Source organism: Citrus clementina, unplaced genomic scaffold (genome assembly GCF_000493195.1).
Source record: "Citrus clementina cultivar Clemenules unplaced genomic scaffold, Citrus_clementina_v1.0 scaffold_5, whole genome shotgun sequence".
In the NCBI taxonomy this organism is placed as follows: domain Eukaryota; kingdom Viridiplantae; phylum Streptophyta; class Magnoliopsida; order Sapindales; family Rutaceae; genus Citrus; species Citrus x clementina.
This window is the reverse complement of record NW_006262201.1, coordinates 31355203-31416150: the sequence shown is the minus strand read 5'-3', so window position 1 is coordinate 31416150 and position 60948 is coordinate 31355203. Positions and strand designations below refer to the sequence as shown.

At 34.1% G+C, this 60948-nt stretch overlaps 4 protein-coding genes, 1 non-coding gene and 1 pseudogene across 9 annotated transcripts; all 6 read right to left on the bottom strand.

The window, feature by feature from the left end:
- Positions 1–1038: 1038 nt before the first annotated feature.
- Positions 1039–5831, bottom strand: LOC18042794. Of its 5 annotated transcripts, XM_024183193.1 has the most exons (4): positions 5609–5831; positions 5449–5487; positions 4895–4971; positions 1039–4808 (listed from the first exon to the last, which is right to left on the bottom strand). In XM_024183193.1, exon 4 carries the CDS (start codon positions 4729–4731, stop codon positions 1303–1305), a length of 3429 nt encoding a protein of 1142 aa, XP_024038961.1. In that variant the 5' UTR covers positions 4732–4808; positions 4895–4971; positions 5449–5487; positions 5609–5831; the 3' UTR covers positions 1039–1302. The 5 variants fall into 5 exon arrangements, with proteins under 5 accessions (XP_024038961.1, XP_024038963.1, XP_006433149.1 ...); XM_024183195.1 differs by lacking the exon at positions 4895–4971; XM_006433086.2 differs by lacking the exon at positions 5449–5487.
- A 2605-nt stretch (positions 5832–8436) lies between these two features.
- On the bottom strand, positions 8437–13162 carry LOC18042630 (bifunctional 3-dehydroquinate dehydratase/shikimate dehydrogenase, chloroplastic). The gene is made up of 10 exons (XM_006433083.2): positions 12403–13162; positions 10956–11061; positions 10519–10737; positions 10057–10397; positions 9863–9926; positions 9487–9595; positions 9232–9381; positions 8969–9117; positions 8719–8881; positions 8437–8598 (listed from the first exon to the last, which is right to left on the bottom strand). The coding sequence occupies exons 1-10, from the start codon at positions 12615–12617 to the stop codon at positions 8555–8557; spliced, it is 1560 nt and encodes a 519-aa protein (XP_006433146.1). The 5' UTR covers positions 12618–13162; the 3' UTR covers positions 8437–8554.
- Positions 13163–24933: 11771 nt separating this feature from the next.
- Positions 24934–29657, bottom strand: LOC18042629 (sodium channel and clathrin linker 1). Its single transcript, XM_024183928.1, has 4 exons — positions 27895–29657; positions 27214–27552; positions 25466–26853; positions 24934–25180 (listed from the first exon to the last, which is right to left on the bottom strand). The coding sequence occupies exons 1-3, from the start codon at positions 29447–29449 to the stop codon at positions 26624–26626; spliced, it is 2124 nt and encodes a 707-aa protein (XP_024039696.1). The 5' UTR covers positions 29450–29657; the 3' UTR covers positions 24934–25180; positions 25466–26623.
- On the bottom strand, positions 25641–26327 carry LOC112098151. The gene has a single exon (XM_024183782.1). The coding sequence runs from the start codon at positions 26325–26327 to the stop codon at positions 25641–25643; it is 687 nt and encodes a 228-aa protein (XP_024039550.1).
- A 7696-nt stretch (positions 29658–37353) lies between the features above and the next one.
- On the bottom strand, positions 37354–37460 carry LOC112098750. Its single transcript, XR_002905858.1, has one exon. It is a non-coding gene; the product is annotated as a small nucleolar RNA R71 (small nucleolar RNA).
- A 15011-nt stretch (positions 37461–52471) lies between these two features.
- Positions 52472–56453, bottom strand: LOC18042848 (annotated as a pseudogene).
- Positions 56454–60948: the final 4495 nt, after the last annotated feature.

The window sequence follows — 60948 nt, the reverse complement described above, 5'->3', positions numbered from 1 at the left end:
GTACTGAAGTGTGGACTAACAAAAAGGGTCCCAAAATGAGCTCTGTTATTTCTGGTAACATATTGAGAACCTAAAACCAGCTAGCAATTAACCAAAGTCCACTGAACAAGGGCAATGACAAGGAGAATTTTCTTCTCAGTTCCATCAAGCAAAGGTTCTCCCTCAACATGCGTAGGATAACATACTCTTGAGTAAGAAGGAAATTACCTCAAAGATGGAATTTTGGAGACCCATTGTCCTACAGCAAGTGCCACTGCATGAAATGTCAATATCGGATGAACCAATTAAAAGACCCTCTTGGATAGAATCTGACTTCGATTGATTGCAAGAGGGCTACCAATACACAATGAGGTACCGCAGCAACAAATGACATCACAGGTCGAAGAAAAATCACAACTGTTTTTGCGTAAGTATTGAGTCCAGGGCCAAGTGCAACTGGAACTAAAACAACCTGCAAAGCAACACCAAAAAATTCAAACATCAAGTGATGACCAAAAAGGAATGAACCAATTCAAGCATCTCTTTCTGTCCTCCTAAAGCACTCATTACCTGCAATATTGAGAACAACAGAAGCAATGAGAAGGCCAATTACGAGAACTGTCTAGCCACAATCTTCAAGTAGCTTTCTCAGAACAATCAACATAGACAAACGTCGTCGTGGTGTCAATTTCAGATAAGGAGCTTCCTCAAGTTCTCCATTTAAGATTTATAAGCACCACAACAGTTCTAGAATTATTGGGTGTGGAATTGACAAATTACAAATAGTTATCCCTGTGAAAAAACAAAGTAAACCAAAACGTACTCATTGATTAATTTTTCATGAGGGGAAAAGATAAAGATAAACGAAAATAAATCACAAAATGTGCAAAATAGTTATCCCTGTAAAAAAAAAAAAAAAAAAAAAAAACCTGTGGAATTGACAAATTACAAATAGTTATCCCTGTGAAAAAACAAAGTAAACCAAAACATACCCATAGATTAAATTTTCATGAGGGGAAAAAATAAAGATAAACCAAAAATAGATCACAAAATGTGCAAAATAAGTACGGTGAATACTGAAAATTAACCGCAAAGGAGTCTACAAAAGTTCCAGAGAAATTTCATCATCTGGCAGGTTACATTAAAACTGGGCCCAAATAAAAGAATAATCACAATCAAGGCCATCCATGCATACAAAGTAAGATGTTAAAAATTTCTACTCCAGTTCATTTGATTCTTTTCACATGTGGCATTCTAGCAAAAGACCCTGCTTACATTAAGGTGAGGGGGAAAAAGGACGGGTATACAACATACTCCTCCTATTTAATCTAAAATAATAGTACCACCAGAAGTAGCACCAGGAATTGCCAAGGGATCAAGATTCCAACAGCCACTAAGCTGATAACTTTTCTCTCTGGTGAAATGAAAAGCTGGAATCTGATGAGAAAATCTGCTCAAATCTGCCTGTGGAATATCCACAAACCTAGTTTTGGACCTTTGGCTTCTTGGAATTCTGTACACCGACTTATAACCATTAACGGACGACAGAATAGCTACTTTTATGTTCTGCTCACGATCTTCCAAGATTTCTACAATGTCACGTTCATGCTTCAGCCAGTCAGAGACTGACAACTCTGAGTTGCCTTTCTTGTATACGGCCCAAACCTGACCCTTTCTTGGATATATTTCAAATCTATTTTCACCAATGGCGTCAGCTTTTACCTGATGAGAAAAAGCTGAGCGTTCGATAACCTTGGTTTTACCATTAACTATAAACGTCCCACAACAAACAGGCTGATTCAAGGCATTCGATGGTGAGCAGGCTTCAAGCGGCACCACATGCAATCTGAAATCAGATGTCTCAATTCTCTTAACTTGAGCATAGTTCCTAGGCATTCCATCAACATCACTATAGAGTGCCCATATCTGACCAAATTCAAACTTGTCCTCAGATCTTTCTGCCTTAAAGTCATAACACACGGCATCAGCAATTTTGTGAACAGTGGATGGAGATGAAGGGGCATTATAGCTTTCCTTGACACTGGTGGAACTTCCTCCTTTCTTATGCAAATGCATCTTCTCATTATAATGACTTGAGGAAACACTTCCCATAAAGTGAAGAATGCTGCTCTGCTTTTTGACCTTCTTAGCATCTGAATGCTTGTAGACTTCCTCCCGGACTTCACATTGAGACACATTTAATTGGTCCTTTTTCTTGCCCAAATCCCTTGGAGATCTTCTGAGCCTTAATGCATCAATCGCACAAACAATGGTCTGCTTCTTACAGGTTTTAATTCGCTCATCAGCTTCGCTGCAGCCCTTGTCATTAATGCATTGACCGGCATCAACTTGATTGCAATTCGGCATTCCTCTGTTTGACCCAGTTGCAGATCTTCCGGGCATTAAGTGCTCTCCCTCAGGATCACTATCAGGCCTCTTTGGCAAGCTAGTCTTCTTAGAATCCATTGTAGGTTTCTCTTTGCCCTTAGCAGATGCAGGAGACAAGCCACTTGATTTAGACACCAGGTTTTCTTTTTCCATCTGTACATCATCAGGATCATCAAGCTTGTTGACACTGGTTGGCAGAGAAGCGGGATCAAACTCAAAAGATCCAACAGGAACACCTTCCCTCTCCTTGCCAGTCATTTTATATGAGGGAATTTGATGTGAAAATTTATACATGTGAGCTGGTGCTATACTAAATGAGATAACCCCATGATGTGCAGTTTGCTTAAACAGGCTGACAAAACCATTGACTTTGCCCAAATAGGCAACCCCAATACCAACATTCTCATCAAAATCTGTCAACACCTCCACAAATTCATACTGGTATGGTGGTCTATGCTTTTCTGGGTCAGAACCCCACTTAATATCCCAATCACTAAAGATGGCCCAAGTTTCTCCCACCTTCGGATATATCAGGAAAGAGCGTCTACCAACACTTCTAATCGAACTTTTCTGATGAGAAAACATTAGACGATCTTCCGTATCTTCAGTCTTCCCATTGATGAACTTACCACAACCAATAGGCAGTTCAACATCACACCAGGCTTTCTCACTTTCATCATCTGGATTAGGCTCCAGCCAAGTAATCTGTAACCTAAAATGAGGTGAGAAAACTTTCTTGATCCGAGCATGGAATCTTGGCATGCCATCACATGGATCATAAATAGCCCAAGTTTGATTCACAGCAAAACAGTTTTCTTCCCTAATTTTATCAAAATCATTGAAATCTGGATCAGGATACTCAATGATCTCCGGATTCCGTGTGCTCCCATTATCACAAGCTGATATGTCTGCTTCCTTCCCTTCTGCTTTGTGTTCCCTGGTATTGCTTTTCTTATTTGGCATGCTCTCTTCAATAGAACTGGCTTTCTGTTTCAACTCCCTTTCACTTGATGTGCCATATTTGGATACCCCACCATGATCACCTGCTTCTTGCAGCTCCTCTTCACCGGATCGGTCTGGTTTGCTCCCTTTTGACCTCTTTGGGGAGCTAAAAAAATCACCATCATTAATATTTTCATTGTACAAAATATTTTGCCTTTGCCTTGAAGATCTTCTAAGCTGCTGGCCTGCATCAGGTGCAAAATTCTGACTTGAAAAATTACTATCTTTTTCTTGAACCTCCACATCCACTTCTTCAGAACTTTCATCAGATTCAATTACTGACTTCCTCTTTCTCTTCCTGGTTGAATTTCTTGATGTTCCTACCACATTGGGCTTTTCAACATTGGGCTTTGGTGTTCTGCCACTTTCCATCCCATTTGCTAAATTAGGCTTGGGCATTCCAGCATCTTCCTTCAGATTCGCTCGACCGCCTACTTTTTCTTGGGTCTTTGAACTCCCACCAGCCTGAGAAGCATTCCCAGCATTAGAGACAGGATCGAACCTCTTGAAAAAGTTTCTGCCGGAAGGTTTTCCACAATTGTTTTGTGAGGCCACCTTAGAGGGCCCTGGATTTGGAAAACCATTCTGCATGGCTGGATTTGGAACCCCATTGTAACTGTGAAACTGGTGCCAAGGAAATCCTGGTGGCATGCCCTGAGTACCCAAATCAAAGGCAGTGAAGCACTGTTGGCAATTTTGACAGCGCAGAACCTTATTTACGAAAGTTCTATAGTATTGGTATCTCATGCCACAATTAGAACAGCTTGTCCAAAATGCAGTCGTTTGTGCATTCTCAATAGGATGCGAACCTGTAAACTGTGAAGGAGTTTTTGGAACAGTGTTTGCAGCCCCGGACTGCAAAGGACCTCTTGGAAAACTGCTCGCTGGCCCATTTTGTTTCTTAACAAAGGAATTCCATTGCGCAGACTGAGGCTGTGTCTTGGGTGCAGAACTTCTCACTGTTGTTCTACACTTTAAGTCATAGGTAGACCGTCTAGTCGAGTCTGAAAGCACCCTATGCGCTTCCCCAATTAGCTTGAAAGCAGCCTCAGCGCCAGCAAATTTATTCTTGTCTGGATGAAGCAAAAGTGCAAGCTTTCTGTACTGCTTCTTAATGGTGGCCTCATCAGCTGACCGTTCAATCTGAAGAATTCCATACCAATCCTTTTCTGACCCCAAAGTTTGGTTTTGTGCAGAGCAGTGAACTTCACATACTGTTAAAATTTGGGAAACATTGTCAAGTTCAGGGTAGAGACGTTGAGCCTTGTGTGCAAACCTTAGTGCCCCTGCAAAATCTCCAGTTCTTATCTTATTTTCTGCAACCTGTTTTGCCTTTATTGCCTCATCTTTATTGCACTCCATGTTTAGAGCAACTCCAATTCTCTTGCCCTAAATCCACAATCTTTCCCACCTACCACCAATCACCCAAGATCTTCATCCTAAACCAACAATCAACAAACAAAATTAATCAAATTGCTTCGTAATTTAATTTCCTTAACATAACATTATAGAAACACTAACTCACAATCACAAGAAAGAAGGGGTCCGTGTTTTCCTTCAATATAGAAAGAATTTGGACCAAACCCGATAATTCCAGTGACCCTGAACAAAATCACCAAAATCAAAATAAAATAAATCAAAATTCTAAGCCAAGGACACACAAAATTAACAATATCAAACATGAAATGATCATACATTGATGGTGGTTCCGAAGAAAAAAGAAAACAGATAAAATGAACATTATCTATTAGAATAAAAGCTCAAATTGCAATTTCAGAAAGCCACATGCAAGCACGCAAAAATCGTAAAAGCAATGAAATGAAATTACATTTTCTTCTCTCTTCTCACGTTGAAAATAATAAACATAAAAATAAAAACGGCGCAACAAGCAAGCACAAAATTCAAACCCCTAAATCAAAAGCACTTCAGTAAGTGAGAATTACTAGAGAAGTAAAAGAAAAACATTATTAAAAAATATAACACAATCCCAAATCTAATAGAACACTAAACGAAACAATTATAATAGCACAAAACAAAACCTTAGCATTCAGAAAATTGAAAACAGTGTAAGGTACTTACAAGTTCAAATGCAGTGGGTGAATGGTCAAAAGTCAAACCCTAGAAAAATTTTAAAAGAATTTCGGACTCTGAGAGATAGAGAGAGAGAGGTGCAGAGAAATTGGAGAAAATTGAAGGAACCGGAGGGAAAATTAAAAGAATTTAGAGAGAGAAAACTTACTTCAGAGTGTTGAAAATTTGGGGGTTCTGAGAGAGAGCGAGTGGGAAGAGAAGGGAAGAAAACGAGGGAAATTTTTGGGGGAAAAAGAGGGAAGACGAGGTGGAGGTCCCTGATTTCTTCTGAAATTTTCGAGGGTTGCCCAAATATTTGCCCTATTTTGCTAGCTCTAATTTTCAATTGTTTTGGCTATGTGATTTTGGTTTGTTGATGATGGGATGGCATTCATTTTTTATAATACCATTATGGTTGTGTTATTCTTTTGTATAAAGTCTTATAGAATTTTCTAGAATAGGTGTCAAATGGGTCGGGCCGTCGAATCTATTATGGGCTCAATTTAGATTCTGTACGTATCCGATTAAATTCGATTTGTTGTAAGTTACGCAGTGTTGATATTAGGAGGCCCAAAAGTTCGATAAGAACTTTTTAGATATCTATTTCTCTTTAATAAGATATAAACCGACGTTAATAATTACTAAATAAATTTATTGAAATAATCTAATGTACAATGAAAATAAATCAAAAGTTTACTCTTGAAACTTTAAAACGCTTATGCCACTATTTATTGGGCTCGAGAAGTTCCCACATGACAATTACAATCTTAAGCCTGGATCTTATTCATCGAGCTAATTGAAGTTGCAATGCTCTACTTCTTGATATTTAGAAACCTCTAATCATCAAACTCAAATAAGGTGAAATTAACTATAAAAAGGGTAAAAAGTCTAGTCCATATCTTTCTAATTAGTATTTCGAAAGTGATAAATCAACTCGTGAAATTAGATCCTTTACTCATCTTACTTTTTGCTCAACTTAAGATATGCGTATATTATTAATTATGTATAAATTATATGTATCATTTTATTAATTTTGTTTTTATCAACTCCCTCAATGAACCTAAAAAAAGGCAAGCCAAAGTCAAGAAGAATAAAACATCTAAATTTTCTCTTATGCACCAACCGTTCAAAATCTCCAAGTACAAAGCTCTTGATTAGAAGAGTAAAAGAATTTACACACTCCTTAGACCTAAAGTTTACTCGATTTTAAAAGTAATCCACTATTATGAATTTTTTATATTATATTATTTGCAAGTATATTTATATTTTAAATTTGGCTCGACTTGATAGTGGATACAATTAAAAAAACAAATAAATTACATCCAACAATTTCCCATTTGTTTAAACACAGCTAATTTCATTCACAAGTCCATCGTGTTATGGTCGTTAGGTTTAAGCACACATGAACTTGCGCGATTGTGTATGAACAATTACACAAGTTATAATTGAAAAAAAAAACCAATATAATTGAAAATGGGCGCATATTTGTTTTATTGCTGAATTAAAAAAAAAAGTGTATGCTAATAATTAATTAGTTAGATCATTCGTAATATTTAAAAATGCACCCCTTACTTTGTTATTTTATAGAAATGACCCAGAGTTTCATAAGTGCGGAAGTGAAGTTTGAAGATTTAAATTTTATCCATTCTTGCCACCACATAAAGTTACAATCATTTTGAAAGCGATGGGTGTCACTGTACAAGTTAGTGAAGTTACAATCTTTCAATGTTCAGTTGAAATTGGGGCAAAGTAAATGTAACCTTGTTTTGAGTAAATAACTTTTGTTGCCAAAATGGCCTTGAGCCACTGGGCAAAAGACCTTATTATGCCAATGAGACATGTTTTAGAGATTCCTCCAATTAGATATGAGATACCAATATTTTCAATTAAAAAAGTATTTTTCTTTACCTTTTGAATTGTTCAAAATTATAAATATATCACAATTTAAAATCTATTAAAAATCTGAATACAAACATACATATATATACATACATACATATATATCTATATAGCTTAGAAGTTTACTATGTATAGCTCAAAAATTTATTCTCACTAATGATTAGACTTTCTTTTAAGTTAGACCACAAGTTCAAACTTTTCATAGGCAAATGTGTAGTGTTGAATGTAATAAAATGTGAATCAATTCATTTATATTATCGTAAATTATTGATATGAAAGAAACATAAATTTATTTTTCTTGATTTTTTATAAGTGACGAAAAGAAGTATCACTATCGCAATCTTGAATATAATTGAAGTTTACTATAAGTTGAGCCGATCTAATCACAATTTTCATAGATTAATACTTCAAAATAACACAAGTTGATAAAATTAGTTAATGATATGAAGTAATATAAATTTATAGGGTAAATGCTTGGTGATCCTTATATTTTAAGTTAAATGCTTGTTTAATTCCTATATTTTAAAAAAAGGCCTTAAGATATTCTTTTTATTGAATATGTGATACTCATGCCCTTTATTTTACTTTACTTTTGCAATATAATTCTTAGTTCAATTTTAAGACAATGTCTAATATTTTGCAATAATCTTGCTAATAATTATTTATAAAAAATTAATTTGTCAAATTAATTCTAAAAGTAAAATAATATTTTTGTTATTACTTTAATTTTAGGGTTAATTTGTTAACTAATTGTTTTTGTAGATAAATTAATTAATGTTTCAAGAATATTACTGCAAGGGTATTAATGTAAATGCAAAAAAAGAAGAAGATGAATATCACATATTCAACAATAGGAGTGACATTTTTCAAAATAGAAGAATTAACCAAACACTCAGTATAAAATATAAAAATTAAACGGAGCATTTATTCTTTTAATGGTCCATAAAATATTTGGGAACCGAATTTTAAAATTAGATGGGTTCACCAGAAATGCGCTACAGCCCAGCTAAGGCTGGATATAGGCTAGCCCAACAAGGTTCAAATGAAAATGTAGCATGACCAAAAAGGACACGGAGGTAGTCTATTTGACAATTGACATATTTATAAAATGCGGCCATGGTTAGATTCACTGCTTAATTGGTCCAATCTCAATAAATTAAATGATATAAGAAAAAAATAAAATAAAATTACAAGAAGTATTAGACTATGAAATACATCAGAACTTGGCTAAAACAATCTCTCTCATGAACTCCTTTGGAGCTGCAATACAGAAACAAGAAAAAGAAAATGATATCATATCAGTTATTGTATAAGAAAACTAGACATATAGAGTTTGAATCAAATAATATAAGCTTTATAAGAATATCAAGAGACACTTGCCTTCTTTGCCAGTGAAGAGATTGAATTGGCCAATGGCCTGTCTGAGGAACATTTCAACACCACTCACTATGATTGCTCCTGCAGCTTCGGCATCTTTTAGTAGTCTGGTTTTTCTCGGAGTATAAACTGCATCGAAAACAAGCTGATAATCCCGCAAAGTTTCCTAGAGGAAAGGAAGAGAAATTAACAGTGTTACTGATGCAGCATAAAATAAAACACTTGTTCTAGTTATAATGATAGGAGAAAGAACCTCAGACACAGGAACTCGGTCTGTATTTGGATGCATTCCTAATGGAGTTGCATTTGCAAGGATTGCTCCTTTCTCTGGCTGGAAATTGAGAATGTCTTCAAAAGGTCGAGCTGCACCCATTACATCAGAAGCAAGAGACTTTGCTCTTTCTTTTCGAATAAACAATAAGCAAGAAACAAACATACCACTAGTCAGTATGGAAGGTACAGAGAGAATATTCTTTAGCATTGTAGAAAAAAGAAAAAGAGTTCTAGATTATGTACCAAAATCAATGTCAAAAATGACTACCCGGGCTCCTCTACTTTTAGCACCAAATGCCAGTGCTCTTCCAGCACCTCCAGCACCTGCTAGCACAAACATTCTCCCAGCAAGTGGAGAGCCGAATGAAGCTGTGCCATTTTTGTATCCTCGTTCTGTGACGTTCCAAATGCATAGATATCATCAGTATGTCAACATCTAACTTCGATAAATACAATCAACTTCTAAGAATCAAATCTACTGTCATAGTAAATGAGCACCTTTTATAGCATCCTCTATTGCAGTTATCGAAGCCTCACAATCTGTATTATAACCAATCAGCTTCCCATCACTAGGCCTCCTTATAATAGTATTAACAGCAGCTATAGCCTGGTGAAACACACAAGAATCCATCTATCAACCCCACAAACATCGAACTGCCACCCAAATCTTAATGTCATGAGAATGAACTCATGATCATCCAGGTATAACATGCCAGATGCCCGTAACTTTTCTGTAATCTAATCAAAGGTCATCATAGTATGAAATTCTGAATGAAAGAGGATTCAAATGATTGTAGGCCTTGCATGGAGTTAAAGAGGCCTTAGCATCAGTCAATATGAGCATAAAAATCAAACAAATTGGTAGATTGTCAACCTGAGCAAGGGGATGGACTTCATCGCAGAACTTCATCACAGCTTCTTTATATGGAAATCCAACACTACAGTTAATACATGAAAACTTTTCAATGGGGAAAAAAAAGAAAACAGCTGATAACATATACTCTAATGTGATCAGGGATATAGTAAAGCTATCAACAGGAGCTTCAAATGAAATTGCAAATTGCATACCTAAAACCAGCAAAGTCAGGGCTTGAGTAAGTGCTAAAGAATTTCTTGAGATCGTCAACAAACATTGGGACGTAAATTCCGTTGTAGTTCACATGTCTGAAAGTAGGATTATGCAATATAGGACCTTTGCTATGACCAACTGGCTTTGATATGAGCCCAAAAACCTTAGTATCAGCATTTATATGCCCAACTTTATAAGTTTGTCTAAGGCTTTCAACTGTAGGCAAACCCGAAACTGGAGTTCCTTTTAGTGATCCATAGACTAAAGCACCATTAAATTTTGGGCTCAGTAACTGACTTACGAAGCCTCTTTCCCCGACAGAGTATGCAATTATTGGAACCTACATATAACAAAATTCTAAAGAATTACACAATATATATCTAATTTCAATTTGTGAATTCACTCTAATCTAGAGTTGTTTGTTATGAATGTAAATAGCACATAATCCTTAAGCTTCATACCTGACAGTGCGAAAGCAGCTGAAAAATTCTTGCTATTTCTGTAATATCATTTACACTGAAAACTAGTTTGATGATATCTGCTCCAGTAGCTTGCATACGTGAGACAAGATAGCCAAGATCTTCTTCTGAAGGTGTTTCACAATCTAAATTACATGACACAATAAATCTTGTACCACTCTGATGACTTGAATATTGTTTCCCAAGTATATTGGAAGCCACCTGAACAATCACAGTGCATATCAGATAACCTAGTAATTGAAAAATGTTTAGCCAACAATAACATGAATGATGAAGTTGTATCTTCAAGTCCTATGAATAGCTACTCTTGCAGCCATATGTAATTATTTAGGCAAATCAAGTTAAATTAACATGGGGAAATTTGGCTACCTTCTCCCACTAAAGAATGATTAATTCCTATGCATATTTCAATAAACTACCTTGAGTTCAAAATCAACATAATCAGCTCCCAAGTCTTCAGCTAAGTGAAGTGCTTCTAACCGTTTGTGCTCATCGCCTTCATACAGACCACCTGCCCATTTTGGCCTAGAAACATTACACAACATCCAGAAAAGAAATCAGAACTTAAGATTTCCATATTAGGATGATCGTCCATTCAGTTTCTTTTAATACTTTTAGAAATGCTCGCTTATCTACCATAAAGAGAAGAAACAATAAGGATGCTCCAATAACGTATAAATCCCTTCTAAACCAGCTATAACTTGGCTTATATTTGCACTTTCGCATCCATAGTCTCTTATTTAATCTTTTGTTTTTCTTTCCCAAATTCTAAACTTGATAGAATGTCTGAGTGATAATTCACAGTGAAATGTAAAATTTATGTCACACAACATTATCATAAACGAGCAATATAACACGTTTGTACAATCCCCTCTGTTTTGCTACTAAAAGAAATGTAATTTAGCGCAAGCGGGGGAACTATACAGGCCGAAATGTCAAGTTTAAAGCAAATTGCAACTGAGAAATAGACAGAAGATCCATGTCAACTAGCACAAATTACAGCAGTCTACAGGATGGGCAAATATCATTGGAAATATTACAGGAGTCTTCTCTGGGTTGCTTAATACTCTGATACAACTAAAGAAGATTAGAGTGCACGACACAGTGGGTTCCATTAGAAAATAACTATGCTTAATGATTTCAGCCATTTGATATAAAAAGATTACAAAATTTGAAAGGATGGGCAAACGACACGATGAACCAGAAGCTACCGCATCTTTTATTTAGGAATATGAAAAGAAGAAGATTAACAACAGATTCGCAAATCATTCACAATCATTATCCAATTGAGAGCAGCCAATATTGAATGTTTCTATTTCACTCTTCATATTTGTCATATGTGTTCCACATAGACCTAAATTAACTTTTCCTACAGCAACTTAATGATAACTAGCTAGGCTAATTCCATGGCAGCATATCAAGCTTCTAACAATATTGCTATAGTATCTAATACATACAAAACATATGCTACAATTTCATTGAACAAACCCATGTGCACTTGTCTATGCAAGAAACAAAAATTGCAAGGGACCCCACAATGTGGTCACAACTCACAAGAATTCACTAAGAATCATTCCCTTTCCAATTGCCTCGAAAGGAAGGACAGAAACTAAATACCCAAAAGGGCAATCTATTAGCACGACTATTTAACTTTAAAGATGTTCCAAACAGCCAATTTCTTGTTACCATAGCATGCCTGCCTACTCAACCTATCAACAGTAAAATGGTTAAATTTTCATTACCCTGCACGTAAGAAACGAAATATAGTACATTTTGAATGCCACAAATAAACTCTCTATATAGCAAGCTCTTAAGAATGGCAAAAGGAGATTTGAAGAACGGAAAAGAAGCAGTTAAGACTATTACCTGTAAACGATTAGCACTGGCAATGGCTTCTTTGTGAGGATGATTTCGAGGTCCTTTCCAGGCTGAAAGTTATTGATACAATCCAATCTAATCTCAACTACATCCGCACCTTCGGCCTTGGCCTGATACATGTTGCTCAAAACTTGCTCCACAGATTGAGCCATTAATGGAGCACAAATCATGGTTGTGTTCTTCGTGATATTAACAACACCCATTTGAACAACAATTATCAAAACCAGAACCACAGAATAAGGAAACCAATAAAAAGAAATTTTATTCACAAGCAACGTTGCTCAACTTAATTGTCTCATAGAGCATGAATAGGTACAGCAATATATATATACACACATATAGCACAGAAGTGGCAGTTGGTGAGTCTTTCTTGAAACTCAAACAACTCTTTTTGAGAAAAAAAAAAAAAAAAATTCCCCTTTTTCAAGAAATGTTCAAGAACCCACAATAATTGACCAAAAAGGTTGAAAAAAAATTGAGTCAAGCAAATGTGGACGAATCCAAACACTTTAAATAAAAAGAGTATGGGTGCAATATTAATTTGGATTCAGCTTTCAAACACCCCCACAATTATATATATAATTGTAGATAAGGTTTGGTGTGATTTGAGTAATAATGTTCTCCGCAAAACGAAACCAAAATTTTAGAATATGCTCACTCATTTAGATAATCCAATGCCTCTGTGGCATTACATTGTACTCGTAAGATTATACAAACTAAAAATTAATTTTGATAAATTAGTAATTATAATAATGATTTTTTTATTTTATTTTAAAAATTCTCATTCATTCCTGGATTTAAAGGAAGAAATTTTTTTAAATATTAGGAGAGAAACGTAGCCGTCTGAGGAATTGAGGATTCGTGGTAGTTGTAGTGCTTTGTTTTAGGATGTGGTTGGTTGGTTGGCGGAGTAGGTGAAGATCGCGTCATTATGATATTCATGCATACGATATGATATTTGGTATCTTCAATTCAACCATCAACTCCTTTGTTTCTTTCTTTTTATGTTTTCTTTTTTTAATTTATTTTGTTGCTTTGTATAGATAATAATAGATGAGCTGTATCCACGTCAGTTTTGTTTGTGTTCTCTCTCTCAATTGAAAGTGTTGTAAAAAGTGTTTGAAAATTAAAAATTCAACTAGTATGTTTGATTTTTCTAAAGTTTAGTTCTATTGATTTATTATCGTGTCACAATTGTATCCAGCCGTTGGATGTCAGTGGATCCCACCAATGCAAGTGCATCTAACGGCTGGATGCAACTGTGGTACGGTATCACAGTTACACCGTATCCTGATCTAAATAAATGTACATTACATAACTTTTAAACTCTTTTTTTTAATTTATTTTTATTTATTGCAAAAGAAATTCAAGTCAAATCCTACATGAGTGCTTTTTAGAGTTTATACCCACCTATAAAACGTGGTAATAATAATAATAATAATACGGTCCATTTTGTTAGCTTGGAGGTGATGAAACCAACTTGAGGCAATGAGGTTGGTGGGAGATGTGTGAAAATCACTTTTATGAATAGGTGACAACTAAGGAAGGAAACTGGCGCGATGCACAAAGCAAAATTCCAGGTAACAACTAAGGAAGGAGACTCAATTCAAATGTTAGCTAGAAATTGAAGAATGATACGATAAAAGTGATAATTCGGGACTTAGAGACTCGATCAAATTAATTCATTTGTCAATCTGGCATGACATGGCTTCAGAGTTTAAATGGACCTACTCTTAACATCACATTTTAAAGTTTTATACGATTTGTTTGGTGCTGTTGTTCTTGTTGTTGGAGAGGTGTAGCCTAGAAAAACAACAACTGCAAAAGATAGCCCAATGGCCAAAGCCTAGCCAGACACGCAATTTATCCATGCAACTTCAATATTCCTCTCTAATGCTTAGAGGAAGAACGGTTGAAAGTAACTAATTAATTAAGGCAATAAGGCCCTTAATTTATATATTAAATGTTGCTTCTCCAGTTCGCTGATGTTTGATTAGAAGATTTAATTTGTATGAATCGGTATTAGTTTAATATCAATAATGGGAGTCGTTTCAGTATGGTAAGGGTCCATATGTATCCACGATTGAAAATTCGTTTTAACAAGTTATTGAAAATAACTAAGTTAACATAAATAAAGGACATCACAATTTGATTATTTTTTACTTGAACAAAATTTTATGATGATATACAGAAGTCATATTTACAGCATGTTGGCGCCTTTTGCATTATGATATAATTAAAATGCGTAGCTTTTTAGCACACTTTTTTTTATTAATAGGGCCATCAGGCCATGAATAGTATCTCTGTTTATTTTTCTTTCGTATTGAGTGTGTAGCAGCAGAAAGAAACATAGTATAATAACCCCATAAAAAAAAAGATTAGAACTACCCAAAACACTAAAAAATTATGTATCACACAAAAAATCAGTTGCGCCATTCATGTCTTGCTAGCCCGTCAATTTTGTCCCTCTATGTTTTAACTTTTTGATTAAGTGTTTGGTGACTTAAAAACAAAGGAATGAAAATAAAGAATCCGCAATAAATGATTTTGAGTGAATAAATGCCTAAATTCATTAATGATAAGTTGTATTACAAATCTATTTACAACAATCTCTAGTAACTTCTAAGCACACGGGTGGTGTGAGCTGAGTTTCTCGCGAGCTGAGTTTGTTATATGCGCGTTTGGCATCATGGTCATTTTACAATGAACGAGAGATCATATAGCAAAACGGACAGTAATTCTGAACTTAGGACAGTCAAAAATCTTAGGAGAATAATAAAAAGATAAACGACACTGTTCACATACTATTCACATATACGGTACGATAATATGGCGCTGATTGATGACGTGACAACATTTGATTGGACGAATGATGTAGCACTGATTGCTTATGTGGCGTTGACTAATGATTTGGCTTTGACTAATGATTTTGGCGTTGACTGATGATTTTGGCATTGACCGATGATGTGTCATGATCCTATTGGACTAAAATGCTTATGTGGAGTTGACTGGTGACGTGGCAATATATTAGTGGATCGGAAAAACGCGTGTACGGTAGATGCATATACACGGAATGACAACCCTGATGATGTGTTCTATCCATACAGAACTTGCCACGTGTCACAATTTTGAGCGTCCAAATTATTGTAATTCGATGGTCATAATTTACTCATTGTATCTATAAATAGGGGGCTTCCCCCCTCTAATTTGATACCCTTGAATTTATTTTTTAGCTCTATTTTCTGTAATTCCTTCTCTATCTTGTATTTTCTACGTATTTTAATAAATTCTCATTTTATCCTTAATTTAATTATGAGTAGCTAATTTTCTTTTAAGTTTGGGTTGAAGGTGAAGTCTCAACATGTTCCATGAGCTTAATTTAGTAAATTTACTTTCTCTTCCTCTATGATTTATGTGGATTTTGACTTTTCGTCGATAAATAATAATAATCTTGTCTAGATATTGCACTGATATAACCGTCTCCCTAGTGCAATGTTATTACTATTTGGCACAATAAGCACTTAGCATCATATTTATTTGAATGAGGTTCATGAGGAGTGGAAACCTCCCCCCTGATTTAATTGGCACTAATAAAGAATATTAAACCCGTGGTGCATGAGTGCAGATCTAGAGACCCAAGTGCTTCATTTTAAAAGTTTTCACTTTAATTTATTCCCGCCATTCTAATTTAAATTTTAGGATAGTTTAAATCACTTTCACTACAAATCCAACCACCCACTTAGAAAATTAACTATACACACAATTAAAATCTATCTTCTCGTGGGATTGACACTCGTCACCGTTCATCTATTCTACAATAGATTCGTGTACTTGCGAATTCAATAAATTTTGCACAACATTATACTAAACAATAAACTACATAATTAATTGTTGATTAGGCATCCACAACTAACTTAAGGTCTTTGCAAGACATTAAGCTTGAACTAATATAGGAATAATAATCAAAACTCAATTGTTTAGTCAATATATCGACAAGTTGATCATAGCTAGGCACAACCAATTCCTTCCTCACAATATGCTCCCTAACAAGGTGTAAGTCAAGCCAGTGGGCTTTGTCTCCAAATGATACTTGAGATTACTTGTAAGACCTCCAGTACTCTGATTATCATAGTGAAAACTGGCAATCTAAGCATCAAAAAAATTTGAAGCTTTTTGAGTAAATATGTGATTCTGAGGACCTCTAATGTTGTTAAAGTTAAACCTCTATGCTCTAATTCTACATAGATATTAATTCTATATTTTATCTCTTGGATGATTTTCACCAAGAAATATAGAATATCTACCCATTGATCTCTTGTCATTAGAATCTAATCTTCATTTTGCATGTGAGTAAGCTATTAAAGGCAATGATTCTGAATGAAAGAATTGAAGACCATAGCTTGCAATATATTGAAGGTGCCTCAATATTCTTTTCCAAGCTTGCCAATAAGGATTGATAGGAACATAGAGAAATTGACTTAGCTTATTTATAGAAAAAAATTATGTACTAATAAGAACAACCTATTAAAGTGAACCAACTATGCTTTTATACAGAGATATTGACTAGCTCCTTTGTTGTGTTGATTAGAGTTTGTAGCTTTTATTGTCTTATATATGAGCTTTCTTTATAGTGTCACCAATATGCTTGGTTGGAGACAAATGCAAGCTATCACGAGAGGGTACAACTTCTAACCCAGAAAGTAGCTAAATTTAGCCAAGTCCTTAACTACATATATTGCCTCAAGTTGATGTATCACCCTCGCAATGAGTTTGGTATTAGAATTAGTCATTAAAATGTCAACTACATGATCAAAATTATCTTTGCATCAATATGCTTAATGAACAAAGAAGTATTAAATTTGGAAATGGAAAACCCCTGTTGATATCTAATTGTCTAATTCCTCATCCACTCATTACTACCAAACTAAGAACAATTTTCATTGTACAAGGTTTAGCTACAGGCTAAAGTTTTAAAAATGTCAACACTAAGGTCAATAGTAAGATATGAAAGCCATCATGATCAACTTACCAATATATTGACTAAACCATTAAATTAATGTCTTGCAAAAACCTTAAGTTGAGATTAATAAAGCTTAATATTGCTTAATCATTTTATTAGCAAGTTAGCTGCTGATTACAAGATCCAAAGTTGGTATCGTTATACCAAAAGCTTATATGACAGTCGTTAAGGACTTGAAATCATCTAGTGCGAGAATGATTTTATCAAATGTTGAATGGTTGCAATAAAGGAAAAGCTTGATGCCTCAAAAAGAAATAATACTTGGACTTTAGTTCCTTTTGACCTTGGTATTAAGGTTCCGTTTAGTATAACTTTTCAAAAAAGTTCTTATTTAAGTAGAGCTTTTACTCAAAAAAATTTAGGGACTTCAAAGAACTTGTCAGTGAAAGGTGTATAGAGAAAGAGTGAACCTTTTTGCGTTTTGGACTTAAAAAGAACCCAACTGTATTTTGAATGAAGCACCTTTGTACCATCAATTTTCCTTCTCTTGTGGCGCTATTGGAAACATGGTATGTTCGTTTGTGAGAAGAGTCGTAGAGGTAACATGTGCTCGAATTGTAGGCCACAAGCCACGGCAATTTATCAACGTACTTAAACAAAATCTGCTTTTCGCCATCTCTTACAAACTGCCCGGAAACATATTGGATCGATATAATAGAGACGGCTAAGAATGAAGCTCATGATATCAATTGGACAGCGTGTTAATCTTCTTAGACTTATTGTTGCCACCAGCCATGATAAAACCCTAGCACAAACTGATCTCAAAAGTCAGTTTTAAAATACGGCTTGTAAATTGGATAAGCCTTTTCCCAGCAGCATCAGGATCAATTTCGCTTCTCTCTCTCTCTCTATATATATATTTATGTATGTATATGTTCTTTTCCAAATACTCGTAGGAGGATTTATTTAAGAGATTCAGATGCTAATTTCAGTGCAGGAAAACTTCAAACTCCAGCATATTCCTAGATGTTGTAACCATGCGGCTGATGTATTAGTTAAATTTGCTCTTCAATGTTCTAAATCCTTAGTATGGTTGGAGGATTACTCAAATTTTTTAGAATGTTATCTTTAAGTTGATTTTTAAAATAAAATACTCACTTTTATTCAAAAGCAAAAAAAAAAAAATACTCGCAGGAGATATCCATCTAGTGCAAAGTATAGAAGGAAGTTGAAATAATTTGCATTAATTGTGATCATATTTTAGGGGAAAAAATCACATGTCAATTTTTACAATAGTTTACCATTGCGATGTACGTAGATATCTATTGTTACCCAAAAAAAAAGAAGGAATAATTTTTGCTTTCAACATGTAAGCCTTATCCTTTTTCCTTCACATTTAAGATTTATTCACAAAAATTAATAGTGTGATAATAGCTTCTCCAAAAATAACAAAAATAGTACGGAATCTATGATCTTGGATGGGAGAGGTGATGGTATATTAATTTGTATCGGGTGAGTCCAATCATGATTAAACAAAAAAAAAGTTTCGGGCATAATGAGTAACTTTCAAAGTAACAAGGCAGCCCTCAGAAGTGGAACTGATTATTTAAAAAGAAAATGGCAAATTAATTTCCTTCGATCAGCTTTCCATTTGTTTCTGTGAGTGCCCTTTTGGCCGGCTTCTTGGTTGGAATTAATGTCGAATACCATTGATCATCAATAGAAATTCTTTATAGACCGCAAGTCTACATAATATGTAGATAGTTGCTAGTCTTTACACAATCCTCATAATGTTTGTAAAACATGTAATTAATGGATTGAGATTGGAAGATATAATAAAATCTCTCTACAGTAATTACAAGAATAATCTCTATGTAATTATAAAAAATTCTAGTCTCAATTTAGGCTAGTTATAAATAAAAATAAGTTATAAATTTTTTCTATATACTATCTTAAGGAACTCGTCAACTTGCCTCCTTATAGTAGTAATTAGCTATCTATTGTAAAAGATAGATGTTATGCTACATTAAAGATTTAGGATGGAATAATTTTTTTTAAAGTTGTTTGGGATAATGATTTCTTGAATTTTTAAGATTACTTTGTATATTTCCCAACACTACATAAACTTGTGTACTGGTATTTTGAAACCGTGTATTCTTTTATTGATGTCCATACATTAGGTTTAACATGCTCCATTAACTACTTAGTAATATAGCCCATGTTTTACCTCAATATCAATTGCACTAAGGATAAATAAGTCAAAATAATAATTTTAGTAACTACACTTATATCAAGTTATAATCTCTTCATAATATTAAATTAGTTTGGTTCCAACATTTTGACTATACAAAGGTTTTGTTGCATGTGTTTACCAATAGTCTACGAGCCATAGTAGATTGAAATTGCAATGTTGCTTTCAACAGTGTGTGAGGGTTAATTACCTACGTCATGTTCATACACGCCACTCTCATGATGACATGGTGATTTTTTTTTTTTTTTTTAATTTTAGAGGAACTGATCCTATTTTTAATTTTCTTTCATAGGTTTAATAACCGTCATCTATGTTCGTTTTGAACCTTTATTATTTAATATTTTTGTAGTAGGTGCTGCTAAGATGTCAACAAACCATTACAAATTTAGTTTATCTTTCACACTCCTAAACCTAAGTGTATCCCACACTCAAAACAACACAAATGTCAAAGAAAAAAGGATCTCTGAAAAATAAAAGTCCTCACCAAAGTAAACACACAAATCTTAAAACATGTTTTAGCATATAGATGAATGCAAGTAAGAGTTTAATTAACAGTACTTCCTAGTTAAGAGATAGGTAAATTTTCGTCCTAAGACATATGTTTTAATTGAGAATAAAATTGTATAGTTCTAAGTGAAATTAGCCATCGGAAATAATTAAAAATATTCAAAATCTATGCGAAATCTGCTACCCGGTTCCACTAGGTTGACTGATTATGGATTTTGACTCATTAAAAACACATTTGATGAATTTAAGACTACCGAGATCCTTGCGCACTTGATGTTTATTCGTACTTTAGAAAATTGTCACATAGAACCCCATTTGGGTTACATACTCAAACATACCCCTTTTCTTTTAACAAACCTTACGTTTCAATTTGTTTTTCCAATGTTTAATTTTAGTTTAGATTTTATTCAATTTGACGTTGATTTATTTGTAAACTAAAATTTTGATACATATGTAATGAGCCAAGCATGCATTTTATAGCAATCACTTCTACGGGAAATAAGCACCAAATGAAACAGTATCTAATTGTATATTCTCTTGTTGCAGAGTTCCATAAAGTTGTTTTAGAGATTGGTTATGTAAAGTAAATATACCATTATTAGGACCCTCGAGAACCCCAAGTATGGGCTTATGGATTTTTTCATATGAAACATCCGCTAACATTTTATCAGTAAGCAAACTGGTTATATTATGTGGTCCATTATCATCGTAAACCTCACGCAGCCAAGAACATTTGACAGCTCAACACCCATAATTGCTGTGACCCAACTCTGTTTGCTCTCCACTTCGAGCCACACTTGTGGTTCATATTTCACGGCTGGAGACCCCATTTAGATGAACAGAAACTGGAGTTTGTGGTTTATAGCCTTTGATGTTTAAGATCCTGTCCGCGGACATTCGTAGCAATTCTCAAGTTATGCTTGCATTCTGGGTTGTGTTCGATTCATGGAGCTAACCACTGCCTGATTAGTTGGGGCAGAGGTGCCGACAAGCAGAAAATCTTGCTTGTTTAGCAGTGACTCAAACTCCTTTCTTCTGTTGTCATGCTGCATTTTGGACCTGCAGACAAAGAATTGTTGACTGGAAAAAAATGTTCTGGTTGCTCAATTTTTCTAATTCAAAATGCAGAAATGATTAAGAAAGATTTCAGAAAATATGCTGAACGAATAATGTTCAAAGACAAGCAACGACTTACTGCAGGGCATGCAACAAAATGGAACTGCATCAACATGTTCTTAAACAATTTATACCTAATTAATAATATATCCAATAGGACACTTAAAACTTCTATAATTAATTATATTATACATTGGTGAATGATGAGGTCAGATAGAAGTAATAATTTGAATCCCAACAACAGAGCTTACCAGATACTTAATTTATGGTAAACCCAAGGCTTTGGCGTAATTTAGGAATCTGTCTATGCTGAGCAACAGCATCAAGAAGACTTTCAAGTTCATCACCATCAAATGTAGGAGCCAATTCATGGACAGCTAAAAGATGCAAAAGTCCCAGCTCCTCCAAAGAATTCTCGACTGCTACTCTCATCTTCTTCTTCCACTCACCAGCTACCTTCACATTTCACAGGCTAATCTCATACACAAGCATTAATCTCCGGTGCTACACTTCATAACTATTCTAGCAAAAGAATACAACTCCTAATAATGCTCACATTAAACTCCACAGTTCCCTCCCTTGAATGAGACGGGTAAGTTCCTGACATTACATCTAACACCAACAATGCAGCGCACTTGCCTTTTTAATGGTGTCAAAAATTTCACCAAAAAGAAAATCATGCTTCTTCAAATACTGATTCAATAGCAACTGGAGAATGTTAGACAATTTTTTTCTCTTTCAACTACAGATTTTTACTGTAATCTTCAACTGCTTTTCAGATAGAATCAAACTTTTCTCTCTTAATTTAAACTCCTTGACACTTTCCTCAAATTGTCTCTCTTTTGCTTCAAGATCTTGCAAGCGGTCTTCTAATCCTGTTTTAAATGAATAAAAATGCTTCTTCTTCTCTTTGAGATCTTTCAGGTATCCAAAGCTGATTCTTCGAATCAGATCAAATTGCAGCTTGTTTGACTCATAATCCATAGAAAGCTCCTCTGCAAAATTTTGAATCAAAATAATTTGCATCTTTTTTAATTTGAACTCCTCCGAGATTCCAAAATAGACTTTTTGATTGAAATTAACTCCAGTTTTTTCACCTGGAAGTCCTTGCTACATTCTTAATTGGTTCTTGGACAGATTTTAATTGCATCTCCATTGATGCAAGTTCCTGAAGCATTCTCAATTTGTTTTTGTTTCTCATACAACTCTGACTCTTTTTTAATTCAACCTCCTCTGAGCATTCCAAAATTGACTTTTGCTTTCACTGAATCAAGCTGCTTCTCTTCATTTTGAAGTTCATTTCTACGCTGAGCAAGCCTATCCATCAAGACTTTTTTAAAATATTTTTTGAGTCAGCTCGAAGTTTTTATTTTCACACGCAAGTTCTGTCTCACAGTCTATGACAAGAATTATTAACATCACCATATGACTTCTGCTTGTCTTCAAGTTGCTTTGTGTAAGCGACAATCAATTCTTGAATTGAAGATTAAAGTTCCATCTTCAATGCATGCTCTTTCTCACTTTCCCTCAATGCGACCGCCCACTTCTGCTCCACATAAAATTTCTCCAAATTCTCCTGAACTAAACTTAGTTCCTCATTCTTCAAATTAAGAGGAATTTTCACCGAATTCAGTTCATGCCTTTTCAATTGAAGCAACCAATTACTTTCTCCAATCCTTTTTTGACCAAACCCACTTCGTTTCCCTTATGCAAGCTCACCATTACATTCGTCAATCTTTTCTTGCACCAAACTCACTCTCTTTACTTTCAATCTCCTTAGCATGCTCCTCTAGCAACCTAATCTCCAAATCAACACCATTACTTTGCTTCTCAAGTGATTTCATAGTTAAATCAAAGTGTTCCTCTAAATCTTTCCATTGAGCGGTGAACACAAGTATTGAATTGGCTTGGCCATGCAAATCATCAAACAACCTACTTGAATGTTGCGGACCGCCAATTCGCTAGCCCAATTTGCTCACCAAGAGCCCAACACAAGGCCAAGAGTCCTAGCTTAGCCCAATTCTGGAAAGTTCTAGGCAACTCTAGCATATTGAGTGTGTAAATACTCTAGAATTCTCTATATAATTCCAGCACATGTAAATAGCTAAGAAGTGGTAGAATTTTCTAGAATCTCTATAGCTTGGCAAGCCTCCCCTATAAAAATGGGATGGCATTAGGCATTTGCATTCAACAAATACAACAAGCATTGAGCACTCAAGCATTGTAATCTCTCTTTTGTGCAATACAAGTTTTCTTATTCAGCTCCATTGCTCTATTCTCTAGTTCGAAAAACTTTAGGCTTACTTAGTAACATTCGGCAAAGTTGTCTAAGCGCCGCACGGGTTAGCTACGCAAAATACTCATCCCGTGACATGAAGCTTCCTTCTTTGATTCAAACTCCTCGCATATATTAACAGAGCTCTCCATCATAGAAACTAAAACAAACCCACTTAAAAACAGAAAATGTAAGTGAAAAGCATGCAAAATGAACTAAAATGAGGAGTTGAAGAAGAACTAACCAGCCATTTTCACTTCAAATTAAACAGTGGACGTGATGTGGAAGTTACGGAGACTTGTTGAAAAATGGCTATATGATATCATCTGTGAGCGTTCGTATTGAAAAATGGCTATATATTGTTCATATTATCAAGTGATTGGAAATTTGGATTATGTTTTAATTAGAAAACCCATTCACGGCTTTGCCATATTCGCTGACCTTGAACAACAGAGCTTCTTGTTGGCATATTCTGCAATATGACAAATAGAGAGAGATGATCAATGAATATCCTTCTCAATTTTTTCACAAACCTGTTTGAGCTATCTGAATTTTGAATAATTATATTGTGTGCCAAGTCTTTAATCTTTATCCTAAACTCATTGGTTCTAAGTTAATTGTTCTTTTATCTATTTCATTTAATTTGATTTAAAATTATAATCAATATCACTTTTACCTTGGCTGCTAAGTTAAAAGAATGGGATCATTATTGAGAGTTAGATTTTACTACAACACTGAGTTGATCTAAAAGATTCTAATAGGCTTGTGAATGATAGATACCAATAGATTATAATGTAATTAAAAAGATATTTGTTGATATTTAACCAATAACTTTTAAATATGACTGATCAGATGACATATAAAAAAGTATTTTATATAAGAATTTAATTTTATTTAAAAAAAATATTGTGAATTTATAATAAGAATTTCAGGCTTAGTTTAATATTAAGATGTTATAATTTTTAAGTTATAGTTTTTGTAAAAAAAATTATAATTATCAGATAAAAATTAACAGTGTTTAATAAATATGACTTGTAAAATAATAATTTTGATAAAAAATTTAGAAATTAAAAAGATATTATAATTTTTTTATTATGCGAGCTGTTGATTAAATCAAATTAACTTTTAAGACACAACTGTTAATATTTACCAATCATTTTAATACAATAACTTAAAAGATATAACTCTCCAACCATAATATAAATAGAACCTCAATCTAATTATCAATCGCACCATTAATTTGATGTTAGCATCAAATTAATTTTTAATGAAAGCATTAAAAAAAAATGCATTTTGATTTTATATTTCGTTTTAGTTAAATATAATTTAGTGCTGCAGGCAAAATCATCAACGTTTATTTAAAAGAAGAGGCGACTAAAAAACTTATATGATAGAAAATGGACCCCAAACTTCATAATGGAATGAAAAGGACTTTTAATACTGCTAATAAAAAATACACATTCCAGTTTGTTTTTCTTTATGACAAACATCACAAATTAACCATAGGATAAGTCTTTGAAAACAATTTTTAAAAGTCCAAGAGAAGGGTGCCCAAGTCTGCAACGACGCCAAAGATCAATCTCATGTTGAGGTTATTTGGGAATGAAAGGAGGATGCTGCACGATGCCTACGGTTGCCAACCTTCAATGTACAGGTCCTAAAATTAACAATAATCAGAAGAAAAGATTATTTGATATTTGTGTGATTCGGAAGTGGCTAACTGGCAGTAAATTGAATTTAAAACTCCGAATGTAAAAATGTTTAGTAGAAAATCTTGCAAAAAAGAGACCCTTCCCATATGAGTGTCCAGGGATACCGTATAACAGGCAATTGAACACGAAGAGTTACATGGCATGGTTCATAGGAAATCAAGGAAATTTAACGAACAACATATATAATCAGTAACATCTGTGCAGGAAACAATAATAATAAAAGACTATACCTGCAAGACTTGCAGATGTAAACTACCAAAGAACAATGTGGTTAGGAGATTTTGATACGGCTGTTGAGCAAAAATAAGATCCTGTTGTTCTTTGCCGGCTACAGTGGCTGGTGCTTTAGGATTGCCTTCACTCCCTCGTCTGCACTTCCTACAATTTGTTGGATAGCCATTCAGATCAAAACACTTGAATGTTGTATGCTCCCAATTTCCCACAATGTTCACACATTTGTCTACTACGATTATTCCCAGAACTACCATTCAGATTTGAACTCCTGTTGTCAACAGAAATATTGTTACCCGTTCGATTATCAAGGGAATTGCGTAGCAGGGGCAGCCGATTTTGTATAGCAAGAGCTGCTGCTTTCGAAGGTTCCTCTAATGCATGAAGATCTTGTTGTGTTTCTTCTCTTTCTACAAGTGCCAAGATCTCTTGTGCGTTAGGAAAAGGATCCATCAATAAAATACAACCCCTGATTGCCGCATATCTGTCATGCAAACCCTGAAGGAATTCCATTCCAAAGTCTCGTTTCTGTAATTCATTGACAACTTTTGCAATCCCACTAACACATGGTTCTACATGTTGCAGTGAATTCAATTTTTTCCAAAGCTTTTTCATTTTACGGTAATAGTAGCAGACAGATACATCACCTTGTCGTAACGAGGAGATAGCTAACTTGAGTTTATAGACTTTTGGCGCGTTAGTCTGCTGAAAACATGCATGCAAATCCAGCCACAACTCTCTTGCTGACTGTGCATGCAAGACACTACACGCAAATTCGCTTGAGATGGAATACAACACCCAAGAACAAAGCAGATCATTGCAATGTTGCCATTTACCACGATGTTCATCATCCAGTTTCATAATGGTCCCATCAACAAAAGCTGATGATGCATAGGATATCTTAAGAACTCATGCTGTTAGGGTTGCTGAGACGATGTCGCAGAAGATGAAGACAAAGATGAAGATGAAGAAGTGGTCGGGAAAGTCACCGGTAGATACCTATACTTGCCGTACAAACCGGATGGGATGCCATAGTTTGGTTGCTGTTACTGAAGAAGATTCAGATACATTACTTCTTCAGTTAGTGGCAGAGGAGGAGGACGAGGATTAGAAACTTGCTATGAAGTTGTAGAAGCCGCAGCCTGATAAAAATGATCTTAATGAAGGTGAGTTGTGAGATTAGCTTGAACCCTTTCTGGGAAGTTAAGCTTGGCTTTGCGTCCTTTGAACCTAAGAGCTGCTTCATCGTAAGCAAGTGCTGCTGCTTCAGCTGTGTCAAAAGTTCCTAGCCATATACGAGCTGCCTTCTTTGGATCACGAATCTCAGCTGCCCATTTGCCCCATGGCCTTTGCCTCACTCCTCTGAAGTGCATTCTGCTCACATTCCCTTCACAGTATATAGCACATGTTTAGTGTGTTTATTAAAGAAACAAATCAATAGGAGAAAACTTGGATCATTCTCCTAATTATTATTTGATGATTCATCATCAGCCGTGTTTGCGAAATGAAATAAAATAAGGATAAAATTTTAGTTTGTACTGAGCTCTGAAATCATGTGAAATTGGACTCACGTTGATGGAAAGATAAGAATCCTAGGCTTACTATATTTACAAGCCCAAGTTAATTAGCATCTACTATGCACAGAGAGTAACCATCACTTCATCAAGAAGTGCCTATGCTGAAAATGACAAGGTTTTGCATTCTTGCAACACTCGGTAGCAATATTTGCTGTGACTCGAGTGAGTACCTGCTAAAAGACCAAACTGTGTTTGCCCTCCAATGTGAGCCACACCCGGTCCATACTGTGTAGCCAGAGAACTCCTACTCAGGTTATCTGAAGCTGGTGTTTGTGGCGTATAGGCTATGGTAGATGGTGATTCTCTCCGAAGACGTTTATATTGATTCTCAAGCTGTGGTTGCGCTCCACTATACTGTGATACTAGGGAGGAAGTACTACTATTGGGATCCATTCCGCTGCACTGTGGTAGATTCATTGGGCTAGAGACTGACTGATTCAAGGGGGCAGAGGTGCCAACAAGCATTGACGGTGCACTCCTTCCTTCTGCTGTGGTACTGCACTGGAGACCTGCAGACAAAGAATCAAGTGCATGGTTGACTGAAAAATTGTTCTGATTACTCAACCTTTCTAATTCAAAATATAGAAACCCGATAGCCTAGTAAAGACTTTAGAAAGTATGCAGAATTTACGAACTTCACAATCAGAAAAACTTACTAGAGGGCATAGCAGCAAAATGGAATTGCATCCACAAGTTCTTATAAATGATTTATACCGAAATCAACTATAGTAATATATAACATATCCAACAAAATGCAAATAGGACTCATAACATATAAAATCAGTTTTATTATGCAATTGAGAGCACAGATAGCACCTGATAAATTTAAATCCCAGTAACAAAGAGCCTACCAGGTACTTTATCCGCAAATCCAAGGGTTCGGCGTAATTTAGGAGTCTGTCTGTGCTGAGCAACGATACAAAGAAGACTTTCAAGTTCTTCACGATCAAAAGCAGGTGCCAATCTATAGGCAGCTAAAAGATGCAAGAATCCCAGCACCTCCAGAGAATTCTCCACTGCTACTCTCATCTTCTTCTTCCACTCACCTGCCACCTTCATAGCCTCATCTCGTACTTGAGCATTAATCTCTGGTTCTACAGTTGATAACTGTTCCAACAAAAGAATACAACTCCTCCTAACAATGCTCACATCAAACTCCAAATCTCCCTCCCTTGAATGAGGAGGGTAAAATCCTGACATGGCATGTAACACCAACAATGCAGGGTCACGGGCGCTTTTAATAGTGTCGAAAACTTTACAAAAAATGGAATCATGCTTCTGCAAATGCTGATTCAGTAGGAACTGCAGATATCTTCCGCTGCTGGTCAAATTTTCAGGGTCCTTAATTTTTACTTGCAGCAACAGATTTTTACTGCGATCTTCCACTGCTTTTCGGATAGAATCCAACTCTTTCTCTCTTAACTCAAACTCCTTTACTCGTTTCTCAAATTCTCTCTCTTTTAATTCAAGATCTTGCAAGCGGTCTTCTAAACCTTTTTTGAGTGAATCAAAATGCGTCTCCTTCTCTTTAAGCTCTTTCAGGTACACAATCGTCCTTGTCTGGAACAAACTTGACTTGTCCTGTATCAAATTAAGTTGGTTCTTTTTTAATTCAACCTCCTTTGAGCATTCCGCAATTGTTTTTCCTTTTGAAATTAACTCCTCCTTTTTCCCCGGGATCTCCTTGCTGCATTCTTCAATAGATTGTTGGACAAATCTTAACTCCTTATCCTTTGATGCGGGATCTTGATTGAGTTCTTCAATGTATTTTCTTATTTCGTTGAGCTCCCTCTTTTTCAATTCAACATCATCAAAATATTTCTTCTGTTGCTTTCTCATTGAGTCAAGCTTCTGCTCTAAAGATTCAACTTCATTTTCGTGCAGTCTGACTTTCCCCTGGAGTAACTCTAATTTCTCCTCTTCTGAATGAAACTCCATCGAGAGCTCTTTAATAGACGATTGAGTCAGCTCCAATTCTTTCTTTTCACACTCGAGCTTTGTCTCACACAGCATGAGAGAATTTTTAACCTCGTCATACAACTTCTCCTTATCTTTAAGTAGTCCTTCATTTTCTTCAATCAATGTCTGCATCGAAGAAATTTTGCTCTCCTTAAATGCTAGCTGTTTCTCCTGTTCCTCAATTGATCTTTGAGCTTCCCCCACTTTCTTTTCTCTCAACTCAACTTCATCATAACATTCTTCAATCAAATTCTTCCACAATCGCAACTCCTTCTGACACGCCTGACATTTATTAATCCATTCTTGAACCGAGCTCGGTTTATTCTTTAAATTAAGACTCACCGACAACGAATTCAGTTCATTCTCCTTCAATTCAAGCTCACAATTAAATTCTCCAATCCTCTTTTGACCCAAACCCATTATTTTTTCTACACGCCAGCTCACCATTACAATATCAATCTTTTTTTCCACCAGAACTAACTCAATCTCTTTACTTTCAATCTCCTTAGCGCGTTGATCTGTTGAAAGTTTGATTTAAAAAGGCAGCCAACGATTTCTTTGGCCAAAAATATTGACTGGGAGCCGCATGTCTTGACTTCGAGAAGCTGCCTCGTTTGATTGTTAAAAGGTGGCTGAAATGTTTGAAAACGTCTTACCCACTTGGCTTGATTTTAGGCAAATTTTTACTTATAAATTGAAGCTCTCATTTATAGTTTGATTCAATCCTAAAATTTGAGAAGTGAGAGAAGTATTTGGTCTTTTAAAATAAAGAGAAATATTTTTAAGTATATAGTTATATTATAGGAGTATTTGACTCTTTAATATGAGTATTATGAATTTATTTTATTAAAGAATATTTGTTAGGATCATATATTTAGGGATTGGGTGAAAGAAAATTATTTATGAGAATGTGGTTGTAATAATTTATCACACAGTGAATATTTTTTTTATTGTTGTTTGATAATGATCATGATTTTTTTTTTCTGAATTTGGAGTTTTTTCATGTAAATTTTGTGTTGTGTGATTGATGTATTCTCCATTTAATTTTTCTATTAATTTGTTACTCGACATTACTTGGAGTGATGAGGGGAGAAATCTCAATTTCCTAGCAGTGGTATTAGAGTCATTGGTTGAAGTTTTGGTGTCGGAATATTGTTCACGTATATGGTACTGTTCACGTGAAGCAATGAGAGTCAATCCAAATAGTATGTGGTGAATAACAAAGACTAATAAGTGAATCATATATGTCAGAACATGGTATTTTTCAAACTCGATGGGGTTTGATGTTGTTGATTTTTTGGCTTTTGAAGAATTCAAGTCAAATGTGTTTCCAATTTGGTATGCATAAGGATTTGAAGGTGTGGATAATTTTGGCACCTTAGGGAAATTATCAAGAAGGTGGAGTGGGCTTGGCAAATTGCTCCAAAATAAAAAAAAAGGAGATATTAATATTCTAACAAATGGTCAGCTTCTTTTTAAAAAGACTGGGTTAGTTCTTTGGCATGTAGATCTCCATGCTATTATAAAAGAAAACATGTTACTATTAGCGAGGGCCACAAAATTTGCACACAAGGCATGGTTGGCGTTAATGTAAGGTGTGTGGTGGAATTTATGTCGATGGCTGATGAACTTTTAAAAAAGCCAACATGATAGTTGCACCATAAATTTTAGTGGGATATTTCGACGAGTGCCGATGTAAAATTCGTGAAATTGATAATTATTGTGCAAATTTTATTATACTCGCAAACGTATGAATCTATTGTAGAATAGATTTTATGGTGATGAGTATCGATCACACAAGAAGGTTGATTTAATTATTTGTATGGTTAATTTTCGAGGTGTAAATGTGAGTTGGTTAGAAGTGAATTTTTTTTTTTTATCTTAGGATTCAAAATAAAAAGGTGAGAATAAATTAAAGATGAAATCAATGCAAATGAAAACGCTTAAGTCTCTAGATTCACATTCACCATTCACCATGAGCTTAATATTTATTTTTTAGTTCCAATTAATTCATGAGGGGACATTTCCACTCCTCATAATCCTCACTCTAATAGTATCAAGAGTTCAGTGTACTAAAAGTAATGATCTTACACTAAGTGTGGTGTAAAGAACACGTTGTGTCAAACGATAATAATCATTCTATCGACAACATGACAAGATCATCCACTAAATAGTTTAGATACACTCTTTATCGACACTGAGTTAAGACAACCCACAAAATACTAGAGGGGAATTATCTCTCTAATTAATATGGTGTTAAGTGCTCATTATACCAGACGGTAATGATCATTTATTAAGGAGTTGGTATATCGTGCAAAATCGAGACAAGACACACTGTCTGTCGACAATGAGTCAAAACAACCACATAAATCAAATAGGAAAACAAAGTAAACTTACCTAATTAAGCCCATGGATCATGTTGAGCCTTTACCTTCAACCCAATCTTGAAACTAAAGTAGCCACTCATAATTGAACTATGGGTAAGATGATAATTTATTAAAATACGTAGAAAATATAAGGTGGAGAGATAATTACAGAAAATATAGGGTTTAGGAAAACAAAACAGAGATGATAATTCGGACGCTCAGTATTGTCTATCGACAATGAGTCAAAACAACCACATAAATCAGATAGGAAAACAAAATAAACTTACTTAATTAAACCCATGGATCATGTTGAGACTTTACCTTCAACCCAAGCTTTAAACTAAAGTAGCCACTCATAATTGAACTATGGATAAGATGATAATTTTATTAAAATACGTAGAAAATATAAGGTGGAGAGAGAATTACAAAAAATAGAGCTCAAAAATGGATTCAGGGGTGTCAAAGTGGGGGAGAAGCCCTCTATTTATAGATACAATGGATAAATCATGGTTATTAGATGAAAACAATTTGGACGCTCAATATTGCGCTACGCGCCAAACTTTGATTGGTTGGAACACATCATCCGTTAACACTACATTAACATTTTGGTCCAATAAAATACTGCCACGTCACGGTTAATGCCACATCAGTATTTTGGTCCAATACCATCCTGAAACATCATCGGTCAACGTCGCATAACTAGTCAACGCCACATAATCAGTAAATGCCACATTATTGGTCCAATAGAATATTGCCACATCATCGGTCAATGCCACGTCATTGTATTATATATGTGAACAGTGTCGTACTGATGAATAGTACCGTATATGTGAACATTACTGTAAACGTAAACAATGTCACATATCTTTTTATGTTTCTCTTAAGGTTTTCGAACATTTCCAGTTCAAAAATGCCATTCATTTTGTCGTCTGACTTCTTATTAGTTGTGAAATAGCCAAAATATCCCTAAAATACATAAAATATTTAAATTATAATAAAACACACATAATGAAAGCTTAGAGAATTTAAACATGTAAAATTGAAAATGTTAGTGGACTTGGAGAATAAAATGACAATTTTATCATGTATAAACATACATTCTTCAGTACTTAACAACGATTGATTTTAAGTAATATACTCTTTATGGAGAAGTATGATAATTCTCTATGTTGAGAATTCTAACAATTGGTTAAAACAATCCTATATAGCAATAATTATAAATTTTTGGAAAAAGGACAAACAAACCCTCAACGTTTAGATAAAGAGACAAAAACTCCCTTAACGTTTTAAAAAAGACATTTACACCCCCATTCACTAACAGAAACAATTATTTTTAATGAAAATAGTACGTTTAATATATAATTACCGTTGTACCCTTCTAGTATATAAAAAATAATTGTTAATTATCTATTTTGTCCATATATTGTTAATAAAATTACAATTTGATGGTTGTCGAAGCTAGCAAAAATAAATACCTACTCTAAATTAATTGTGTATAGTGATTGAGCAGAGTCGTGTCCACAGAGATCGGTAATTATTTAAATCCTTTTAAAATGTAAAACGTAAAATGGGGGAATTGTTGACAATAATAGAAATCAAATTAAAATAACTAGAATGCAAATTAAAGCTGTAATTCAAATTGGAGAAAGATCTGGTTGAAGGAATTAACTCAGCTTGATTCGACTACTGATCATTGATTCAAATATAAATTATTACTACTTATGAATAGACCGGTTATAGCTACTGAGACCCTCTAATAGCCAATCTCTCCTTAACTAGTAGATAACCAAGGTACGACCGTTGGTTATTTCCCTAATCAATAGACAACCCTAGATACGATCATAGGATTTAATCAATTGACAGCCTGAAAAACCAGAGAGACTCAAATCCTAATCAACAAACGCATACGATGGTTAATTTAAATTAGATTGTTTATTCTCATAACACAACTCACTGCTATGTTATTTGTCACAAACATTAAAATCTTCATATGATGAATCCTTTAATTGACAATAGATTAAGTTGATAATTAAATAGTGGCCAATTACGTAATTAACAAACATAATCATGAAAATAATTCAGAGAATAAACAAATACCCAAAAAGTAATAAAACAATTAAAGCATAAGAAATATCTCACAGTAGTGATGAATCAAAGCTTCATTAACCTTCAACTAGAATAATAGGTTTAATTCCTCATAGAGAGAAGAGAAAAATTTAGATCTAGGGTTTCTTTCTTTTCCAATCCCCCTTTTTCACAATAGATTCCTCCCTTAAAACAAACTGAAGAAGGAATCTTCATTAATCAAGCCAAATATTTAAGGGACTTACTCAAGAGATTTGGACTTGAAAAAGGAAAGATTAAAAGTACTCCAATGAACTCAACAATCAAGCTCAACAATGATGAAAAAGGCACGGAAGTTGATATCAAAACTTATCGAGGTATGATCGGATCATTACTTTACTTGACTGCTAGTAGACCTGATATTATGTTTAGTGTAAGTTTGTGTGCAAGATTTCAAAAATGTCCTAAAGAATCTCATTTGCTTGCGATAAAAAGGATTTTTCATTATTTGAGTGGAATTATAGATATTGGCCTTTGGTATCCTAGGGGAAAACATATAGTCTTAACTTGCTATTCGGATGCCGATTTTGCTAGATATAAAGTTGATGGGAAAAGCATTAATGATCACTTTTTAGGTCACTCTCTAGTCTCTTGGTTTAGCAAGAAATAAAATTCGGTGGCACTATCAACTACCGAAGTTGAGTATATTGCAGTCGGAAAAGCCTTATGGATAAAATAAACACTTAAAGACTATGATATTTACCTTGAAAAAAATACCTATTATGTGTGATAATACTAGTGTCATAAATCTTTCAAAGAATCTTATCCAACACTCAAGAACCAAGCATATAGAGATTAGACCGCATTTTTTGAGAGATCATGTTCAAAAAAGGGATATTTCATTGAATTTTGTTTCAACCGAAAAACAACTCACTGATATTTTCACAAAACCCCTTAATGAAGAGCAGTTTACTAAAATTAGACATGAGCTTGGAATGTTGAATGTTGCACAATAGCTTGGCTTTATGTGATATTAAATCTATTTTGTTGTTCGTGATGAGATTGCTTATTAGTTGTTTGAATTTTGTAAATTCACGAATCATGCATTAAATTGGTCTTTAAGACATTTTGGATCAATAAAATGATCTTGAAATGGATTAATTGTTGACCAAAAAAAAAAAAATAGATGCGCGAAATCATTAGTTAAAGAAAACGGATTGTCGTTTATTCAATAAACGATTAACCATTTTGGGACAGAAACTAGGGAAAATATTTATGAAGATAACGATTCGCCGACTTCTCACTAACAGCTCGCCGTTTTCATAAAACTTTTGAGGTACATTCTGGAATGATATCAGCTCACGGATATCTTAATAACGACTCATCGTTATCGCGTGATAAGAGCACAGTGAACCATTTTCTTCTTTATTTTCTTTTGGCCTTGAACTTTTTTCTCTCCTCACCGGGACCAAAACTCCCCCCCTCTCTCTCTCTAAAATTACTCATTTTCTTTGTAATTTCTCTTCAAATTGAAGCAATAGAAACTTTCTTTACCAAGTTTAGAACATTTCTATCCGATTACAATTCGTTTTTAAGCCTCAAATTGAAAATTCCCAATTTTTGAAACCCTAGTGTAACCAAACTTCTTTCTTCCAAATTGACTACAAATTCCTTCATTTCTCGATCAAGTTAAGCCCATGCACACTCTTCTATACCTCAAGTTTATCCATGGCTAGTGAAGGACCTTCAAGACCGAAGAAACATGTTAAACAGTGGGCTGGCATGAGTCCTCCTCATCCCCTTCCAATACCGAATTTTGAAAGGGTTCACTTCCCTTCTTATTCTCTCGCTAGGAGGTTCCAAACGCGGTTTATGACGAGCAAGTTAACCAATTTCTTCTTTGTTGATTTAAATGATTTTGAAGAGTTGGTTATATGTAGTTGTAATGTGAAGGAGATGATAGCACAATGAGAGATTGCCTTGAACCTAGAGGAGAAAGTATATCTAAACTTAGTTAGAATTTTCTACTATAATATGGAGCTTTCAGCCATTAGGTTGGATAGACTAGTAACATATATTGGAGACGTACCTATTGAGTTTATTGTAGATGATTTGAATTCCATTTTAGGGATTGATTATGTAGGTCTAGAACTCTATACATCTAGGAAAGAATTCCAGTTTAATTGTTTTTCTGATGTATATGCGATTAGGAACATTTGTAGACGTCAACATCTTTCCGACGATATTTGTTCACTACTTTTTCTGTCTCAGTTGTTGCCCAGAATCCTTCATAGTATTCTCCAACATATAGTTACTCCTAGGAAATGGTATAGTGATGAGGTTACTTGCTTGGATGTTGGTTTGTTGGATTGTCTTCTTCGAAGGTGTCCAATTAACCTTGGATATATTATTCTTCGTCACATGTTGTCTATACCAGCCATGAACAACAAACTTCTTCTCTATGGTAGCATTATCACTAGGATTTTGAGGTATTTTAGGATTTCTATTATTGAGCGTGTATATGACGAGACTAAAAGATTGGGAGGTGATATTATTCTCGGCATCGGTTTCCATCGGCGCAATAGAGAATGGGTGAAGATTACCTCGTCTAAGAATGATGATACACTTTTAGCCCCTGAGGATGATCGTTCGCTGAATGATATCTATTCTACCAATCAACTTCTCGACATTTGATTAGGAGCTAGACCTCGAGTTCCTCGTCCGACTACAGTTGCGCACCCTGAGGAGCTGATAACTCTATGAAATGAGAGTTATCAAGGTACTTTTATACTTAAATCAATATTACTTAGAGAGTAAATAATGTGTTTTTATTGAATTTTTGTTATATTTTGCATAAACATTCATTTTAATTTACTCTTAATAAATTTTGTTTGATTTAGAATAATTCGTGCTTAGATTGTGTGCATAATTGTAGGTGTCTGGAAGCTCAAATTTCTAGGAAGGAATGCTGATGCAATAGGCTTGTAAAAGATGGAAAAGAATTTAGTTACAAAAGAATTGAAACAAATCTGGAACAATGTAGTTACTGTAACTGTTGCTGTAGCAAATATGATAACATCAATCCCTATGAAGACAATCTGGAATACTCATCACTTTATTATTTGTTGTGTACACTTGCACATTGACACCAATAGCATTTGAATTTATACCCAACAAGTTTTTGGCGCCGTTGCCGGGAATTGATTGTTTATTGTGATTTGTGAAATTAGTTTTATTGGTGCTAATTTTTTATTTTATTTTAATTTGTTTATTTTGTTGACATAGGTGATCTAGCAACCCTTGTATGGCAAATTTAAATTTGTTGAATTCCAATTTGATCAATAAATTGAAAGAACCGCAAGGAGATTGAGAAGAGAGCATCAGGAATTACAAGCTGCTGTAGCAATTGATGATTTGCAAGATATGAGGAATTTGAACCTCCGAGGAGAAATACAACCAGTAATTGCTCAAGGAGGTCAAGAAGGTCAGAATGGGCAGAATATTCATGGGCAACCAAGCCACAACAATATTATTTACATGGCAAACGATAGAGATAGAGTCATTCGAGAGTACGGAGTGTTGACTCCTCAAGCCATACATCCGGGAATAGTTAGACCCGACATTCAAATTGACAATTTTGAACTCAAACCCGTGATGTTTCAGATTCTTCAATCAGTGGGGCAATTTAATGGTTTGCCATTCGACGATCCTCATTTACGCTTTAAGTTATTTTTTAAAGTGAGTGATGCTTTCAAGATTGCTAGAGTATCACAGGAAACATTGAGACTCGGACTTTTCCCGTTTTCTATGAGAGACCGAGCAAAAGCATGATTGAATTCTCTACCACCAGATTCTATCACTACATGGAATAATTTGACTAACAAATTTTTAATGAAATACTTCCCGCCAACCAAGAATGCAAAGTTGAGGAACGAGATCACATCTTTCCATTAACTTGAAGATGAGAGCTTGTGTGATGCATGATAGAGATTTAAGGAGTTACTCAAGAGATGTCTTCATCATGGTATTCCTTACTTCATACAGTTGTAAACTTTCTATAATGGTCTCAACCCAAGCACTAGATTGATAGTGGATGCTACAACAAATGGGGCCTTATTATCTAAGTCTTACAATGAGGCTTATGAAATTTTGGAGAGAATAACAAATAATAACTATCAATGGCCATCAACCAGACAAGCTGCAACAAAAGAAACAACATGAGTTTATAATGTAGATGCCTTGGTAGCATTGTCAGCACAAGTAACTTCATTAACAAATATGGTAAAGGCTATGAATACTGCCCTTGCAACTGATAACCAAATTTCTGATGTGTCTTGCGTTTATTGTGGAGAAGGGCATTTATTTGACAATTGTCCTGGTAATCCAGCTTCGGTTGACTATATGGGCAGCTTCAACAGACAGAACCAGAGCAATCTATATTCAAACACTTACAACCCTGGACGGAGACAGCATCTAAATTTTTCATGGAGTTATCAGAACCAGACTGCTACAACACCTAGTGGACATAACAAACCTGCTCAACCACTTGGATTTTATCGGCAAAATCAAGAGTAAACAATTATCAACTTAGCTCCCTTGAAGCTTCGATTAAGGATTATATTGTGAAGAATGAAGCGGTTGTCCAAAGTCATGCTGCATCTTTGAGAAACTTAGAAAATCAAATTGGACAACTTACTACAGCAGTAAGTAACAGACCTCAGGGCAGTTTACCCAGCAACATAGAGAACTCAAGAAGAGAAGGGAAAGAACACTGCAAAGTGATAAACTTGAGATCTGGAAAAGAGGTTCATAGTTCAGTTGGTGTACTAAAAAGAAAAATTGAGTCCAACCAAGGGCAAGAAGACACTCAAGTAGAGAAGGAGTCACAATCTTCCACTTTTCAAAATGCAAATCAATACAGTTCTGCTACAACATCTGCAGAAAGTTATGATCCAGCACAGTCTGAACAACCTACTACAACACAACAGTTTAGACATCCACCACCCTTTCCTCAAAGGTTTCAGAAGCAAAAACAAGATAAGCAGTTCAGCAAAATCTTAGGAGTGCTGAAACAGCTACATATCAATATCCTTTTTGTAGAAGCTCTAGAGCAAATGCCAAATTATGCGAAATTTTTAAAGGATATTTTGACAAAGAAAATAAGACTTGGAGAGTTTGAAATAGTTGCTATAACATAAGAGTGCAACTAAATGCTTCAAAGTAAGATACCACAGAAGATGAAGGATAAAGAAAGCTTTACAATCTCATGCTTCATAAGCACTAAATACAGTGGCAAAACACTTTGTGATTTGGGGGCTAGCATCAATCTCATGCCTTTATCAGTGTTTAAGCAATTGAGAGTTGGTGAATGTAGACCAACAACAATGACTTTACAACTTGCTAACAGATCTCATGCATATCCAGAAGGGAAGATTGAAGATGTGTTGGTGAAGGTAGATAAATTTATTTTTCCGGTGAATTTCATTGTGCTTGACTTTGAGGCAGACAAAGAAGTGCCAATCATTCTACGGAAACCTTTCTTAGCCACAAGAAATACTTTAATTGATGTTCAAAAAGGAGAATTAACCATGAGGGTGAATGACCAGCAAGTTACATTCAATGTGATGGATGTCATGAAGAGTCCCGATGAGATTGAAGATTGTAATTTTATTAGTGTTGTGGACTTTGTTATAGCAGAGAGATTACACAGTTGCTGTAATAAGGAAGAAATCAATACTGTAACATTTGAAGAACTTGATGGTGAAGATCATGGAGCAGTTAACATAGCATGGTCAGGAGAGAAGTAACCCTTCAGAATTGACGAGCAAATCCAACAAAAGGAACTCACTCCAGACCAACAAGAATTCAAGGTTAATGGGCCGAAAGTAGAGCACTACATGAGAGCTAAGGTGAACAGTCTACAGAAGGATCAGTTCTTGAAGGATCCAGGTTGAGCAAACAAGAAATGTCAGACTGAAAGACTTAAAATCAAGCGATAATTGGGAGGCAACCCAATAAGGGAAGTTGTTTCAAGTTTTTAAGACATTGAATTTAGTTTTTAAATTATTTAATTTGTCTTTTTGTTATTTTAAGTGTGCATCTAATTTTTTGTCTTTGTGTTAAATTGCAGCAAGTAAAAAAAAAACAAAAAAACAAAAAAACAAAAAAATGTGAAAAAAAATATCATGAGGGAATTGATGTAGCATCACTTATAGCATGACATATAACAGAAGATTCTCAAACAATAGAGGCGTTTCTTGCTTTTGGATGAACAATGGATTGATGAGATTTGATGATAAGGAGCGTTTGAGAAGTTGATCGAAGAAGAAGTGACCCTTTATGGCCTGTGCTGCCACAATGCTTCCAACAATAGGGGAGTACCCCCTACTCGCTAGTTTATATTACATCTTTCTGCAAAACTTTTCTTTCATTTAGTTTTAATTTTCTAATTCATTCAGCATGTCTTTTAATTTAGTGTATGCATGTCTGGTTTATGTGGTTTTGTTTTGTGTGCTTGTGAGGACACAACACCACTCAAGTTTGGGGGGTTGTGTTTCTGGATGCATGTGTTTATGCTTGTGTTGTGTGTTGTGTGAAGCTCTGTTATCTAATATTTGTGTATGGATTTGAAAACCTAATGAAGATAAATTGAGTGTTATTCAGTATTTATGAGAATGTCAAGTGGAGATAGTTATAGATGAAGGTTGAAATTTTATCCCAACACTTAGACTTTGGTTGAGTTTTATGAGAATACTGTAACAGAGCCAGGAAAACCAAAAAAAGAGTAGAAAATATCTTAAGTTTGGGGAAATTTTTTTGTTGGATTGTACCTGTTATGAAATAAATTATGCCCTAATGATTTAAGTTGCTGAGTAACCAAGGTTGGGTATGCACCCCATATGCAAACTTGAGTCCAAGGGTAACAAGAGCTATGAGCAGTGTTGCAACAATTATATATATAAAAAAAAGCAAGCAAAAAAAAAATGGTGATGAAGGAATGAAAATAAAAAGGTTCGCTGCCTATGATACTGAGTAACCTGTTCTGTTCATGAGCCTCATGTTGAGCCTTGAGTCAAAGGCTTTGATTAGTATTAAAAATTGTTGAATTATCAAGCGATAATATGTTATTTTATGCTTATGTTATAATTTATATTTTTGTTTATGTAATATATTAGGAATTATTAATTATGTTTTAAATATATTTAATTTTGTGTATTTTTATGTGTTTATTAGGAAAAATATTAAATTCACTTACTTCGAGGCTCCAAACAGATAAACGGAGGTCAAATTTGGATTCCGGAGGTCCGAAAACCTTAAGATCAGTCAAGATCGACTTAAAATTGGGCTTGTATAAAAAAAAAAAAGTTGACTTTTCCTGTTGACCGAGCATTGATTGGATGATGAAATGAGCTTACAATAGATATGAGTGCATGGGATAGCTGGCAATCTTGACCAAATCTCAACCGTTCATGATTCAATGGCCATGATTGTGCCACGTGGCAATGGTTGGTGAAGCAAGTTGGAGGATCTGAATCTTTGTATTCAGGTCGACCCGATCCACCCATTAACCCGCCAAATCTCAACCGTTCTTTGGGTAAATCGGACGAGTCAAATGATGCCATGTGTGATGTTGACTTTTAAAGTTTGACCAGCCATTGGATCTTGATCTAAGGGTTGTGAGGAGCACATGCATGAAGCCTATGATGGACCGCAAAGCACTGGATTATGAATTTATTTTTCTATAAATAGGGCCTCATTTTTATGTTTTAATCATCTCTCTACAACTCTCTTCTTCTCAAATTCTCTCCATCTCCTTGTAATCTTGATTTCCAGGTGTGTTTTTAATATTTTGTATAATTATTTTCATTAATAAAATTAGTTTTATTTCCAATTTTAGTTGTTTTTATTTCTTTTAATTATAAGTAATGCAATTTTACTACTTCTTTTTATTTTAATTATGCTTAACTAAATAATATTAGTTAGGGGAAGGTGAAACTCTTAGGAAATAAATATGATTTAATCAAATTCTATTTTTAATTTTATAAATTAAATTATTTTCTATTTAATTTTATACATGTTTTATATTTTGAAATTTTGATTTATTGTAGACAAACAAATGAATTTGGCACAATAAATTCTTAAGATCTTAATATAAGGCATGGTGAAATGGTATTTTGACTTATTGTAGACAAATTAAATTTTGGCACAATAAATACTTAATCCATCATAAAATTAAAGGGAAAATAATAATAATTTGTATAATTAATCTTTTGGGTAATAAATCTAAAAAAAATTGGCAAAAAGAATTTATTAAGTTTTATTTACTTCTAAGAGTGGATCCATAACCCTAACTAGTTCAATTTCATAGTTTCATTTAAATTAAGTTGTTTATATTCAAGTTTTAATTTCAATTTTTAGATAAAATAAAACAAACAAATTAAATCTTTTCTCTGTGGATCGACCTCGGACTCACCGAGTTATAATACAATAAGACACTCTTATACTTGGGAGTTAAATATTACTTTTAAGTTGTGTCAGGCGTCTAAAGGTAAGACCTAGATATAACATCCTGGATGTGTTGCTGCACCAACTCTAACATATATTTTGAATGAGTAATTGGGTGTCGTCATTACAAGGTATAGACATTCACATGAAAGCTCAATGTTGCATTGAAGGGTTTAACTGAAAAATAATAATTATGTTTGTTGTAGCACAGTTTGAGTTTATTTGTGAATTCTGCTCCCCCATATGTGAATATATGTGTGTTCTACCTTTGAATTATATATGTCTGTGTAATGTTGTATCACCTCTGGAATTTGATCAAAGTGGTACGCACACACTTTGGACAGAATGAAGCCTAAGTCTGGAACTAAACTGCTAAGGCTATTTTGCGTGATTAAGAGTGTGATCTGAGGGTGGAAGAATTCTTACAAATTTGATGACAAAGCTAAGTTATTTGTTGGATGATTGTATGATTGAAGTGTTAGCGTTGTTGTCATTACTTGAGGATAAGTAATAGTTTAAGGTTGAGGGTGTGATAACTCTATGAAATGAGAGTTATCATATTACTTTTAGATTTAAATCAATATTACTTAGAAAGTAAATGCTATGTTTTGCAATAGGCTTATATTTTGCATAAACATTCATTTTAGTTTACTCTTAATAAATTTTGTTTGATTTAGAATAATTCGTGCTTAGATTGTGTGCATAATTGTAGGTGTCTGGAAGCTCAAATTTCAAAGAAGGAATGCTGATGCAATAGGCTTGCAAAAGATGGAAAAGAACTTAGTTGCAAAAGAATTAAAACAAATCTGGAATAGTGCAGTTGTTGTAGCCGTTGCTGTAGCAAATATGATAACATCAATCCCTATGGAGACGATTTTGAATACTCATAACTTTATTACTTGTTGTGTACACTTGCACATTGACACCAATAACATTTGAATTTATACCCAACAGGAGCCAAAGGAGCAGGAGGACCATGATATGGATATCGATGTGCCTCCAGCTCCTACAACTTCTTTAGCTTCTGAGGACTTGATGCAGCAGCTTCTTAGCGAGGTTCGCACTCTCTCAGTATAACAGCAGCAACTTGCATCTCATTTTGAATTTTTTCTATAGTTCATCTTAGATTAGCAACAAGAGCTTTGTGAAGGTCAGAGATGCATCCTCACTGCCCTTGGTTTCTCTCCTGTTGAGTCTTCATCGCAACCACCTCTGTAGTTTATCTTTCTATGTCTTTATGTTTTCCCTTGTTTCGCACATACATTGTTCATCTCATATTTTAGATGATATTATCTTTATATTTTGGATGATATTTGGATTGTGGAGTATTCTCTAATTTCACTTGATGATTGTGGTTATATGCATGTTGGTTTTATACATGGTTTTGTGTTGTTGGATTGTTGGAGTTGAGAAAATTTGAGTTAGTTGTTGGAGTTGAATTGGTTTGTGAAAATTTGGAAGTGTTTTGAAAATTTTCTGTGTTTAAGGATATGTTTATTTTTATGGGGAGAGATTCTTGTTGGGAAAATATGCTCTTTAAAAGCATATGTGTTTATTTAATTGTAATAAACATTTTTTCTGATTAATAAAATAAATGAGGTATTTTATTCAAATATCTTAATTGCATTAATATTTGTATTAAAGTCCATTTAATCATATTATATGTATTTATGTGATTACCATGTGGATTCACAGAAGACATAAATACAAGTTATCTTATGATTAAATAAATTATATTCGCAGTTGATAAATAAAGTTGGGCACTTTATTTAGGTATAGACTGTAATAAATTCATTGAATGATTTGTCTTAATCATGTATGAATTTGTTGATGTAGTACGACTACATTGAACAAGATCACATATGAGATTTAATTAACTTTGTAATAACTGTCAGACTTATTAAATCTCATAGGCATTGATTTTACTGTAATCTTAATCTTGAGTTAATTATGATTTCATGATTGTAATTGTTATTTCATTTGAGTTACCAATGGGCACGACACATTCTTGTGGTCAAAATTACCCGGTATCTTGGTGGGAGCAATTATGAGTATTTGAGTTATGGATTAACAATATAGAATTTGTACAACACATCTCTTGATAGGTTTTCGGTACTTGATCATAGAATTCTCTGGCCAAAGTGTGTCAACATATTTAGTATGTTGAAAATGATCATTAGAGAAAACCAGAAAGGATCAAGGAATAAGATGTTATTAAATTGATTGGACAGTTGAGATATCAATTTAATTAACGATGTGGTACAAAGGATTGTGCAGTAAAGAAATCAATGTGGCTTGGGACGAATTATTATTCGAGCATACAATTATGGAAGTCAATTCCAATCTTTTAGTGGAGTAGATTTGGAATTAAATAATTGGGCTAGTTTAATTACAGGCCTAATTATTGTAGCCACTATTGTATGTTCCCAAATGATCCCCGGGTTAGCTCATTTAATTGACTGCACCACTACTGGACTAATAAGCAAGATAACTAGCTATTTGGGTCAAAAGCCTAAATATGTCATTTAGTGGGAGGCTCCATTTAATAAGCTTATGTGTAAGGGGCCTTATGTTATTTTACAAGGTGGGTCCCCTATTGAAAAAGAAAAGAACGTGAGTTTTATTTTGGGCATTCTTGGAGCCTAGGGTTTTCACTAAATGAAGATATATAAGGCTTATTTTCTCAAAAGGAAAAGGAAGAAGCCACTTTATACAAATCGGAGAATAAGATTTTTCTCTCTATTGTTGAGAGAAAAATTTTCTCGTGCTAGTTGCTTTGGTAGTGATAAAGGCGCCCACACGTCAAGTGCAGATCGAACCTGAGTCATAACCTAGAAGATCATTGGTGACAGTTCGTGATCTAACAAGCGTGGTGGTGACGGATCGTGATCTAACAGGAGTGGTGGTGGCGGATCGTGATCTAGGAGCCTAAATCACTTCAGCGGAAAAAGCCAACTCGGATTTTCAAGGTACGATTTCTAGAATACAAATTCTTATATATTATATGAGAGCGATCTTCAAAAGGTTTTATAAAAATTTAAAAACCTGATTTTTCCCCAACAATTCTACCAAAAAAATTTCATTTCTTTTTCTTTTTGACGATGAAGGGGGAGATATATCTTTGTTGTTTTGATAAAAACATGTTGAATACAAAATTGATTGGCCACTTACTAAGGGGGAGCAAAATTGCATAATCTTGTAATGTTTGTCATCATAAACAATAGGGAGATTGTTAACTTATTTGTATTCATAATAATGATTTTGATAATAAAAAATAAGTTTTAAATTGATAAGTCTGAAAATTTGTTAATTGGAATCTGTAAGCTATATAATTTTCTAAGAAAACGGTGAACCATTTATTAGAAAATAGCAAAACGATTGCATTCTAGAGAGTAAGTTTCAAGATATCGGCAAACCGTTTAGGGATAACGGTGAACCGATTGTATTCCAGAGAGCAAATTTCAGATAATGGCAAACCGTTTAGGAATGATGGTGAACTGGCTGCATTTCAGAGAGCAAATTTCAGATAATGGTAAACCATTTATCGTTAACGGTAAACCGATACCAGAGAGTAATCATCTTGCAAATGGTAAACCGTTTATGTCAAACGGATAACCGATATCTTTGGACAAGATTCGAAAGCGATAACGGTAATCCGATATCTTGATAATGGTGATCCAAAAATTTGAATTTTGGCACAACGGTCACTTGCTCAAGTCAAAACGACGATCCAATAAATGCTAAACGGTGATCTGATTGCATGTAGAAAGTCAACAACGGCTAATTTTCAACTCCATCTATAAAATGGCTCAATCAAATTCAAACAAAAAGTAATCCAACGATTATCATTTGATCTTGCTATCGAGTACACAACTATTATTGAGCTTCAAACTTGATTTTATTTCATTTCATTCACACATTTGAGCTATCATTTGTAATCAAACACATTGTGTCAAAGAAAATTTCATTTGTAATCTTTATCTTTGAGTGATTGTAGTGTTGGGATATATTGGGGTTAAGAGATTGAGAATAATCTCTTGTTGTAAAGGTTTATTAACACCTTATAAGTCAATTGTGAGAGTGGTTAAAGCCTTGGATGCTTGCTTAGTGAAACCCTCAAGTCCGGTGAGCTTGGAGGCGTGGACGTAGGCACTATTGGCCGAATCACTTAAAAATCATTGTATTTGCTCTCTCTTCCATTACTCTTTTATTATTGTGCTCTATTAAATTTATTATTTTTTTATTATTAAGGTAATAGATTGAATTGTTGTGTGGTTTGTTTAGCTTAAATTTTAAAAACTCAATTCACCCTGCCTCTTGGGTTGCATAACTAGCATTTCAAATTGTTATTAGTTGTGCTTTAGATATAATCAGCTGTGAAGAGAATTAGTTAAACGTTTGGTAAAATTTATTTTTAAAATTGTTGTGAATTTTAAAAGCAATCGTATGTGTTTGGTAAATTTTATTATTAAACTGTTATAAGAATATAAATGACTTAATTGTATATAATATTGAATAAAATTTATTTACATATTAATAAACATGAATATAAAATATTTCTAATTGTGTATGTGTAACATGTGATAACTAAAATAAATATTTTATATTATTAATTTCATTTTTTTGTTATATCAATATAATTGATAATAATAATAATAATAATTTTAATGATTTTTTTCCTACTTAATAATGATAATTTTGAATTTTTATAATATATATATGAGCATATATATAGAATTGGATTAAATATAAAAATAATTTTTAAAATCAGATTTTGAAGAGATATTCTTTCTTTCCTTTTTCAAATCTATTGTAGGATAATGTGATTTTGCTAAAAGTAATTTCTAAAAAAAATTACCAAACACCAAATTTGACTTTTAACTTTTTGAAATTACTGTTAAGGCTATCAAAAGCAATTCTAAACGGGCGTTTAGTGCGGCAAGTAAAATCACCAACAATTATTAAAAAAAAACGTAACTAAAGAACTTATACGGTAGAAAACGAACCCCAAACTTCACAATGGATTAATTCAAAAGCAGTTTTAATACTTCTAATAAAAAATAGACGTTCTAGTTTGTTTTAATTTAAGACAAACATCCCAAATTAACCATAGGATAAGTCTTTGAAAACAATTTTAAACGTACAAGAGAAGGGTGCCCAACCCAAGTCTGCAACAACGCCAAAGATGAAATCCACATTGAAGTTATTTGGGAATGAAAAAAGGATGCCGCAGGAACATGATGCCTACCATTGCCAACCTTCATGTATAGGTCCAAAGATTAACAGTAATCAAAAGAAAAGATTATTTGATGTTTGTTTGGTTTGGTTAATTGGCTAACTGACAGTAAATTGAATTTAAAACTCGGAATGATAAAGACTTTTTTCAGTAGAAATTCTTGAAAAAAAGAGGTCGTTTCCATACGAGTGACAAGGGATACAATAGAATCAGGCCATTGACCACGAAGAAGTACAGAACATGGTGTTGGAGAAAAAATAGTTTTTAAATTTTGCTAAATAAAAACTTATTAGGATCAATCTTATACAATATATAAGAATTCATAATTTAGAAATCGTACCTTGAAAATCTAAGAATATGAACAATCTTTGCTTTTTCCACTGAAGTGATTTAGGCTCCCAGATCACGATCTATCACCACCATTCCTGTTAGATCACGAGTCGTCACCACCACTCATGTTAGATCACAATCCGCCACCAAATAATCTTTCAAGTTATGACTCAGATTTAATATGCACTTGACGTGTGGGCGCCTTTATCACCACTAAAAACAACTAGCAAGAGAAAAACTTTTCTCTCAAAATTAGAAAGAAAAATTTTTTTTCTCTGAACTGTATAATGCGGCTCCTATTTTTTCTTTAGAAAAAATAAGTCTTTTTATATCTTCCTTTAGTGAAAACCTAGGCTCCAAATAATAAAAATCAAAAGTCACTTTACTTGCTTTTTCTATAGGGGGCCCACCTTGTAAAATAATATAAGACCCCTTACACACAAGCATATATAATAGATCCTCCCACTAAATGATATATTTAGGCTTTTGACCCAAATAATTAATTATCTTGCTTATTAATCTAGTAGTGGTGCAGTCAATTAAATGAGCTAACCCGGAGATCATTTGGGAACATACAATAGTGATTACAATAATTAGGCATGTAATTAAACTAGCCCAATTATTTAATTCCAAATCCACTTCACTAAAAGATTGGAACTGACCTCCATAATTGTATGCTCGAATAATAATTCATCCCAAGCCACATTGATTTCTTTACTGCATAATCTTTTGTACCACATCGTTAATTAAATTGATATCTCAACTGTTCAATCGATTTAATTACATCTTGTTCCTTGATACTTACTGGTTTTCTCTAATGATCATTTTCAACATACTAAATATGTTGACACACTCTGGCTAGATAATTCTATGATCAAGTGCCGAAAACCCATCAAGAGATGTGTTGTACAAATTCTATATTGTTAATCTATAACTCTAATACTCATAATTGCTCCCACCAAGATACCGGGTAATCTTGACTACAAGTGTGTGTTGTGCCCATTTGTAATTCAAGTGGAATAACAATTACAATCATGAAATTATAACTAACTCAAGATTAAGATTATAGTAAAATAAATGCCTATGAGATTTAATAAGCTTGACAGTTATTACAAAGTTAATTAAATCTTATATGTGATCATGTTTAATGTAGTAGCACTACATCAATAAATTCATACATGATTAAGACAAATCATTCAATAAATTTATTACAGTCTATACCTAAATAAAGTGCCCAACTTTATTTATCAACTGCGAACTTAATTTATTTAATCATAAGATAACTTGTATTTATGTCTTCTGTAAATCCATATGGTGATCACATAACTACATATAATATAATTAAATGAATTTTATTCAAAATATTAATACAATTAAGATACTTGAATAAAATACCTCATTTATTTTATTTATCAAAAAAATTATTTATTACAATTAAATAAACACATATGCTTTTAAAGAGTATATTTTCCCCATGGTTCCTAAGAATGAAAGAAATGTAACAAACAACATATATGATCAGTAACATCTGCATGGAAAATAATAATACTAATAATAGGCAGCGCTTAACTTACATTTGATGTAAGTAACAATACCAGAACATGAACCGTTGGATTCTTTAATTTGTAGATCCAACGGGTGTGGTGAAACATAACGTAAAACAAGGTTCAGGTAGTGGTTGGATATTCATTTTAAAAAACAAAAGAATGGCTACCTGCTAAAATGGTTGTTGAAAAAAGGAAGCAAATGGGTTAGTCGGTAAAGAAAATTTGAGATGGAAGTGATGAGTGTCGCTGGAAAAGCCCGAAAATTGAAGAAAGAAGCCAGAATATTGAAGAAAGCAAGTACAGTATCTAGGTTTTGAAAGAGGAAAGCATTAGAAGCAGCAAACGAGATAACCAAAATCGTCTTTCATTATTTCATATCACAAATTAGGGAAACCAAAAAAATTGCAGCCCCATAAAATCGAAGCTACAGGCGCTGGAATGTGGCAGAATTTGGTAAAATGTGAAGCATCATCTTGTGAAGTTGTCTTCACCATATAATTTTTGTAACATCATTTCTTGTTATGGGTGGGTCGTGATTATTGGAACATGGTGATTTGGACAAATCCCAGAATTGATCCTGCTAAAAGCATGACAGAGCAAAGGGAAGAAGGTATCCGTCAAAATTGCATCAAACTATTAACAGGTGAACCAGAGTTAGATGAAGTTGTCTTTTGTCGTGAAGAGAAGAAGGCAGAGGCTGAAAATAGTGCAGAAGATAAGAAAAACGAGCAAAACAATTACGGTTTCATTTCGTACTTGTAAGTAAGATTCTGATATTCGTTTTAAACAATGCATTGGAGGTTAATGTTAATCGATTTGATTGCAGTGTTTGAATTTCAAGTTTAATTGTTAGGTTAATGGGTATAAGAGAACATGTAACATATTATAAGTTTGTAACGTAATTGGGAAATTTAATTGATATTATGAAATGCAATTGAATGAAGATTGATAAGATATATTTGATATTTCAGTGGTATTTTTCATGTAGTTAATGTTATTTTTTTTAACCCGTTACTCCATTTCCAGTTGCATGATGCACAATCCTATTGATGTTATGCTGCACATTTACTGATAAACTTAACTCATATGTTCCCTCATAATGTATATTTTCAATTATTTGACACATCATTAATGTCTTTGCAAAGGAATTTTTTATAGCTTAATGAAGTTAATCGGGGCCAAATAATTTTCGGGTAGCCATAAATTTGAAATCTGTATACAACAGAGTTACTAATATTTGGATGTAGCCAAGTGTCCTCATTTTTACATTTGTCACAGTTTTTAAAATTAAATTACGAATTACACACTGTAGTCCAAGAAGATATTAAAGGAAGTATAATATTTTTAAGTCTTATTTTCGCATTTCGTACTTATGTAACATTTGAAATAATTATTAAAGCATCTAATCCCTAATTCAATCAAATCGCACCTACAAACTATTACAATATATATATTTTGTTGATAAATTTCTAGTTACACATACATTTATAGTTTTATAACAATTCTAATTGACCAAAAAAATTCCTTAAATTAAAATACATAACATAAGAAGCTCCATGTTTTATTTACATATCGGGTAAAACATGCATAACAAAGCTTTATATACATATACAAGTTCTACAATATACACACATAAACGTAAAAACATCATTTCCCATGCTGCCTTCTTCCATTCTGTGCATCCAGTTCTGCAATTTTTTTTTTCTTTCAAAAAATAGTTGCCAACTTTGCCTCTTGGGACGCAACCCACAAACTTCCTAATTTTTGCACTGACACATCTACATTTGACATTAACCAAAAGTTCCGTCAAATTACATATCAACCAAGATAATAACAAAAAATTTTCAGGAAATATGCAATGGCCAACGTCATTGTTGGAGTTTTTTTCTCACCTTCTCCAATTCTGCATTTGTTCTAAGATGCACCTCTTCTTTCATTCTTAGGTGTCATAAATGGTGATGGATCATGTAACTTCGGAGCATAACTGACTAATGTATCGAAAGATTTTTGGCGCTCTGTCAGCACTGCACCCACTCTTGCTTCAATTTGTGGCATCCCTAATCTAAATAAACAAAATATTCTAAAGCTCCATTTATGTACATGCTAATAACATAGTCAAAATTTAAACTTTTCCCTTAATTTAGCAAGGACATCAAGGTTTCAATTTGTGAACTGATTTATATATTCTAGTTTTGATTTACAGATATTTCAGGCATTGCATTGAATTGTACGAACTGCACAAATACATTTACAAAGAATGGCATAGCGAATAAAAGGAAAAAATTGTACAGAATATAATATTTTGTATATAACTACTATATATTCATCATACTCTACCAAAACAGTGAGAACAGAACAAAAGGAAAGGATAAAATTATTAATTCTACAGAACACCAAATAAGAGAAAATATTGTTATGGAAAAATGAAATTAAGAAGATATTTTAGCTTCTTTCCTTCATTCTCAGAGAACTTCAACGTAACATGATTCATGGTGGCTCTGAAAAACAACTCAAATCATTGATACTAAACAAACCAAAGTACACATGCACAACAGCAGAAGCTAGCAGCGGCATACAACCCTCATTTATATTAATAAATAAACCAAACTACAAATACTCAGCAGAATAATCCAGCAGCAGCAGAATAATCAATCACCAGCATACAAACCTCACATATATTCATCATATTAACCAAATATATGCCCTTGTTGGCTCTGAATAACATATCAAAACAGAGATACTAAACAAACCAAAGTACAGATGCACAGCAGCAGAAGCTAGAAGCGGCATACAATCCTCATTTATATTCATAAAATAAACCAAACTACAAATACTAAGCAGAAGAATCAATCACCAGCTTACAAACCTCACATATATTCATCATATTAACCAAATATATTAATCAATTTTAGCAAAATATTTCCGGCCTAACGCTATTCAGACATTTCATCGAACACTTGATGAATATGGTCCATTCAAGACTTTCAAGCAGGATAAATTAATTATACTTATAATTGCGAAACCAATCTCTGATATTACAAGTTAATTATTCCTACGAAAAAAAATAACGAAATATATTATTAATTTTTCAAACACTCTCTTACCCGTGAAACTGCAGCTCCCCGTCATTTCTCCATGTACTAGTAATGGACACAACACTGAAACCATTTTTTTCCCCCTCGATTTTCAGCCTTTGTTCAATACAATCATATATGAAATTTTCGAATATTTACTTGCAGCAGTGAGCTGTTCCTTCTTCAATAATCCTTTTTCAAAAGCCTCGTACATTTTTTCTCTTTCCAATTTTTCCTTTCTTTTCATAATTTTAAGTGATTACCGCCTTACCTTCAACCGGCTCAAATGGTAAACGCTTAGGGTGACTTTACCTTTGACTCATTTTGCAACTTGTTTTCATCCGGTTGCAACAACTTTTTATTACTCCCCAAATTGACACGTGTTACACTTACAGCAATGAAATAGTCATGTCAGTAATGTTTCTTACATAAAATGTAACGTAAGCTGACCCCTAATAATAATAATAATAACAACAACGAAGGGCTACACCTACAAAACTCGCAAATTGTAAATTACCTAAGTACAATGTGGCTAGGACATTTTGATACTGCTATTGAGCAAAAATAAGATCCTGTTGTTCTTTCCCCGCGTTAGTCTGCTGAAACCATTCCTGCAAATCCAGCCATAACTCTCTTGCTGACTGTGCATACAAGACACTACATGCGAGTCTTGCTTGAGATGGAATTCAACTCCCAAGAACAAACCAGATCGTTGCAACATTGCCATTTACCACCATCATCATCATCCGGTTTTGTAATGGTCCCATCAACAAAACCTAGCTTGTTCCTCACTCACAAAGCCATCGTCATCACTCTTACCCACAAACCACAATTATTACCAGTGAGTACAGGAGAAACCAAAACAATTGTTGGACTACCTGATGGATGCACCAGGAAAGGATCATTCTCCCTTTTTTTTTAATTTCTTTCAAGTACGAAGAGATGTCATTAGAATATATAACCGCACACTCTTGGTCTCCAAAAACTTAAAGAAAAACTATAAGCAAATAACTAAAAAGCAAAACATAAGTTTAGTAAAGCATAGCAAACGATATTTATATTTCTAATCTCTTGGGTGACTTGTATCAAAATTTTGCCTTCTACTCTTTATGAGGATCAGAAGCTGATGATGAAGAGCTTCCAAGCAGCGTGGGATATCTTAAGAACTCATGCTGTTGTGGTTGCTGAGATGACGTCACAGAAGACGAAGACGAAGACGAAGATGAAGATGAAGAAGTGGTCGGTAAGGTCACCGGTGGATACCTATACTCGCCGTACAAACCAGATGGGATGCCATAGTTTGGTTGCTGATACTGAAGAAGATTCGGATACATTACTTCTTGAGTTAGTGGCAGAGATGAGGATTAGAAACTTGCTGTGAAGTTGTAGCGGCCGCAGCATGATAAAAAAGATCTTAATGATGGTGAGTTGTGAGATTAGCTTGAACCCTTTCTGGGAAGTTAAGCTTGGCATTGCATCCGTAGAACCTAAGAGCTGCTTCATCGTAAGCAAGTGCTGCTGCTTCAGCTGTGTCAAAAGTTCCTAGCCATACACGAGCCTTCGTTGGATCACGAATCTCAGCTACCCATTTGCCCCAGTGCCTTTGCCTCACTCCTCTGTACTGCTTTATCCCCACATTCCCTTCACAGTATATAGCACATGTTTAGTGTGTTTATTAAAGAAACAACTCAATAGGAGAAAACTCCGATCATTCTCCTGCTTGCTATTTGATGATTCACCATCAGCTCTGTTTGCGAAATGAAATAAAAAAGGATAAAATTTTAGTTTTTACTGAGCTCTGAAATCATGTGAAATTGGACTCACGTTGATGGAAAGATAAAAATCCTAGGCTTACTATATTTACAAGCCCATGTTAATTAGCATCTACTGTGTACAGAGAGTAACCATCACTTCATCAAGTAGTGCATATGCTGAAAATGACAAGGTTTTGCATTCCTGCAACATTTGGTAGCAATATTTGCTGTGACTCTTGAATGATTACCTGCTAAAAGACCAAACTGTGTTTGCCCTCCAATGCGATCCACACCTGGTCCATGCTGTGTAGCCAGAGAACTCCTATTCAGGTTATCAGAAGCTAGTGCATGTGGTGTATAGTCTATGGTAGACAGTGATTCTACCCGAAGACGTTTATACTGATTCTCAAGCTGTGGTTGCGCTCCACTAAACTGTGATACTGGGGAGGAAGTACTATTACTGGGATCCATTCCGCTGTACTGTGGTAGATTCATTAGGCTAGAGTCTGGCTGATTCGTGGGGGCAGAGGTGCCAACAAGCATTGACGGTGCACTCCTTCCTTCTGCTGTGGTGCTGCACTGGAGACCTGCAGACAGAGAATCAAGTGCATAGTTGACGGAAAAATTGTTCTGATTACACAGCCTTTCTAATTCAAAATATATAAATCCTATAGCCTAGTAAAGACTTTAGAAAGTATGCAGAATTTATGAACTTCAAAATTAGAAAAACTTACTAGAGGGCATAGCAGCAAAATGGAATTGCATCCACAAGTTCTTACAAACGATTTATACCGAAATCAACTATAGTAATATACAACATATCCAACAAAATGCAAATAGGACTCTCATAAAATATAAAATCAGTTTTATTATGTAATTGAGAGCACAGATAGCACCTGATAAATTTAAATCCCAGTAACAAAGAGCCTACCGGGTTCTTTATCCGCAAATCCAAGGGTTTGGCGTAATTTAGGAGTCTGTCTATGCTGAGCAACAATACGAAGAAGACTTTCAAGTTCTTCACCATCAAAAGCAGGTGCCAATCTATAGGCAGCTAAAAGATGCAAGAATCCCAGCACCTCCAGAGAATTCTCCACTGCTACTCTCATCTTCTTCTTCCACTCACCTGCCACCTTCATAGCCTCATCTCGTACTTGAGCATTAATCTCTGGTGCTACAGTTGATAACTGTTCCAACAAAAGAATACAACTCCGCCTAATAATGCTCACATCAAACTCCAAATCTCCCTCCCTTGAATGAGGAGGGTAAAATCCTGATATGGCATGTAACACCAACAATGCAGGGTCACGGGCGCTTTTAATAGTGTCGAAAACTTTACAAAAAATTGAATCATGCTTCTGCAAATGCTGATTCAGTAGAAACTGCAGATATCTTCCGCTGCTTGTCAACTTTTCAGGGTCCTCAGTTTTTGCTTGCAGCAGCAGATTTTTACTGCAATCTTCTACTGCTTTTCTGATAGAACCGAACTCTTTCTCTCTTAACTCAAATTCCTTTACTCGTTTCTCAAATTCTCTCTCTTTTATTTCAAGATCTTGCAAGCGGTCTTCTAAACCTTTTTTGAGTGAATCAAAATGCTTCTCCTTCTCTTTGAGCTCTTTCAGATACCCAATGGTCCTTGTTTGAAACAAATTTGACTCATGCTGTGTCAAATTAAATTGATTCTTTTTCAATTCAACCTCCTTTGAGCATTCCGCAATTGTTTTTTCTGTTGAAATTGACTCCTCCTTTTTCCACTGGAACTCCTTGCTGCATTCTTTAATAGATTGTTGGACAAATTTTAACTCCTTGTCCTTTGATGCGGGATCTTGATTGAGTTCTTCAATGTATTTTCCTATTTCGTTGAGCTCCCTCTTTTTCAATTCAACATCATCAAAATATTTCTTCTGTTGCTTTCTCATTGAATCAAGCTCCTGCTCTAAAGATTCAACTTCATTTTCGTGCAGTCTGACTCTCCCCTGGAGTAACTCTAATTTCTCCTGTTCCGAATGAAACTTCATCCAGAGCTCTTTAATAGACGATTGAGTCAGCTCCAATTCTTTCTTTTCAGACTCGAGTTTTGTCTCACACAGTATTAGAGACTTTTTAACCTCGTCATACGGCCTCTCCTTATCTTTAAGTACTTCTTCATATTCTTCGATCAATGTGCGCATTGAAGAAATTTTGCTCTCCTTAAATGCAAGCTGTTTCTCATGTTCCTCAATCGATCTTTGAACTTCCCCCACTTTCTTTTCTCTCAACTCAATTTCATCACAACATTCTTTAATTAAATTCTTCAGCAATTGCAACTCCTTCTGATTAGCCTGACATTTATTAATCCATCCCTGAACTGAGCAGAGCTCTTCCTTCTTTAAATTAAGACTCCCCGACAACGAATTCAGTTCATTCTCCTTCAATTGAAGCTCACGCTTACATTCTCCAATCCTCTTTTGAACCAAACCCAATTCTTTTTCCTTACACGCCAGCTCACCATTACAATCTTCAATCTTTTTTCCCACCAAAACTAACTCAATCTCTTTACTTTCAATCTCCTTAGCGCGCTGATCTAACAGCCTAATCTTCACATCAACATCATTACTTTGCTTTTCAAGTGATTTCTTAGTTAAATCAAGATGTTCCTCTAAATCATCCCATTGACCAGTAAACACAGGCACTGAATTAGATTGTGAACGGGCAATATCAAAAGATCTTCGTAAAGCTTCTTTTTTGGACTCAGCAACTCTCAACTCCTCAGAAATATTAACAGTACAGTTGTCCATTTTGGAAACTAAAACAAACCCAGTTGAAAATATAAAGTGCGAGCGAAAAGCATTTGCAACTACAAGAAAGCAGTTGCAGGAGAACTAACCGGAACCGGCCATGTTCACTTCAGATCAGCTGGAGTTTATTACGTCCTGCGTGGACCCAAAGGAAGGCATTATATCAATGTTTTAATTATGGCGATTGTTATTTTCTCCGATGACTGACAAAAAGTCATAAACAGAAGGCCGTTGTTGACGTCTTGTTATTATTTATTAGGTGAATGTATCATGCGGTGCAACTACAGCATCAATGTAACAAATATTTAATTAATGATACAAAATATTTATATTAAAAAAAATATTCAATTTTATTTTAAACCGTTTCTTAACTGTTTAAGCAGGTATAATTTTTGTAAAATGACTATAACCCCTGTTATATTTTAAAATAATTTCCCTTGAATAACATGTTTTATTTAAAAATTATTTTGTAATGTTGTTAATTGTTTTTTTTACATAAATGTTTCAAAATCTATTAGTATTAATTACATAAAGATATGATATCTAATGGATTATCAAACATAAATCAAATAAACAAGTAACAATCTTAAATTTTATACATGCTATAACACCAAAAAATAACACAATTAATTACGTACATTTAAATAAATGTCATAACTTGTATCCAAAACTTTTATGAAAATTTTTATTTAATATTTGTTATAACAAGATAATTTTTTGGTGGTTGATTAATAATTTCTTATGTAATATTTATAATTTTTACACCCATTATCGTATCTCTTAAAATAGACAGAAAGCATACTATTACTTAAAAAAAAGAAAAAAAAAATACAAAGAAGAGGAAGAAAAGAGAGAGGAAGATAAAAAGATTTGGCTTGAAGACCATAACAAATCACTAGGAACAATAAATTGCACCAATCACATTTTGATTTTTGAATTTCAGTTTTTCTTGTTGATTTTCTCTGCTTCATGAATATGGTAAATAAAATAATCCTAATATTTTAGTCACACACATATGAAGATAAGATCAAGACAAATAAAGAAGAAATCGATAATAGAAAAAGAAAGGAACAAACACATTTTACATAGTTTCATTGGATTATTTTTGTTGGTGTAAAAAGAAACAAAGTAATTAATGGAAAGAGTTAGTTGAAGGACCAATTTAGCATTTAAAAGAGTGTTCAAAATAAAATTTGATTATTTAAATTTTGTTAATGAGTTGTCAAAGTAAATAAGTATCCAAACTCCAAAGTATATTTTAGAGTACAATTAGCCCAACCCTGAAAAAAATATTACATTCAATAACATATGACATTGGAATGAATGAGAAAAAAATTCTCCGTTCATTTTTATTTTCATTATAAAATATGGTTTGGGTTGTTGTAACCCAAATTTTTGGCGCAAAAGAACCGTTAATCTCTTACAGTCCAATAGTTAATATTAAAACTCAAAGAAACATTATGATGCTAAATCATCTACCATCGAATTGTATGAAATTATAGTATAAATTTTATATTAAAATTTTGCGTAAAAAATTTAAATTAAGATAGCTTTAGCCCAAAAATATATATTCAATCCTCATGTAATTATGCATATATATATTTTTCAATCATAGTTGTTGATTAAAATATTTCTCATTGCATGTATATAATATCATTAATGATAGACAGCAAATAATTTATTACAGAATGTCCTCTACGGTCATTAATGTTTAAGTGTTAATAGTTTTGCGATTGAAGTCATACATTAATTATTATAAGATATTATGAAATATCTTTATATAAAGTATTATTAAAATAATTAAATACACTTATTTCAATGCTATTTTTATTCATTAATAAAAAAAGAAAACTACATTCACTTTGCAATGCAATCTGAAGATTATGTGTTACTTCTTAGTTAGCTAATTATTTATTCACTATATTAAATGAATAATAGAGATTAAAATACTCAAATCCAAGGGTCTACAATAATTCCATTATTAATGTTGTAAAATTCATAAGGCTTCATAGAGCATTAATCTCGATTGGTACTAAGGATGGTAAAAAAAGCTCGGTTCGGTCCAAGCCCAGCCCGGCCCAGTCTGGCCCAAGCCCGACCCGCAAGAGTTGGGCTTGGATATCTCAAAAATGTAAAGCCCGCATAGGTTGGGTCTGGATAAGGACTTAGAAAAAAAGTTCAAATTTGGCCCAGGTTTTTTTAATTTATAAATAAAAAAATTTAATTGAAATTAAAAAAAAAACTCAAAATACTAAATTAGTTTATTTTTTTATATTAGTATTTGTTATTTATTAGGTTGTATTACTAATATTTTATGCATTGGACTATTATTTTATTATGTATTAGATAATTTTCTTTAATTTAAATATTTATTTTTTAAAATAATATTTTATAATTAATTTTAAAAAGCCCAACCCAAGCCTAAGCCCAGACCCATCTAGGCCCGGCCCGAGCATTTTGAAGGATTTGGACTTTGTTTGAACAGTGTGGGCTTGGGCATGGACCTCAAAAAGCCCGGCCGAAGCCCACAAATTGCCACCCCTAACTGCTACTCTCATCTTCTTCTTCTACTCACCAGCTACCTTCGCAGTTTCACAGCTTTATCTCGTACATCAGTTTTAATCCCCAGTGCTACACTTGATAACCGCTCCAACAAAAGAATACAACTCCTAATAATGCCCACATTAAACTCCAGAGTTCGCTCTCTTGAAATGAGAAAGGTAAAATCTTGATATTGTTAAAATCTCTTCACCAAATTGACAACCAATGCCTAGCAATTGTCAAAATGCATGTGGCAGCAAGTTGAATTTTTGAATGCACTGAAAATTGAGAGGAAAAGATGTCAAGGGTAGGCACCGAATGTTTGATAAAAGAATAAGAAAAAAACAAATCAAAAGCTCAAAAATTTAAAATTTGAAAACTTGAAATTTATAGCTGTATTGCTTGAAGATTAGAGACGCCTTTTTTACTTTTCAAACAAAATTTTACCTATTGTGAAGAGAGTGGAGAGTTGTGAGAGAAATTCAAAGAGCTTAAAATTAGAAGCTCTTATTATAGTGATTTGAGAAATTAGGTGTGTTGAGACTCTGGGAAGTGAGTCAAAATATTATAATATTTGTAATTCTTATTCTACTAGTAAAATTTTTTTTTTTCCTATCTTCGCCCATAAACGTAAATTAAAAGCCGAATTACGTATTTTCTACATAATTTATGATGTCCAATTTTATTGTTTCATTATTTTTTAATTTTACTTTAGTTGCGTGTTTGTTTCATCCAATCATTTCCTAACAGTTATTGCATCTAACACCAACAATGCTGGTCCCTTGCCTTTTTTAGTGTGTCAAATATTTCACCAAAAAGAAAATCATGCTTCTGCAAGTACTTACTCAATAGCAACTGCAGATTTCATCCGTCGCCTGTCGAATTTTCAGTTTCCTCAAATTTTAGTTGCAACTGGAGAATGTTAGACAATTTTTTCTCTTTCAACTCCAGATTTTTACCGTGATCTTCAACTGCTTTTCGGATAGAATCAAATTTTCTCTCTCCTAATTCAAACTCCTTGACACTTTTCCCAAATGGTCTCTCTTTTGCTTCAAGATCTTGCAAGCAGTCTTCTAAACCTGTTTTAAATGAATAAAAATGCTTCTCCTTCTCTTTGAGATCTTTGAGGTATCCAAAGCTCATTCTTCCAATCAGATCAAATTGCAGTTTGCTTGACTCATAATCCATAGAAAGCTCCCATGCAAAATTTTGCTTCAAACTAATTTGCATCTCTTTTAGTTCAACCTCCTCCGAGTATTCCAAAATTGACTTTTTGATTGAAATTAACTCCATTTTTTCACCCGGAACTCCTTGCTGCATTCTTAACTGATTCTTGGACAGATTTTAATTGCATCTCCTTTAATGCGAGTTCCAGAACGCATTCTTCGATGTATTTTTGTTTCTCAGACAACTCTTGACTCCTTTTTAAATCAATCTCCTCTGGGCATTCCAAAATTGACCTTTGCTTTCAATGAATCCAGCTGCTTCTCTTCATTGTGAAGTTCACTTCTGCACTGAGCAACCATGTCCTGGTATGATACTAATTCCATCGAGACGTTTTCAAAAGATTTTTGAGTCAGCTTCAAAGTTTTATTTTTACATGCAAGTTTTGTCTCACATTCTATGACAAGAGCTATTAACATCATCGTATGACTTCTGCTTGTCTTCAAGTTGCATTATGTAAGCGACAATCAGTTCTTGAATTGAAGATTAAACTTCCATCTTCAATGCCTGCTCTTTCTCACTTTCCCT

Bases quoted from the DNA above. Each gene is read 5' to 3' on its own strand.
- LOC18042794 (XM_024183194.1), bottom strand. From the start codon at position 4,731: ATGGAGTGCAATAAAGATGAGGCAATAAAGGCAAAACAGGTTGCAGAA.
- LOC18042630 (XM_006433083.2), bottom strand. From the start codon at position 12,617: ATGGGTGTTGTTAATATCACGAAGAACACAACCATGATTTGTGCTCCA. The intron at 11,062-12,402 runs GTAATAGTCTTA...TAATGTTTCTAG, and splicing joins CCAGTGCTAATCGTTTACAG to GCCAAAATGGGCAGGTGGTC. The intron at 10,738-10,955 runs GTAGTTTATTGA...GTGATTGTTCAG, and splicing joins ATGTTGATTTTGAACTCAAG to GTGGCTTCCAATATACTTGG.
- LOC18042629 (XM_024183928.1), bottom strand. From the start codon at position 29,449: ATGGTGAGCTGGCGTGTAGAAAAAATAATGGGTTTGGGTCAAAAGAGG. The intron at 27,553-27,894 runs GTAGGCTCTTTG...CTTTGTCTGCAG, and splicing joins ATTTGCGGATAAAGTACCTG to GTCTCCAGTGCAGTACCACA. The intron at 26,854-27,213 runs GTACTCACTCGA...TATACTGTGAAG, and splicing joins ACAGTTTGGTCTTTTAGCAG to GGAATGTGAGCAGAATGCAC.
- LOC112098151 (XM_024183782.1), bottom strand. From the start codon at position 26,327: ATGAAACTGGATGATGAACATCGTGGTAAATGGCAACATTGCAATGAT.